Source organism: Herpailurus yagouaroundi, unplaced genomic scaffold (genome assembly GCF_014898765.1).
Source record: "Herpailurus yagouaroundi ecotype Mexico unplaced genomic scaffold, PumYag 222, whole genome shotgun sequence".
Taxonomy (NCBI): domain Eukaryota; kingdom Metazoa; phylum Chordata; class Mammalia; order Carnivora; family Felidae; genus Herpailurus; species Herpailurus yagouaroundi.
The window spans coordinates 4127413-4199501 of NW_024412453.1; the positions used below are offsets into that span (position 1 = coordinate 4127413).

General features: G+C 45.5%; 1 protein-coding gene and 1 non-coding gene across 3 annotated transcripts in view; one reads left to right on the forward strand and one right to left on the reverse strand.

The window, feature by feature from the left end:
• Positions 1–24928: 24928 nt before the first annotated feature.
• Positions 24929–25000, reverse strand: TRNAA-AGC (transfer RNA alanine (anticodon AGC)). Its single transcript has one exon. It is a non-coding gene; the product is annotated as a tRNA-Ala (tRNA).
• A 34396-nt stretch (positions 25001–59396) lies between these two features.
• The window catches only part of GPRC5B (G protein-coupled receptor class C group 5 member B), a 52578-nt gene continuing 39885 nt past the window's right edge, over positions 59397–72089 (forward strand). Inside the window, exons 1-2 of one of the 2 annotated variants that reach the window (XM_040458898.1) lie at positions 59397–59529; positions 67603–68616. In XM_040458898.1, coding sequence (XP_040314832.1) covers positions 67611–68616 — 1006 coding nt within the window. In that variant the 5' untranslated portion in view covers positions 59397–59529; positions 67603–67610. The remainder of the gene's footprint in view (positions 59530–67602; positions 68617–72089) is intronic. The other variant, XM_040458897.1, reaches the window with a different exon arrangement.

Sequence of the window (72089 nt, forward strand, 5' to 3'; positions counted from 1 at the left end):
TGAGCCCTGGGTCCACCTCTCAGTCCCACCACATGCCTTGCCAAGGTCTTTACCTCCCAATTCCCATTGCTATCATCTCTTGCTTGAGATACTGCAGCAGCCTTTTATTTATTTATTTTTTTAAGTAAGCTCTATGCCCAATGTGGGGCTTGAACTCATGACCCCAAGATCAAGAGTCACATGTTCTACCAACTGAGCCAGCCAGGCACCACTGTTACAGCCTCTTTATCAGTCTCTCTGCCCTTACTCTTGCCCTCCATTCTCCAAATATCAGCCACAGTGATCCTTCAAAAACCAAAATTAGTTGCTTAAAACCCTCCAGCGACTTCCTGATGCAATTAGAATAAAATTGAACATCTTTACCATGGCCCATGGGGCCCCAGATTATTTGGACCCTGACCACATCTTTGCTAGATGGCCATTCTTTCTTTTCTTTGCTTACACTTATTTTCTATCTCAAGATCTCTTCATGAGTCAGGGTTGGTCCTGAAACTTGCTTGACTCCCAGGGGACATACCTTTGGTCCAACAAAATCTATGGCTCTACTGCCCAATGCTCTCTGTATTAACTTAATACCTTGTCAGGATGACCTTGGAGGATGCACTGGGGACTGATCTGGAAACCAATGCCCATGTACCAAGCTGAGTCACTGGTGCCCTCCCTTTGGGTTACTAGACAATTCCAACCACCACACCTCTACCCTCAGCTTTCATGAGACATAAATCAGTGGCCCAAATCCACCACCTTCTCTGGATCTTCTGAGTATACTCATCACATTGGTATGTGTCAAACCTTTCAGCACTACTCACTTAGAAAGGAGAGAAGGCCAGAAATTGGATGGTGGGGACAAGGGGCAGCAGTTAATCAAGAAAAGATGAAATTACACATGCTGTCTGCAGAGTTCTTTCTCCTGAGCTCCAGGAATGGTCTATGACCTTGTCCTGCCAATCTCTGTTCCTTTGCCACCTGGGAACAAACATTTTCCAAGGAAGGGGCTAAAGTGAAGGGACGAGAGAGACAGAGAGAAAGAGAGAGACAGAGAGGGAGGGAGAGATCCTTGCAATAAAGGTCCAGCCAATGGGGCGCCTGGGTGGCTCACTCGGTTAAGCCTCCGACTTTGGCTCAGGTCATGATCTCACAGTTCATGAGCTCGAGCCCTGTGTCTGGCTCTGCGCTGACAGCTCGGAGCCCGGAGCCTGCTTTGGATTCTGTGTCTCCCTCTCTCTCTGCCCCTCTTCTGCTCTCTCTCTCTCTCTCAAAAATAAATAAACATTTAAAAAAAAATGCTTAAGGTCCAGCCAATGCACTACTATTTGACCTTTGCTCTTTAGATGACCTCCACTGCTCATTCATGAGCCAATGGAAATAAACATTGACTGCTGTCTCCCAAGGCCCCTCTCTTCTTTCAGAAACCATGACCTCACCTTTTGAAAAAAAAATTCTCCTTCCTATTGTGAAAACTAGACAACGGACCCAAAATGGAGTCACTTATGCTAAGCCCCATGTCACCAAATTGAGACTTTTTTACAGCTTTGGCTCTCCCAGAAATGGAATCTCAAGCCTGTCAATCAGGCATTGCTTGATCAGCATTAGTTGAGTAATGTGCCTGATAGACCCTTACCATCTTCTAAGGAAAGTGACCTTGCAATAACAGTCCATTTTTTTGCCCAGTGTAACTTCTTCATTCCTCCTCTTTTCTACCTATAATAACCTTTCATTTGTACAGTTCCTTGGAGCTCCTTTCTTTCTGCTGGATGGGATGCTCCCAATTCATGAATTGTTGAATAAAGCCAATTAAGATGCTTAAAATTTACATGGTTGAACTTTTTAATACTGTGAAACTCATTCCTTTCATAAGAACCTATGCCACAGTCTCCAGACTTCTGTACTGCACACCCCATTAATAAAATGTTGTTGAGCATGCACTCGCACTATCTACATACATGTATATACAGATTATTTGCATGTCCTATTGTATGGATACATCAGATGATTATAAAACATCCCCAGAGGTGGGGTGGGGAATTTTTAAGAATGAAATGAAAAACAAAGAGAGAAGTCTAATTTTTTTCTCATAGCCCAAGAAATGTCTCTATTTAGAAGTCCAGTGCCCTGAACAGTGAAGGTTCCTGCCCCCCCCAAAAAAAAAACTCAATATAAATCATTTATGCAAATATATATTCCTTTTTTTTAATGTTTATTTATTTTTGAGAGAGAGAGAGAGAGAGAGAGAGAGAGAGAGAGAGAGAGAGAGAGAGATTGGATCCAAAGCAGGCTCTGTGCTGAGAGGGCAAAGCCCAATGAGGGGCTCGAACTCACAAACCATGAGATCATGACCTGAGCGGATCTTGGATGCTTAACCAACTCAGCCACCCAGGTACCCTTATAAATAAATATTCCTCAAGGGGATTCATAATTACCTAGCAAACCTATGCAAATCACCATCTCCTTAAACCTCTAACTTCCAATAAACCACTTAGACAAACTAACATATTCTTTTTTTTTTTAACGTTTATTTATTTTTGAGACAGAGAGAGACAGAGCATGAATGGGGGAGGGGCAGAGAGAGAGGGAGACACAGAATCGGAAGCAGGCTCCAGGCTCTGAGCCATCAGCCCAGAGCCTGATGCGGGGCTCGAACTCACGAACCACGAGATCGTGACCTGAGCTGAAGTCGGACGCTTAACCGACTGAGCCACCCAGGCGCCCCCAAACTAACATATTCTTAAAGACCCAACAGTTTAGCAGCTGCAGTTCCTTAAGTGTGGTCCATGGACCAGCAATGCGAGGACCACCTGAGAACACATCAGAAATGCACAATCTTAGGCCCAACCTCAGACCTGCTGAATCAGCATCTGCAAGTGACTAAGATATCCAGGTGAGTCTTGACAAGCATTAATCTAAAATATTGTTTCCCGGGGCGCCTGGGTGGCGCAGTCGGTTAAGCGTCCGACTTCAGCCAGGTCACGATCTCACGGTCCGTGAGTTCGAGCCCCGCGTCGGGCTCTGGGCTGATGGCTTGGAGCCTGGAGCCTGTTTCCGATTCTGTGTCTCCCTCTCTCTCTGCCCCTCCCCCGTTCATGCTCTGTCTCTCTCTGTCCCATAAATAAATAAAAACGTTGAAAAAAAAATTAAAAAAAAAATAATAAATAAAAAAAAAATAAAATATTGTTTCCCAAAATCCCCCATTATAAGAACCACCTGTGATATGTGAACACTACATCCTCCATTCCCACTCCAGACTTCTTGAACCGGAACCTTCTGTGGCAGGCCCTGGGAAACTGTATTTTTGTAATTCTTGTAACTCTCAGATCAGGCAAGTTGGAAACAGTTGCCTTTAAGGGGCTCCTAGCTATGTCATAGCCTCTTCATTTTTCGGAATAAAGAGTCTATAAGGGGCAGGTGCACAAGAGAATTAAGTATGAAGCCAGAGAGGCAACAACCAGTCTCCTACCTATGCACCCATCTGGCAGAACTCAAGGCTACAAGTTGGGAAAGGATGGCAGGGGATGGACACCCTCCAACCTCAGCATTCACTGCAGGCAGATTGTGGCTCACTTTAGTGAACACCTTCACTTCCACAGGGGAGCAAAGGTTGTTTTTTCTGTAATCAGTGATTAACAGAACTTAAGATGTATATGACATGAGTTTTATGTAAAGCATCTATAATGAAATCACAAATATGGGCTTGAAAGGGAAATAGAATAAATTATTCACAAGGGAAGCCTCAGCTTTGGAAGTCTGAATTGGGGTCTGTCATCTAGTGGGCAAGATCAGTGAGTGTGTGTTCACTTGCTCTAACTGGATATATCAGATATCCCCCAAATACACTGCTATTTAGACCAAAATAATTTAAGTGGATAAAATAAAATCCAAGAAAGCCAGTATCTGAAATGGCATTCAACTGCTACTGTGTCAAAGAACTTCAAGATTTACAAATAATGAGCTTTGAGGTATGGGGAATGTTTCCTCTAAAGACTTTCTTTACCTGGTTTATTGTCTCAATTTTACTGTGCAATAGCATGCAATTTCACAAAAAGAAAAATAGTTAATCATCTAGCAATCATAGCAGTTACCATTTATTGAGTGCCTACTATGTGCCAGGCATTGCACTAAGTCTTGCATGAGGAAGATAGTATTATTACCACCACCATCCCCATTTTGACCTCTGAGGCTCAGTGAGGTTAAGTAATTTGCCCAAGGTCATGCAGCTGGTCAGGGGCAGAGCCAGTACTGGAATGCACATTTCCTGATTCTAAAGTTTGGGTTTTCAATCCCTATGTTATGTTGCCTGCTTTTCCCAAAACTCACACACCAGGGGATACCAAACTCTGTCCTCACGTGATGATAACTATCTGGAAGCCCTGTCTTTGATCGGCAAAGATGTATTGAGTGTTTACTACTTGCTATGTACAATGCCAACTGCTAGGAACCCCATAACCTCCACCCTCAAGTGTTCATGGGTAGATGCAGAGATACATAAGCACCTAAATAAACTGTACAGATACATAAGTATAAGTTAAATGTTGACGCACAAAAAGAAAGCAGATAACTCTCTCTGGATTGGAGGGACTGAGACAAATTTGTGGAAGAGACCTACCTGAAAGATGAGAGAGTGAGTGCTAGACAGAGCACAGACTGCATTTGGGGATCAACTATGCCAAAGTCGGGGCCTCACAAGGGTCTAAAAAGCAATTTGTGCTGCAATATCTGGGTAGAAGGAACAGCAAGAAGTGTGATAGATAAACCCATTGTAGACTATCTACTGTTTTGTCTTCCCCATAACTTTCTTCCTCTGGTAATTGGTCCTTTCCCAGCTCTGTCTGTAACATTTCCCTAAGAGCTGCCAAGTTCTTTGCCCTCAAGCCACAATTGATTGGTTAGATGGGCACTTGACCCAAGTTGGGTCAATCAGAGGCCACAAGGTGGCCTCTCTCTAGTTGGTACAATCATGATTTCAAAGTCAACACCTGTGGCCACCATGCTTCCTACTACATGGAGAAAACTCATCCATCATGAGAGAATTAAGCTAACAGGTGGACAGGAACAGAAACAAGAAAACAAAAGTCCTGCTTCATGAGGCCCAACTGCCTCACACCCTGCCTGTGGGTATTCAATAGATCCCTATTGGCCTAGGCAACTTTGAGTTGTGTTTCTGTCACTTCCAATCAAACCACTATATATGTGTTATGTAGTTTCCAAAAGATGAATCAATTATTACCAATTCTTGATTCATCTATTCCCTATGAATTCAATTTCATTCTAAAATATCTGTTGAGCACCTAGCATGTGTCAGACCAAGCTGTAACTAGGATGAGGTGATTGAAATTTGCTCCAAGGCACCAAAACTTAGGTTTGAATATCAATGGATTGAGAGGGCTTTGGAAAAATGGGTGAAGCTCTCAAACCTTAAAAAAAAAAAATACTCTTTATGATGGTGTTATCAGTCAAATGTGAAGAGAAAGATGTCATATTGTACTGTCACTTAATTTTGGTAGAGAAATATGTATAAAAAAAGGTGATGAATTTTTTGTTTAACCTAAGATTTAGTAGAGAGTTGTCAGTAGAACCAAAATCATATTCAATACATCAAACATAACATAAAACTTAGCTTTCCCAATTCTATATCTCCATCTTTCCATTTTTTCATTGTTGTTGGCCATTTTTCCCCCACCGTCTATAATGAAATCTTGGTCCCCTTTTAAAGGAGATTCACTTTCAGTGGGCTGACCCAAGCACAAATTATCTTTGGATAACAAGGACCTCCCATAGTTAAAATAATCAGTTACCACATGGTGCATGATGGGAACACATCCTGCTTCTCAGGATAACAAATGACAAGTTCAGCCAGTACTAATGGATCCTGTGGATCCAGAGTCCCTGCCCTCATGGAGCTTTCAGTCTAGCTAGAAGACTGAAACCCCTTCCACTTAAATTACTCTTTTGGTGCTGAAGCTATTGAAAGAGAGGATGTTTGCCCAGGACTTCCACTGTGTCACATCCTTTCTCCACCCTCCCCCATGAGTCCCCAGGCCTAGCAGACTCCCTGGGGGCTCCTAGCCTGCCCTTTTATATAGGGAGGCATTTTTACCATGGATACCTTCCTCTAGAGCAGGACTTTTTCTGCAAACTTTTTCTGCAAAGGGACAGGTAGCAAATATTTTAGACTTTGCAAGCCATATAGTCTTTGTCGCAACTGCTCAACTCTGCTGATGCCCCACAAACGCAGCCATAAGCAAACAATATATAAATACATAGTGTCTGAATGCCAATAAAACTTTATTTACAAACATAGGTGGTGGGCCAGATTTGGCCCTCAGGCCATAGTTTACTGACCCTTCCTCTAGGTCATTTAGGGAACAGAGATGTGCTAGTCCTAGGCCTGTTTCTCAGAGACACTCCCCCTACTCCCAGCAGTGCTGACCCCTGCAGGCTATTTCCCAGGCTCCTGAATCAGTTAGAAGTTGACCACAGTTGGCAGGACAATGGATGGTGGGAGGAAGCACAACGCCAGGATAGCTCTCCTTCCCTGCACTCTGGATTCAGTCACCTTCTCCAGCAGCAGCTCTGACGTCTCTGAGGCTTCAGCCCGCAGAAGATGTATGTGCCACTGTTCTTCTAGAAGCTTCTTCCATTGTTCTTCTAGAAGCTTCTTCTAGAAGAGCCCAGCCTTGGGCTCTGCCAACCCTACTCCCTCCCTTTGTCCTTCCAGCCCTGCTGATGGAGGTAGCTTCCTGCTTTGGGTTGCATCACAGTGCTCTGCTTGGCTCCCAGCTCTTCCTTCTCATGTATTACATACCCCCTGAGTATATAAATTCCCTCAGTTTAAAAAAAAAACTGGAGTAGTTTCTTTCTGTCTCCCCCCGTGATTTGGACCCTGGCTGATCCAGGAAGCAATGATTATTATGCCTTTGCTCTCCAAAAGCAAACAGTGCTAAGAAACATTGCTGGCTGGGCCTGAGCAGGTTTTAAAGATGATATCCTTTCCTGGCTCTGTTGGAAGAAATAATGAGTTTAGCAGAGAAAGCACTTTGCTTTGAGAGCGAATCTTTCAGCAGTGCTTGACCTGAGCTGATGGATGGGTGTGTGCACGGAAAGCTGCACCATTCGGCTACTGAGGAAGGATCACAGAAAGCGGGTGGAGAAGTGAAAGGAGGGCTGAGTGAAAGTACCCTGTCCACAGGAGACCGCCTGAACACTTCCCACAGCCAGTTTCTGTTTGATGCAAAAAACAGTGACTGTGATAACGCTGTGTGTTATGCACTATAATTATTAAAATGAAAATAAATATACAGAAAGCTAAGAGTTTTGCATACTTATCTTGGTATTTCCCAAACTTGCTTATTAAAATCACCCATTCCTGCACCCCACCTCAGTTTTATTGACTCCACAGATAAAGCTGACAAGCTGAGTTTTAATTAACAGCTAAGTGATCCAAGGACCAGGTAAGTTAGGGGCAAAAGGGACCATGTCATTTCATTTTACATCATATGTGTGAATTAAATTACTCTTATCTTCAATTTACAGATGGTGAAAATAAAGCTCAGAGAGGCAAGGAGACTTCAAAAGGACCACACACCTAGGAAATGGTAGGGCTTGATTCAAATCCAGTTTTGTTTGGCTCCAAATCCCAGAGTACATGTTCCAGGTAGTTCACTGGCTACCTCCAATGAACTATATGCTTGTCATGCATCTTTATCTTCACCATAACCATGTGGAGTAGGTATTACTAACCTAAGAATAACTAGGAGGTAAAATGGGGATTTGAACCCAGTTCCATCCAGCCTCTTGCCCATGTCCTCCTACACCTTCCTTTTGGCCCCAGCTTTTTACCTACAGTTGTGGCTTCTCTGCACTTTCAGGGATATGCCCAATGTCAACTGTAACAAGGGGAAGGTGTCTGTCTATCTGCCTGTCTATCTATCTTTCCATCCATCCATCCATCCATCCACCCACCTCAGGCAGGAGATGAAGCCAACACAAAGGAGAGGACTGTATGTCAGGTGCTAACCTTTTCCCCACTACATGCATGATCATATCAGTCCTCACAAGCCCATGAAGGAAGTGCTATCAGGAGTCTCATGTCACAGGTGAAGAAAAAGAGGCATAATTTTTTAAGTCACTCAACCCAAAGTCACACAGCTGGAATTGAAGCCAGACAGACCAACACCCAAGCCCACTCTATGGTATGATGCCTTGGGGACAGGATGTGTGAGCAGGCCAAGGGTCAGAGAATGTGATGCTGAAATAAGGGAAGCCACAGTCAGTCTTCAAGCTCCCTTCATGTCTCTGTCTTTATGGTGGTTCCCAAGCCTTTCATAAAAGGTGTCCCAAACAGTGCAGCCTGACATCAGCCACACTACGGAGGGCATCAAAAATAGGGTCTCCTTGGTAGGCACTCAAAAGAAATGAAAACAGGGGCTTCTGGGGGTGGCTCAGTAGGTTAAGCATCTGATTGTTTATTTTTGGCTAGGTCATGATCTTCCAGTTTATGAGTTCGAGCCACGTGTCAAGCTCAGTGCTGACAGCACACAACCAGCTTGGGATTCTCTCTCTCCCTCTCTCTTCCATGTTCTCAATCTCAATCTCTCTCTCTCTCTCTCTCTCTCTCTCTCTCTCTCTCTCTCTTTCTCTCCAATAAATAAATTTTTTTAATGAAAATATTTCCACACAAAGACTTCACATGAATGTTACAGAGCAGTGTTATTCATGATGACCAAGAAGCAGATGTGATGTAAACACTGATCAAGTGGTAAACAGATAAACTGGGGTACACACACAATGGGAAACTACTCAGCAATAAAAAGGAACAAACTACTAACACACACAACAACATGGATGAATCCCAAAAACATTATGCCACGTGAAAGACAGATGCAGAAAATACACATGTCGTATCATTTCATTTATATGAAATTTCCAGAAAGGGCAGATCTACAGGGAAGGAAAATACATTAGCGGCAGCTGGGGCTAGAGGTAAGAACAAGGATTAGCTGGAAATGAAGGATCTTTGGGAGATAATAAAAATGATGTAAAACTGGGGTGCCTAGCTGTTGGTAGAGCATGTGACTCTTAATCTCAGGGTTGTATGTTCAAGCCCCATGTTGGTTGTGGAACCTACTTAATTAAAAAAAAAATCTAAAACTAAATTGTAATGATAAATATTAACTAAAAAAATCATTGAACTGTATACTTAAAATGGGTGATCTTATATAAGTGATACCTCAATAAAGCTGCTTTTACAAATAAGAATAGGTCAAAGGCCATAAAGAGGACCGTTGTCACCCTTGAATCAAACCATCTAGCTGCAGCCTCCAGAAGCCATCCAGGGCAAGACAAATCTCCCAGAACAAAAGTTGAGGAAACAAAGGCTGATCCTCCCCACTGAGATTCTCTCTCTAACAGGGGTTCCAGACTGTCTTTTCTTTATTTTTTTATATTTATTTATTTTTGAGGGAGAGAGATAGAGCATGAGCAAGAATGGGGCAGAGAGAGAGGGAGGCACAGCATCCAAAGCAGGCTCCGGGCGCAGGGCTTGAAATCACACACCACAGGATTATGACCTGAGCCAAAGTGTGACACTTAACCAAATGAGCCACCCAGGTGTCCCATTCTTTTTTTTTTTTTTTTAATGTTTATTTATTTATTTTGAGAGAGAGAGAGAAAGAGCATGCACACGAGCAGGGGAGAGGCAGAAAGAAAGAATCCCAAGCAGGCTCCACACCATCAGCACAGATCCCAAAGCAGGGCTTGATCTCATGAATTGTGAGATCATGACCTGAGCTGAAATCAAGAGTCAGATGCTTAACCAACTGGGCCACCCAGGCACACCCAGGCATTATTTTCTTAAGAAAGGTAATATGCCCTCCCTCCCTCTCTGGTCTCTCTCCCTTGGGAAATTCCCCAGTGTCCCAACTGAGCAATGTTTTAGAAATCTCTCTCCAGATGAATCAGCTTATCCCTCAGACAACAAGTACCCAGCAAGTGTTTCCAGTGTATGTTCAGATGTCTTTCTCCTCATTGTGGGGGCAGGTGGCCAGCCAGGTGGTAGAGGAAAGCCAAGGGCTCTGGGCTGGAGAGGCAGGCCTCTCATGCAAATCAAGCAGAATACAGACTGAAAAGTGTCCACTGGACTTCAGGCACTGAGGTTACTGGCAAATTTAATGAGAGTGTAGAGCTTACATTCTAGGAAAGGAGTATATTAGTTATCTATTGCCATGCGTTAAATGACTAACAAAACTTAGCAGCTTAAACATCTCACACTTAATAGCTCATAGTTGCTGTGGGTCAGAGAGTCCAGACACATTCAGCTAGCTCCTCTGCTGTAACTGGTCCCTCACAAGCTATACCTGAGGTGTCAGCCGGGCCAGAGTCTCCTCTGAAGACTCAAATGGGAAAGAATCCACTTCCAACCTCACATGGTTGTTGGCAGAATCCCATTACTTGCTAGTTGTTGGACTGAGGGCCTCGGTTCCCCTTGCTGGATGTTGCCTGGAGGCTGGTAATTTCCTTGCCACCAGAGACTTTCCACGTGGCTTCTCACTTCATCAGAACAAGCCAGGTGAGAAGGCAGTAGAGAGAGTTGGCTACCACGTTGGAAGTCACAAACTAATCATAGAACTGACATCCCCTCAATGTTGGTGCAATTTATTGTCTAGAAGCAAATTAATCTCAGGGGATTACACAAGGGCATGAATACCAGGAAGTGGGGACCACTGGGGGCTTTCACAGAGGCTACCTGCCACAGAAAACAAGACAATAAGCAAGAGAAACAAGTGAACTAGATTGTATACTGGGGATCCTGTGGATAGGGGAAAATATAGCAAGAAATAGGGATGGGCAACATGGGGGTATAATGTTAAATAGAGATGTTAGTCAAGTCCTTGCTGAAAAGGCAATACTTTCAGGAAAGAGTGGGAGGAAGTGATGGTACCAGCCTGGCTAAAATCTGGGGACATAGCCTTCTGAGCACAGAGGACAGCAAGCACAAAGACCTTGGGGTGAGTATAGGGTTGGAGTGTTGAGGACCAGCAAAGAGGCTGGATGGGAGTGAGGAGAGGATAACAAAAGATGGTTCCAGAGAGGTAAGGCCAGATAATATAGGTCTCACAATGAGACAGTAGCTGCTGCATGGCTTTGAGAAGGGCAGCAGGTGGGTGCTGGGTGATGCACCTATCACAGGGAACCCCTGAGTTCTCCTGTTCTACCTCCCACTGTCACTGGAAAGCATGGCAGGTAAGGCTGGCCAAGGTCCAGAAAACCAGCTGCAAGCAGGCAAACAGGAGCCATGCGGGACCAGGCTCCAGAGGTGGCCTCAGTTGCCTTGGCAACAGGGGCTTCCAAAAACCTCCCCAGGGACTCCTCAGGGCAACAGCAGGCCTGGCTCATTTCTTGTAATCCAGCAGCATAAGGACATAAAGAAATCAATTTATTGGCACAAACAGTCCTTCAGGCTCCTGTTCTTACTCTCCCTAGAATTCCATTCAGTGCAGAACTCATTGGATCTCAGTGTGCAGTGAAATGGTGAGCATTATTACTCTTGGTGGGAATGGGCCTCTCATGAAAGGGACAGGGTGGTCTCCCTGAACTTCACGGACTAAAGAGCCAAGGCTATGTGTGATGGCTCTGCATTTCAATCCCCTCTCTGCCATCTGCTAGCTGTATGACCTCAAGCAAGTCACTTAACCTCCCTGAACTCCATGCTTCTCAGTCCAGTGTTTATGAGAAATAAAGAAGCTGATGCATGTCTTGTGCCCACCTCCTCCCATCATATATGACCAAGGCCCCTATGTGTCCCAGATCCTGACCTCTCCCACTTACTCTCCCTTTTTCCTGAATCATCTTCATCTCCGTCAAGTCTTTTCTCAAATGTAACCTCCTCAGTGAGGCTCACCCCTCACTCCCTATTTTAAACTGCAGCATCTGCAATATCCAAATGACCTATCAAATATGGAGAAGAGGCTCAACTTAATTGTGATCAGGAAAATGCACATTTTGTTTTGTTTTGTTTTTGTTTTTTCAGGAAAATGCAAATTAAAACCACAAGGCACACAGCCCCTTACAACCAAGCTTCCCCAAAAAAGGAATTTACATGTATTTCTATTTTCTACCCTCTCATCCATTCCTCAGTCCCCTGCAATCCCACCTCAGTCTCTAAAGGAACCCTTCATAAACACTGTCAATAACCCTAAGGTTGCCCAAAGTTACTGATCTAGATTTGAACCCACCTTAGATCCTCCTTGTACAGTGGAGTGAGATATAAACTCTACAAATGCTTCACAAGGAATCTCTTCCCAAGGCCTAAGTGAAAGTCATGTGAAGGTCTCATTTGAGAGCATTCAAAATCTTTCTCCTGTTCATGTGCCTACCACCCATACCCACACACCCACACCCACACACACACACACACACACCCTGCTCCCTGGCCCTACATGAAACTAAATGTCTCTAAGTGGGGGAGACACCCCAGACGTCCTCTAGCTGGGCTCACCCTTAATCAGACACCTCTGGTTGAGCTTCATAAACTGCCGCTGCTGCTGTCTGGTTAGATTTTTGTCAGACAGCTCCCCATTAACGCTCATAGACAGTGAGACAGTGCACCACAACATTCCCACGGGGGCTCTCTGCCCCCAGGCCCCACCTTCCTCACTGTGTGCTCCCCTCAAAACCCTGCTCTTTCCTCCCAGCTTCTCATAACAGATGAACAGACTACACATTATCTCAGAACTGAAGGCAACCTTTTATTCAGCAGTTATACCCAACAGACCCAGGATGGATACTGGGACTCCAGAAATGGATCAGACATAGGCCTCAGTTTCTCTATATGGCAGTGGAACTTATGACAGCACCTGCCTTATAGGGTCGCAGTAAAGATTAAATGAGATAATGCACTTAGCACAATGCCTACACATAACAGGGGCTCAATAAACTGAAGTTCTAGTGTACATCTATAGAGGGGCAGGTTGGCACCATTAAGGCTAATGGCACACATGAGCAGCAGAGCCCACGGTCTGCAAAAAGAACTCCTACCAGGTTCAAATGTAATACTATATACAAAATGCATCACACACAGCTTGGCACTAGTCATTGTTTTATTACTATTACTACGATTTTTAACTAGTATTTCTTAGGCACAGTTACCCAACACTGTTCAATCACTTTATATATATTGACCCACTTAATTCTCAAACAATCCTATGAGATGAGCATTATTACTTTATTTTTTTTGTTATTATCATAATCTTCCCCATTTACAGGTATGGAAATGAAAACACAAAGAGGTTAACTCATCTACGGTAACTCAGAGAGTAGGTGACAGAGCTAGGATTTGAACCCAGGCAGTCTGATTCCCAAACTCTCAGTCTTAACTGTCATGCTCTGCTATCATGATTAGTCTTATAAACCCTGCCTACTTCACCAGATTGGACAAGGATCAAATAAGACACAGTAAAGTCCAAAATCACATGGAGACTCAGTAGAAATGTTGAAAAATCAGTATTTAAGGCAAACTCATATATAATCTAAAATTTTCCTTGAAAGATATAGGATCCATAAAGTAAGCATGGTTCTGAGTATTACTGTACTATCTCCCTGAGCCAATTTTTCCTCTAGCAACAAAACAGAATGCTGATCCTTCAGTTAAACACACACACACACACACACACACACACACACACACACACACACACATCCGATTGGGGGTTGTTTTGCTGAGTGAAATTTTGGCCAAGCTTGCATGGTTTAATTCCCACTAAGTAAAATAGGTGTTTAATGTGATGTGTTTCCACTGTACTGTGTATGGATATGCTGCATAAACTGTACAACATAGTAACAATACTGGCTAACACCTATTGTCATGTGTCAGGCACCACTCTGCATCTTTTACATGTATGGATGCACTTAATCCTCCTAACAGCCCTAGGAGATAAGTACTATTGTCATCATCCTCATCTTACAGGTGGGGAAACTGAGGCAAAGAGTTTCAAGCATTTGCCTTGATATCACCTAACTGGATTTGACCCCAGACACTCTGACTCCAAGGGCCATGTGCCATGCCATCTCTCCAAGGATCCCAAGATGAAGTGTATTTATGACTGTCCCTCCCCCTCTTCCATGCCCCCAGCCAGCTTCCTCCATGATCCAGCTGCCTCCAAAGAGCATGTTGGTCTCTGGGAAGAAACAGTCCTGGTGAATCCTCTCTGAAAGCTAATTCGGCCATTTACTCTCAATTTGTAGCGGATGCTGTCGTCTCTCAGATTTCAAAGAAGATGAATGCATGGGTCAAATTGAATTAAAAAATTTAATTGAATAAGACAGAACCAGACAGCTTGATGGAAGACTTTGATCTGATAAAGGGAGAGGAGAAATGCGTGCTCCTAAGGCTGGGGTGTGATGGGGAGCTGTCTGGACCTTGTCTAGCCTCTTCTCATCTGCAGGAAAGCCGGTTATGCCAATTATGGGTGTGATTGCCCTGAGGTGGTGTGGGGAAGACTGTTCCAAGGCATTTACCAGATTACCATGTCCCTAAACAGGCTGAGAGCTCGCCCACCTTCCTGTCTATCCCTGCCTCCAGACCAATACAGCTCTGGGCCCCTGAAAGTCAGGGAGTTTGTCACAGACCTCACAAGACCTCTGTGTCCTGGCCAAAACAGGAACCCTACAAAAGAGATATTTAAAGAGAGATACACAGAGAGAGACAGAGAGAATTAAACCAGTAGCCCACAGGGAGACCAGCACACAGACTTGTTTTAGCATACCCAATGGTTTGTTTTCTAATTAGGAGATTTTCCACTTTAAAATCCATATTTGTAGCTTCTGTTTAAACACTGCCACTCAAAGTGAGGCCACGGACCAGTAGCACTGGCACCAACTGGGAGCTTTTCAGAAATGCAGAATTTTAGGTCCCATCCCAGACATTGTAAATCAGAATTCACATTTTAACATTAAAGTTTGAGAAGGACTTGCTTTAGAACAGTGGTTCACACCCCTGGCTAAATATTATAATGACCTGAAGAGCTTTTTAAAAATCTAGATACTCAGGCCACTTTCCACCCTTTTCATTCAGAATCTCTAGGGGTAGGACCCAGGCATCAGCATTTTTTTAATCTTCCAGGTGATTCCAATAGGTGGCCAAGGTTGAGAACCAATAGATTAAAATCAGAATATGTGGAAACACTTGGTGTCCTATTCCCATGCGACAGAGTGGCTGAGGCTGAGGAGCATTCCCCAATCCCACCTGGCCTCAACATGTATTTTCATACATGCAGGTGCCACATGCCTATGATCCATGACTTATTTATATGCTTAAGGTCCTTGAACCTCCTCTGCTCCGAGAACTCTCTCCCTACATTCCCCATCTCCCCTCTTTTAGGAGGGCCATTAGCAAGAAGCAGCCAAGCAGTTTCTAATAAAGCAAATATGCATGTAGCAATTCCACTTCTAGGTTTACAGCCAACAGAAATGAATGCACATGCCCACAAAAAGACTTATACAAGAACATTCATACAACTTTATGAACAATAGCCAAAACTGGAAACAACCCAAATAACCATCAACAAAAGAAAGGATAAACAAGCTGTGGTACATCCATTCAATGGAACACATTTTGGCAATAAAAGGGAACAAACTATTGATTCATGCATAACATGGATTAATCTCAAAAACCCTACGGTGAAGAAAGAAGCCAAACACAGAAGTGTATATGCTGTATGATTTCATTTATATGAAATTCTCTTAAAATGCAAAACAGGGCTCCTGGGTGGCTCAGTCCATTAAGTGTCCAACCCTTGATTTTGCCTCACATCATGATCCCAGGGTCCTTGGATTGAGCCTCACATTGGGCTCTGCGCTGAGCATGGAGCCTGCTTAAGCTTCTCTCTCTCCCTCTGCTCCTATCTCCCACTTGCACTCTCTCTCTCTCTAAAAAATAAAAAATTTAAATTAAAAAAATTTTTAATGAATAAAATGAACAGGTGTAGCTGATGCCATCTTTCCCTCTCCCCCTTTTTTGCTTTGAAAACAGATATGATGCCTGGAGCATGGAAGCTTTCTTTTGAACATGAGGCAATAGGCAGTTAGAAAAAGCCAAGGGAACTCTGAGAAACCAGTCCTGACATTGCTGAGGTGCTAAGTCAAGGTCAACAGCTAGCTGCATACATCCAGGCTTCTTCTTCCATGATATAAACAACCCCCTGTTTATTTAGACCACTGTAAGTCAGGTTCTAAATTCCTTGTAGCCAAAAGCATCCCTAACTACCCATCACCAATGACTTCCAGGAGAAGTAAGTGAAATAATCTTTATGAAATCAAAAAACTATGTATCAGACAACATTCATGTTCAGTACATACAAGCTCTCTCCTCCCAAACCTCCTTGCAGAAATCTGGACTGCTTAAAGTGAAAATAGTATAATGAGTTAAGGTGGATTTGTTTTTTTCCCTAATTAGTGAACAGGTTAATATAGGCATGTGTGATAGCCAGAATAATGGGGTCCGGGCCATGATGTCCACATCCTACTCCCCAGAATCTGCAAATACATTTCATGGCAAGGGAGGATTAAAACTGCAATTGTGGGGGGACACCTGGGTGGCTCAGTCAGTTAAGCATCCAATTCTTGATTTCAGCTCAAGTAATGATCTCAGTGTTCCTGAGATCAAGCCCTGTGACAGGCTCTGCACTGACAGAGAGGAGCCTGCTTGGGATTCTCTCTCTCCCTCTATCTCTGTTCCTCCCCTGCTCATGTTTTCTCTCTCTCTCTCAAAATAAACAAACACTAAAAAAAAAAAAAAAAAAAGACTGCAGATGGGATTAAGTTTGCTAAACAGCTGACCCTGAAATGGGGAGATTATCCTGGATTATCTGGGTGGGCCCACCTTAATCACAATGGTCTTTAAGTATAAAAGAGGGAGGCAAAAAGCATGAGTGTCAGAGGGATGCAATGTAACAGAGTCAACTGGCACCAATTGTCTGAAGATGCAGGAGCCATGAGCTAAGGAATGGCTCTAGAATCTCTAGAAGCTGAAAAAGCAAAGGAAACAAATTCTCTCCTAGAGTCTCCACAAGGAACACAGCCCGGCTGCCACCTTATTTTTAGCTCAGTGAGACCCACTTCATACTTCTGACCTCCAGAACTGTAAGATAATAACTTTGTGTTGTTTTTTTTATTTTTTTAATGTTTATTTATTTTTGAGAGAGACAGAGCATGAGCAGGGGAAGGGCAGAGAGAGAGGGAGACACAGAATCAGAAGCAGGCTCCAGCCTCTGAGCTGTCAGCACAGAGCCCAAAGCGGGGCTTGAACCCAGGAACCATGAGATCATAAGCTAACCCGAAGTCGGACCCTTAACCCACTGAGCCAACCTAGGCGGCCCCTAACTTTGCATTGTTTTATGCCACTACATTTGTTCTCATGTGTTACAGCAGCCATAGGAAACTAAGGCAGTGAGATTTGGAGGCTGAAGTAAGCAAAACAACCAAGGTCTTCTCTCAGGAGGATGAAAGAAATTCAAACGTTCTAGCCAGATAAACATGCCAAATCTCGATTTGGCTGGCGGTGTACACACATGTAAACATATGTAAATTTTGTTTACCATGTATTATACATCAACTAAAAACTCAAAAAGGCAGTGAATGACATAAGCATACTTTTCCAGAAAAATCCCCCTAAATCCAGCAACTGAGTCAGCAGGCTGGAAGGGGGCAGAGTACAATTTACAGAGGAATGGCCAAGTCCCACTATCAGGTGGTAGGGACTTGAGGCAGAAGCCAGCTCAATCAAGAATTTTCCACCCTCTGACTGCCCTCTCTTGCCTGACACACATGTCAGTCTTGCTTTCATACCACCTTTGACATCATCTTTCCACAAGCATGTTGCCACCCTTACCTAGGAGGATCCTCCAACTCTGTTTGCCCAGTAAAATCTTTATTGCCAACTGTTGTCCTAGTGCAATTAACAGTGTGACCAGGTTAGGATGATAAATCGTACAGCCACCTACCTTAAACAAATTGTTGAAAAAGTGTCATCTGGGGAGAACAAACCCAGGGGAAGAAATCACTGCCCCTATTATACCCCGTTGCAATGCTTCTGAGTTATGGCAAAATAAAGAGGAACAAGAAACCTCACTCACTGTTTGGGTCTGACCATGCTGATACCCTCTGTCCTACTGACCACACCAGCCTCAACATCACAAGGATGAGCTCAGAAGAGCCGTAGATATGGATCTATAAAACCTCACTCACGTCCTGCCCCTGGCCCAAACCAAAATGCCCACTCCATCCTCCCTGGGCAAAAGCCATGTGCTTAAAAGCATCACGTGGGACCCATTCAAGGTAATTAACAACCTGTTAGATGTCATAAACCAGTCCCACTCCCCGGATCTTTCTCCAACCTTGGGACTTAGATGAAAGGCAGACAAATTTGGTTTCCACTTATCTTTGGGCTGAACTTTTTTTTCTTGAACTGACTAAATGATATCCTGCCTTCTCAGGATCAGAAAACACAGTCTATTTTGTGTTCAATGACTCTGGAGTCCCTGTGAAAGTCACCTTGCAGGAGTGGTCTGGCAAATTCAGCCCAGTGAGGGCTGGTTTCCTAGTAGTGTGAGGATGATTACACTCTGGTCTGTGGCTCAGACACTTCCTGAGGCTAGAGACACACAACAGTGCCATTAAGCTCACCTGACAGCCAGCATCAACAACCAAACATGTGGGTGGATGAGTCTTCAGATGATTCTAGTCCCCAGCTGTGAAGTCTTCCAGCTGATAACACAGTCATCCTAGAACAGGGACAATCCATCCCACTGTGCCTGTCTGAAGTTCTGACCTGCAGAAACTGTAAGAGATAATAAGTAACGTTATTATTTAAACCACCATATTCTACAGTAATTTGTTACATAGCCATTTATAACAAATACAGAAAGAACCTGAATCTTGCCATCTCGTGTGGCGTGCAGACATAAAATCCTATGGAAGGACAGGGATTGGTACTTTTTGAGGCATATAACCACCTCTGGACCAATCACTGAGTCCAGGAGAAAGCTACACTCTGACTGGCCCACCTGGCCAAAATGGGACACCATGATAGACAACTCCACTTGCAAAGCAAGGAGGAGGAAAGGGGTCCTCTCAAGGAAATGATGCTGACAGACAAAAGCAATGTCAAATACAATGACCTCATTGCTTATCTCTTTTCCACTCCTGCCTTTTCTGCTCCTGTTAACTATAGTGATGTCTTCTGCTGATCACAAAACTGTTAGCCCATTCTTATTAAAGATATCTCTACTGATGATTCCCACAGATAACTGTGCTAGGGCCATGGATGCCAATGCCATTGTCAAGGTCAGTCTCTCATTGAAGCTGGAACTCTCAACCCACTGATGCCTTGAGCTGTATTTTTACCTTTTTATGGTCATATTATTGTATTCTTTGTCTTAGGAATCAAGTGTTATTCTGAACTGAACTATACCATCAAACCACTAAATTTCGGTTCCAGTTACTGTGTTGGAATCCAGCACATGCTCCTCAGTGATCCTTTTACTTAAAGAAGTGATTCTCAACCTTGGATGCATATTAAAATTACCTGAGGAGCTTTTCAAAACAATACAAATGTCCAGGCCTCACTCCAAGCCAATTATATTAGATTCCTAAGGGGAGAGACTGAGCATTTGTATTTATTAATGCTCCTACAGAAGATTCCAGAGTTACAGCCATGGTTAAGACCACTGATTTAGAGTGAATCAATTATATTCCCCAAAGGTTGGCAGGCCCACTCTCACGGCCACCACAGCTCCCTCCCTGTCCTCACCCATAGTAAGTTTTATCAGTTCTACCTTCTAAACCTCTCTAGTATCTGTCCTTTTCAATCCAGTTTCATCAGCACAAGCCACCATCATCACTTGCCTGGACCACTCTGAAAACTTACTTAGCTTTCCCCCTTTTCTGCCTCTTCCAATTCTGCCTCTTTGCCATGCTTCTCCACACAACAGCCAGAGTGACCCTTTTAAAACATAAATCCGGCGATGTCATTCCCTTGCTTAGAAACCATCAACGACTTCCAACTAGACTTAAAATGCAAACTCTTTATCATGACCTTCATGGGTATAGTCCCTGCTCCCCTCTTTAGCCTCACCTCCTGACATTCCCCCTGATCGCTAACTTCCAATCATCTTAGAACAGCCCCACCCAATAGAACTTTCTGTGATAAAGTAAATTTTCTATATTTGCACTATCCAACATGGGACCCCATAGCCACGTGTGGCCATTAAGCACTTCAAAAGTGGATAGTGTAAGTAAAGAACCAAATGTTTTAGTAATTTTCATTCATTTAAATTTAAATAGCCACATGTGGTTAGTAGGTACCATACTGGACAGTGCAGTACCTGGATTTCAAGCAGGGCAAATTCTTTACCTCATCAGGGTTTTAAACAACAATTCTCTCTGCTTGGAGCTGGACAGGAGAGAGGAGTGATTCTCCAAAGGAAAACCTGAGAGAGATATTCCCACACTAAGGGATGGTGTAGAGGTAAAAGCAACAGGTGTCCACCTCAATGAGGGAGAAATCAGGGCTGACTCTAAAAAAAAAAATAGGGAATGGTAAGGGGACAGCCCAAAATGCTGTGTTCAAGTTACAGCAGTGCTCAAATGTGAATGTGCTACAACATACTGTGGAAAAGAAACTTGCAGACAAATATATACAGTGAGCCCACTGACATAAATTCAGAAATCCACCAATTAAACAATACATTTACAGCTACAAACATATTGGGCAAAACCAAAGAAAAGCAACAGAATGATAAACACAAAATTCACAATAGTGGTGACTTCTGAGGGAAGAGAGGAGACAGAATCAGGGGAAAAACAGGGCATTCCACCCTGGGCACAGGTATGGTGTTCATTGCTGCAGGAAATTTTAAAATAAAACAAGTGAAAAATCAATTGGTCTGTTTTTTACTTTCACCAAGCTCCAGAAATTCTAAACAATTTCAGTGACAAAATACTCTTCCCCTAACTAAAAAAGCTTTTGTTGGTTTAAGTGCTAAACATTGCTGCAATGACTAGATATACAGATATGTGCACATATATACATAGGTAAACTTCAAATTTTCACATTTTGTTGCTTATCCTTTGTGCCAGTTATCAATTTTTTGCCTATGAACTCCAAATTTATCCTTCTCTTACCTGCTATGAGATACTGAAGCTGGACCCTGTGAATATTTTTCCTTTGCCAGCTGGCATAATATTAGGTTATGCCAGTAGAGGACACTAGAGGGATACTGCAAAGGGGAGGTGCTTCTGTTACTGGTTCCAAAGTTTTTCTTGCTCCTAGCGCATGGCAGCCAGCAGGTGGCTTCCCAGGGAGTTTCAGGAGCACCCCAGTGAGAGGATTTGGTGAGTTTTGCCAACATCCCAATTTCTACTCACCAGCCCTGGCCTTCAGAACTTCCGTGAACTTTGTCACTGTCCCACAAGGTCCAAATCCCTGCCTTGGGGAGTCAGCATGTTACAATTTGTTCCTTCCTTTGTGTGGTAAGCAAAATCCTAAAGTGGCCTCCAGGCAGCCCCCCACCCGCGCCTCCCTGCGATCCCCAGTATACGTGCCCTATGTAATTCCTAACATTGCGAATATGATGAATGCTAATCCTGTGATTAGATTATGTTTTATGGCATAGTTGACTTTAAGGGAGATTATCTGGGTGAAACTGACCTAATCACGTAAGTCCTTTAAGTCTGGGTCTAGAGGTGAGAGGAAAAAATAAGGAGTCAAAGCACAGAAGGATTTGACTTGCCACTGCTGGCTAGAAGATGGAGGGGACCCCATGGTAAGGAATGTGGGTGGCAGGCAGGCAGGCAGATTAGGGTGACCCCCAGATGACAGCTAGCAGGAAACGAAGACCTCAGTCCTACAACTGCAAGGAAATTAACTCTGACAAAAACAAGTATGATCTTGGAAGTGAACATTCCTCTACAGCCTGCATTCAAGAATTCAGTCTGGCTGACACCTTGATTTCAGTCTTGAATTTCCCTTACCTTGCCATACCTATAGAACTGTGAGCTAAGAAATAAGTGGGGTTTTTTTTTAATTCTTTAATGTGGTAAAATAACATAATATGAAATTTACCATTTTAATTAAGTGTACAGTTCAGTGGCATTAAGTACATTCACATTGTTGGACAACTATTACATCCCAAACTGAAACTCCGTCCCCATTAAATAATAAATCCCCATGCCTACCCCTTCAAAGCTGCTGGCAACCAGTATTCTACTTTCTTGTCTCTATGAATTTGACTACTCTAGGTACCATACAAGCGTGGGCACACGGTATTTGTCCTGTGACTGGCTTATTTCATTCAACATGTTTTCAAGGTTGATCTACATTGTACCATGTGTCAGAATTTTCTTCCTTATTAAGGCTGAAGAACAGTCCATTACATAGATACACCACATTTTGTTTATTCCTTCATCCACTGATGTATACTTGATCTGTATCCACCTTTTGGTTATTGTGTATGCTACTGCTGTGAACCCAGGTGTACAAATAACTCTTCAAGTCCCTATTTTCAATTATTTTGGGTGCATTCTCAGAATTGCTGGATCATATGTAACTCTACATTTAATTTTTTGAGGAACCACCATGCTGTCTTCCATAACAGCTAAATAGGTATTGTTTTAAACTGCTTTGTGCTAATGTGTTACTCATCAATTGAAAACCCATATACTTGAGTACTCTCTTTCAACCCTAGAGATAATAACTGCTTCCTACATGTGCTAGTCCCATACTTTCTTTACCTCTCTTTGTAGCTAATCCCCTCTACTAGTTAATAATTCTTTATAAAATTTTCCCTATTCAAATTACTAGTGTGGTGTGTGTCTCCTGAGTGGCCCCTGACAGACTCTTTAATAAACAGTGTGTTCCATACAGAAGGTAATTTGGAGAACCAGTTTCACAACAGCCTCTGACAGTCACAGCAGATTCAGCGATATCCTTTCATTTTCAGGTGTAAGTTATGAATTTGAATTTGTTTGGGTTTGTTTGGGGTGCAATTCATATCTCTAACCTCCATGATATTGTGTATTCCTGTTTTTAAATAACGTATTGGAAATAAATGATAGCACAGTGATCCAAAGAAAAAGACAGAGAGGGATGCCCATGTGGCTCAGTGGGTTAAGCATCTGACTTTGGCTCAGGTCACGATCTCGTTGTTTGGGAGTTTGAGCCCTGTGTCAGGCTCTGTGCTGACAGCTCAGCTTGGAATCTGTCTTGGATTCTGTGTCTCCCTCTCTCTTTGCCCATCCCCTGTTTGTCCTCTGTCTCTGTCTCTCTCTGTCTCTCTCTCTCTCTCTCTCAAAAATAAATAAACATTAAAAAAAAAGAATTGAAAAAGAGAGAAAATTTGAGTCTCATCAACTCTGTCCTTCAATTTGACCACTTGGGAGTTTTTGTGTTTAAAATCTAAAACACCAAAAAGGTATGAACTATAGATGTAATTTTTTTTTGGTGGTTCCGAATTTTGATTCATATATTGTTAAATTTGAATACTACGTTTAAAATAGAATTTCACATTTCCCTTAAATTATTTATTTTAAATCTAAGTATGGATCAAGAAAATAGTGATTATTACTGAATATTAAATCTTTCCTGAAAATAGTTTTGTTCTATAAAGAAAGAGGGTATATTAAAAAACAAATCTAGCCAGGGCACACGGGTGGCTCAGTCGGTTAAGTGTCCAACTTCAGCTCAGGGCATGATTGCATGGTTTGTGAGTTCAAGCTCTGTGTCAGGCTCTAGGCTGACAGCTCAGAGTCTGGCACCTGCTTCAGATTCTGTGTGTGTGTGTGTGTGTGTGTGTGTGTGTGTGTGTCTGACTGCTCATGTTCTGTCTCTCAAAAATAAACAAATATTTTTTAAATGTTTTTAATTTAAAAAATAAATAAATAAAAATAATCTAGGGGCGCCTGGGTGGCGCAGTCGGTTAGGCGTCCGACTTCAGCCAGGTCACGATCTCGCGGTCCGGGAGTTCAAGCCCCGCGTCGGGCTCTAGGCTGATGGCTCAGAGCCTGGAGCCTGTTTCCGATTCTGTGTCTCCCTCTCTCTCTGCCCCTCCCCCGTTCATGCTCTGTCTCTCTCTGTCCCAAAAATAAATAAACGTTGAAAAAAATTTTTTTAAATAAAAAGAAATAAATCAGAGAAAGACAAATATCCTATGATCTCACTTATATGTGGAATCTACAAATCCAAGATCATAGATACAGAGAACAGATTGGTGGTTGCTGGTGGGGGCAAAATGGGCAAAGGGAGTTAAAAGGTACAAACTTACAGTTACAAAATAAGTAAGTCATGGGGATGTCATGTACAACATGGTGACTATAGTTAATAACACTGTATTGCATATTTAAACTTTTTTTTTTAACATTTATTTATTTTTGAGACAGAGAGACAGAGCATGAACGGGGGAGGGTCAGAGAGAGGGAGACACAGAATCTGAAACAGGCTCAGAGCCCGATGCAGGGCTTGAACTCACGGGCCGCGAGATCATGACCTGAGACAAAGTTGGCCACTTAACCGACTGAGCCACCCAGGCACCCCTGTATTGCATATTTAAAAGTTGCTAAGAGAATAGATCTTAAAAGTTCTCATCACAAGAACAATGATTTTTTTTTTACTATGTATGGTGACAGATGTTAACTATACTTATGGTAGTGATAATCTCACAATATATACAAATATGTAATTATTATATTTGTACACCTGAAACTGATACAATGCTATATGTCAATTATAAGTAAATTTAAAAAAGAAAACAGAAGAGTTACAAGCAAACCAGGAAAAAAACATAAGTGCTTACCTCCAAGCAAGATGATTAGTTTGCAGATTGTAAAGTAAGTGGTGTGGCTGTAACAAAGAAATCTATTTCCCCAAGCAAGGATACAAACAGGATGGAGATGCTGGGGATCGAACCCAGGACCTCATGCATGCTAAGCATGCGCTCTACCACTGAGCTACATCCCCACCTGCTGCTAGTACTGCTTTGCTACACTGCTTTCATGAAAGAAAACAGAAATTTTCTCCCTTAAAAGAAAACTATTGGTTACAGTGATAGCCAGGAGAGTTTCTTTTTGTGGGGGGGGGCGGCCCGGGGGCGTGGGGAGTGGGTAATGCAGAGAGTGTATATGGGGAGGTAGGAGTTAGAAATGAAAGTAATTTACTTTTCTTTCTATGCTTTTTGTATACTTGAGTATTTTATCACGCAGGCATTACCTACTTAAAGCAAAAAAAGATGTAAAATAAAATAAAAAAGAAAATAAAGGTTACACAAAACCACTTTTCTGCAAAAATGCCCTCACTTTATAGATGAAAACTGAGGCCAAATAAGAGAAGGGTCTCTCCTATCCACAAATCCTCCAGCTCCCCCAAAAGTGGGACCACCTCCCTCTGAGCCCCAGAATCTTTGTTCTTTTCAGAGTTAGAGACTCCATGCCTTGTTGCCATCATTTCCAAGCTTCATCCAACCCTCTACCCTCAGTACCCACCTCAGGGCATCCATAATTTTTGTTAATCCTTTCATCCTGCAAACAAAGTTTGTTGAGGATTGACCATGGCCCAGACATTATGGCTACACACCAGGAGTACACTGATAAGCTTCAAGGTCAAGGTCCCTCCTGACCTTGTAGATAGGACTGTGCTGTACAGGCTATGCATTAACACAATTTCAGGAAATGCCATCCACATAAACTATTATTTAACTGGTACCCCTTAGATTTGTGTCATGCAAATCTAACTATACCCAGTGGCCTTGCCCATATGTCCAATAGTCCAGTGGAGAAAATAAATTAATAAAAATAATATGTATATATATTTCTTTTCATTGGAATCAGGGCAGTGAAAGAAAAGAACCAGGAGTTACAAGAAAGAACAAAAGGAAGGACCTATTTTGAGTTTCATATAAGTAATTATGAGAAAGTGATATTTAAGCCAAGAAATTGGATTAGTTAGGAATTTTTTTAGTTGCTAGTAATAGAGACACAACTTAGTAGCTTTAACAAAAGTTTCCAATTTGTCTTATTCCATGAGAAGGCAGAAGGCTAACAGCCTAAAACTAATTTGGCAGCTTCATCAGTTCAGGGGCCCAGCCTCCTTCTGTCTTTCTGCTTTACATTCCTTAATATGCGGCTTCCATTCTCCTCAGGGTCCAAATGGTTGCCAGACCTCCAGACACCACATTGGCATCATAAACAACAGGACAGGGCAAGGACATTAGACAAATAAGGGAACACACCCCCACCCATTTAAGGAGATGAATCTTCTACTTCCATCTCATTGGCCAGAAGCTGGTCCCATGAACACACCATGCTGCAAGAAAGGCTGGAAACTGGAGTCTCTAAAGCATCACCCAGAGTTGTTATTAAAAAGGGCAAATTGTTTTGGGGAGGCAATAAGCAGTTTCTCCCATGGACTGGGAGAATAACAGGAGTTAACTATGTGAAAGAGTTGGTGAGGGGGTGCCTGGGTAGCTCAGTCGGCTAAGTGACTGACTTTGGCTCAGGTCATGACCTCGCAGTTTGTGAGTTCAAGCTCTGCATCAGGCTCTGTGCTGACAGCTCAGAGCCTGGAGCCTGCTTCAGATTCTGTGTCTCCCTCTCTCTCTGCCCCTACCCCCTACATGTGTGGGTGTGTTCTCTCTGTCTCAGAAATAAATAATCATTAGAAAAAAATTGTTTTACTAAAAAAGAGTTGGTGAGGGCAACTTACAGGCATAGGAAACACAAGTACAAAGTCTCCAAAAAGAAAAGGAAGTTGGTGTTCTCAGAACTGAAAGGAGGCCAGGATAGCCAGAGCACACTGAGTAGGAGGAGGAGATGAGGAATCAAAAAAAGGCGTAGGAAAAGGACTCAGCCCCTTATGCACAGCAGCAAACCCAGGTGTATACCACCAACAGTGGGCAAAGCCTTGGAATCACACACCCACGTTCATATTCTAACTTCATTTCTTCCTCACTGAGAGCCCTCGGGTAAGTCCTTTAACTTGTCTGGGCCTGTTTCCTTACTTGTAAAACAAGAATTATATGAAAACAATCTATAGATGTAGTGTGTGGATTAAATGAGATAATGTATGTAAGGAAGCTAGCACAGCACCTAACACATATTTAGCACACATTATTATTTATTAATTATGTCTTTGACCAAAAAGACTCACATAATTGTGACATAGTTAATAGTCAGGGTTGTATCCCCAGCTTTGAACAAATCACCTGGCATATAGTTACTGCTCAAAAAATGGTAGCTTTTCCTATTGTGACCAGTGCCAAGAACGGTCACAAGGATAGCTCGTCAGAATTTCTTCCAGGCTCTTTCTTGACTCCTCATCCCATGCCAGCCAACTACAGACCTATCCAATCTTCAGATTACCTACCTTAATGACAAACTAGAAATAAGGGTATGGAGATGGGGGAATGCCATCCCAGGAAGCTAACAGACCCCATAGGTGACTGGTTCGAGTCCCAATCTCTCTGCTTTGCTCAGGTTCTAAGAGTAAATAAGCTCAGCCTCAATGCAGAAATGCTTACTGCATTGAACTTTAATAAAACCCACACTTGGACTCCAGGAAATACTGCCATTTATATCCCCATTGATTTTCTAAGCCTATTTTATTATTCTCCTTCCCGGTGAGGGTGGTATATATTTTTGGGCTATATTCCTTTCATAAATAAGTAAATATGTAGGTAAATACTAATAAGAGCTAACAGTTATTAAGTGCTTGGTCCCATGCCAGGGATGGTGCTGCAGGGCTCTGCCTTTGTTATTTTATTCCCCCATCACAACAACCCAATGAGGCTGGCACTCCAATGGCTCCCATTCTATGGAGGAACAGACTGAGATTCCAGAGCTGAAGCCACTTCCCCCCAAAAGGAGCAGGGAGATGCTATAGCAACAGTCTGGAAGTTCCTCAAAAAGTTATCCATGGAGTTGCCACATGAGCCACCAATGCCACTCATAGGTATATACCCAACAGAAATGAAGACATGTCTATCTAAATAAAAGGTGCACAAATGTTCATTGCAGCACTAGTCATGATAGTCCAAAAAAGTGGGATAAATCCAAATGTCCATCAATGGACGAATGGACAGACAAAATGTTATTTATGCACTCAAGGAAATATTTTTCAGCCATAAAAAGCAATGAGAGACTAAAACACGCTACAACATGGACGAATCCTAAAAACATTAACTGATAGAAGCCAGACACAAAACGTCACATATTGTATGATTCCACTGATAAATCCAGATTGGTCAAATCCACAGAGACAGAAGCAGACTGGCAGTTGCCAGAGGCTGGTGGACAGAAGGAAATCAGGAGTGGAAATGGAAAATGGAACCAGGGTTTCTTTGGAGGATGATAAAAACATTCAGGAATAAGATAGTGATGATAGTTATACAAATACACTTAAACCCACGGAATTGTACACTTTTATGCTGTGAATTTTATGGTAAATGAATTATACCTCAATTTTTACTGAAAAAGAGGCAGAGCAGAGATTTAACCTTATCTGATCCAAAACCTGGATTACTGCATTCTGAGCAGCCCATGTGGACATGAACCCAAACTCCACTTCGGTTTCTAAGCGCCCTCCTTCCTTCAGTCCCCACAGGCCAAGCTTCTCAAGTCAATGCCAGGCCGGACAGGGAAATGCTGAGTGCCTAAACTAAGGCAATGGTTTGAAAACGCCAATAGTCTTTCATTTCCGCTAACCCCCCCTCTGCGCATGGGGCTGGCTTCCTCCCAGGCCTGGGACCCAGAGCACAGGGTAGAGGAGCTGCATTAATCGAAGCTTTATGGCATGTGGGAGCCAGTGGGGCTGAGGTAATCTCAGTGGTCAGCGTTAATCACAATTGCCCAAGTGAGGCCCATTTACCCATTAATACCAACGAGCCAATTCCAGAAGGAAGAGGCAAGATGGCTGACATAAATGAATCTTCTGTTTATTCAACAACTACAGTGGCCTGAACACCCAGACTACATCTTCACTGATATAAAATATTTTGTATTTCTGCAAGTGTTCCCAATACACACACACACACACACACACACACACACACACACACACACGTCTGAAGGAGACCCCAAGCAAAGAACATAGCCTGGCACAAAGGGCAGGGGTTTTAAAGTTTGAGAACCCTGGGTTCAGATCTTGATTCTGCCACTTAGGGGCAGAGTGACCTTAAGTGAGTCATGTGATGTCCCTAAGCCTTAGTTTCCCTATCTGTCAAACGGAGCTAATACTTCTACCTCATTCATGGTTATACTGGGAAGAGGAGATGCTAAATCTAAATGTTCCAGCTTGCAAGGGGCTCAGCTCATGGTAGGATTTGGTCATTTTACACATTATTGCCCCCAAGACACAGAAGTTTGGGGAGGGGACAGTGGCCATGTGACTAGATTCTCTAATTTCAGTGCATCTAGGATACTTGTTTAAAATGCAAGAATCGGTGCGCCTGGGTGGCTCAGTCGGTTGAGCGTCTGACTTTGGCTCAGGTCATGATCTCACAGTCTGTGAGTTTGAGCCCTGCGACGGGCTCTGTGCTGACAGCTTAGAGCCTGGAGCCTGCTTCGGATTCTGCATCTCCCTCCCTCTCTGCCCCTCCCCCACTCATGCTCTGTCTCTCTGTCAAAACTAAATAAAGCATTAAAAAAAAAATTTTTTTTTTAATGCAAGAAACCCCAGGGGTGCCTGGGTGGCTCAACTGGTTAAGTGTCCGACTTCGGCTCAGGTCATGATCTTGCCATTCGTGAGTTCAAGCCCCACATTGGGCTCTGTGCTGACAGCTCAGATCCTGGAGCTTGCTTCAGATTCTGTGTCTCCAACTCTCTCTGCCCCTCCCCTGCTTACACTCTGTCTCTCTCTTTCAAAAAATAAAAATAAAACATTAAAAAAAGGTTTTAACAGGGGCGTCTGGGTGGCTCAGTCAGTTGAGCGTCCGACTTCGGCTCAGGTCATGATCTCGCAGTTGGTGACTTTGAGCCCCACATCAGGCTCTGTGCTAACAGCTCAGAGCCTGGAACTTGCTTTGGATTCTGTGACTCCCTCTCTCTCTGCCCCTCCCCTGCTCACACCCTGTGTGTGTGTGTCTCTCTCTCTCAAAAATAAATATTTTTAAAAAGGACAAAAAGAAAAAAATGTTTTAACAAAATGCAAGTATCCCCAGCCCCAGGGTTTCTGACTAGGGAGCGGTGCGGCTGAAGGTGTTGCATCTTTTAATAACCAACTGAAGGTTATTAAAGGTTATAACTTTCAGATAATGGAGGTGTCTGGCTGGCTCAGTTGAAAGAACATGCAAACAACTCTTGACCTCAGGGTCAGGAGTTCAAGTCCCACCCACACTGGGCGTAAAGATGACTTAAATAAATAAACTTTTTTAAAAAGAGAAATAAGGGTGCCTGGCTGGCTCAGTTGAAAGCATGTTTGACTCTTGATCTTGGGGTCATGAGTTCGAGCCCCACACTGAATATAGAGATTATTATAAATAAATAAATAAATAAATAAATAAATAAATAAATAAACTTTACAAAAGAAATCAGATGCCATTTTGATTTCTAAAAAAAAAAAACAATAAAAAAAAAACTTTCAGATAATGGTTCTCATCCCTGGTTACACACTGGAAAGGTTGGGCTTCTTTGTTTCAATGCCTGGATCCCACCCCTACAGATTTTGACGTGTTGGGACCCTTGTGTTACCAGGACATTGGTATTTTTTAAAGTTTCCAGATGATTCTAACATGCAGCCAGGGCTGAGAACCCCTGCCAGAAGCCAATGCTTCTCAGAGTGTGGTCCAGGGACGCATAGCATCAGCAGCACTGGAAACTTTTTAAAAATGCAAATTCTCTATCTTTCCCCAGGCTACTGATTATGAAACTCTGGAAGTGGGACCCAGCACCCAGTGGTTTGATAAGCCTGGGGGGGGGGGGTGCGAGGGGGAGATTCTGATGCACACTCAGGTATAAGAACCCCCACTATAAGGCATGCTATCCCTTAAACTGCATGATGATAAGAATCACTTGAGGTGTGCTTATCACTCACGCAGATTCTGAGAGGCTGGAATGAGGCCTGGGTATGTGCATTTTTTAACAAATACGCCCTTACTTTCTTGCTCAAACTACCAGAGGCTCTCAGGGCCCCCAAAATTAAATCCAAAATCCTCTCCTCACGCTGCTGCCCCTTCTGAGCCTCAGGCAAGTCCGGGCAACTCTGGTTTAAAGAAACAGCCACTTAGGTAACTAAAATCCCCCCACCCTCGCCCTCACGCATATCAGCACCGCGTCTTCAGTCTCGTGGTTTTCTTTAAACTGTTACAGAGGCTGCACCCAGTTTCTCTGAAGAGCTTCTCTGGCAAATGCCACAGCCCTCCCATCCCGGGGGCACATTCGGGACCCCCAGCACACACCTGACCCCGAAGACAGCCCTGAGCACTATAAATACTACGTCTTCTCCATATACACACCTATGAGAAAGTTTACTTTATAAATTGGGCACACTGAGAGATTAACAAAACTATAATAAAATGGAACAATTATAACAATACCCTGTAACAAAAGTTGTGGGAATGAGGCCTCTCTCTCAATCCTCTACTCACCCTTCTTGTGACGACGACGTGAGGTGATGAAATGCTCCCGCGATGAGGCGAAATAAGGTGAGTGACGCAGGCGCTGTGACGTAGGTGCCCTGACGTAAGTGCCGTGACGTAGCGCTAGGCGCCTATTGACCTTCTGCGGATTCGTCATAAGGAGGATCATCTGCTTCCCGACTGCCTTTGATCCCCGGGGAACTGAAACTGTGGAAAGCGAAGCCGCAGATAAGGGAAGAGGACTACAATAATTACTATTGCACCCAAACCACTATTATCTCTGCCTCCTGTTTATTTACAAATAACCTCAATCAGGGAATATTAAAATATATCTACATACAGCATCTACATATACACACCACATGCGCATACAAACACATATACAAATACCCGACCACTTCCTGGAAACCAGCTCTGCCCCTGTCCTACACACATTCACACCTCTGTCTACCCATCTGCATACTCGGTTATCAGAAGCTTTGCTCTTTCCAGCCACCCTAGAGCTTGAGATCTTTGCTGAGATGCTGGAATCCACCATCAGCGGGGAACAGACATCTACGGTCTTCTACCCAACAGCAACCCCCTTTTTCCCTGCCAACAACTCCTCACTTTTGCACAGGGATCAAATGGCCAAGCAGTCAAGAAAGGTGCCCCATCTCCAGGAGATACTTCTAAGCTAAGGGGTCACACTTTCAGTCCCAGTAGCTCCCTTTTTTTTTTTTTTTTTTTTTTTTAGTTTTAGTTTTATTTCTTTTTAGAGAGAAAGCACAAGTGTGAGCAGGGGAGAGGCAGAGTGAGAGGGAGAGAGAATCCCAAGCAGGGATTCTCAGGGCTCAAACTCACGAACCCACCGTGAGTTCATGACCTGAGCTGAAATCAAGAGATGGACACTTAAGCAACTCAGCCAGCCAGGGACTCCAGCTCCTTTTTTATAATAAAAATGTTTATAATCCCCCCCATTACTCTTCCTAAAGGGAAATCCAACACATTGGTTTTTTTGTACATATTTTTTTTTGTTAAATCGATGTAATGACCTGATTGTAATATAAAGAAAAAATAATAAAAGGATATGTATAATATAAATAATAGGCATTTTAATACATAAATGCTTAGACACCATGACACAAAAAAACATAAGAATGATGCAGCCAGATACTTATAGCTAGACTTAACTAGAAAAGCAACAGCCATGTAAACACGGACAGGCATTGGACCCTGTTGATGGTCCCTTAAATACCACTAGCAGGTTGCCACCAGTGATGTGTGTCCGTGAAATAGACAAGGAGCAACTCTTGTCAACATTCTCAACAAAACAAAGTACAGACTTCCTTTGTTACAGTCTATAGCTGCATCCCTGGAAAAGTTGGTCTATATTAAAACCCTCAAAGCAAGTTGTGTTTATATGAAAGTGGAATTTGGTTCTTGGCTCAGATGATTATAATGAATGTCTAGTAGAGATAATCATCACTGGAGGAACTGACCTGTAAATTGCAGGATATGTAACATTGACCGCCAACACTCTAAATGCCCCTGTCACCCTCTGATCGTTGTGACAACAAAAATGTCCTCATATATTTCCAAAGTCACCCTCTGTGATCGGTTCCATTCCTGTGGAAAACTGCAGGTTCAGACAAGGAGATGACCCTCTTGCTCCTTTCCTCCCACCCTTTCTGTTTTGAAAGCTGTTGTATTAGGACATGATGCTTGGAGCTTTGGCAGTCATTTTGAGACTATGCAGTAAAGACTGAGACTTCACAGAGGTACCACCCTAGTGCCTAGCAATCATTGAGTCACTTCCCCAACTCTCTGCCTACCCACAGACTTCAATTATATAAATTAACCAAATGCCCTTATTGTTTAAGCCTTATTATTTGAATCTTTTTTCACTTGCAGTGGAACTTATGTTTACTGAGAGAGGTAGGACCAAAGGCACCAGTGTGGGTGGGTAGAACAAATTTAAAAGATCCAGGCTTCAGGGCGCGTGGGTGGCTCAGTCAGTTGGGCATCGACTTGGCTCAGGTCATGATCTTGCAATCTGTGAGTTCAAGCCCCAAGCTGGGCTCTGCGCTGACAGCTCAGAGCCTGGAGCCTGCTTCAGATTCTTCAGATTCTGTCTCCCTCTCTCTCTGCCCCTCCCCAGCTTGCACTCTGTCTCTCTGTCTCTCAAAAATAATGATGATGATAATAATAATAATAATAATAATAATAATAATAAAGATCCAGGCCATAATATGATTTGATTCTTAGAGATTTAAATACTCTCAGCAAAAACAAACAAACACGCAAACAAACAAAAAAAACTGATTCCTATTTATAAGATGAATAAGTTCCAGGGATGTAATGTACAGCATGGTGGTTATAGTTACCTATATTGTATATTTGAAAGTTGCTAAGAAAGTAGATTTTCAAAGTTCTCACCACACCAAAAAAAACTGTAACTATGTGAGGTGATTGACCTCATTATTGTCCAACCTTATTATATTATATGGACCAACCTTATTATGTAATCATTTTGTAATATATACATAGAGCAAATCAGTACATTGTATATCTTAAACTTGCAAAATGTTATATGTCAATTGTGTCTCAATAAATTTGTGGGTTGTAGGGGTATGTGTGGAGGGAGGAGTGTGGTGAGTTCCCCAAAATTTTTTTAAAAGTTAAATCTTGAGAAATTCCTCTTGAGAAAAAAATTTGAATTTTGCTTTTTCTTTTTTTAATGTTTATTTATTTTTGAGAGAGAGAGACAGAGTGTGAGCGAGCAGGGGAGGGGCAGAGAGAGAGGGAGACACAGAATCCAAAGCAGGCTCCAGGCTCTGAGCTGTCAGCACAGAGCCCAACTCAGGACTTGAACTCACGAGCTCACATAACCTGAGCTGAAGTCAGACGTTTAACTGACTGACCCACCCAGGTAAACCTAGACTTTGGCTGTGGGAATAGATTCAACAAGACAGCAAATGTTGATAACCCTTGAAGCTGGGCAATGAATATACTACCTACATATGTACTTTATATAATTGTGAAAATTATACTTTAAAAGTGAAAATAAATAAAAATTTTAAAGATTCATTGTTTATTTTTTTTTTATTTTATCTTATTTTTAATGTTTATCTATTTGGGGGGGTGGGGCAGGGAGAGAGGGAGACATAGAATCTGAAGCAGGCTCCAGGCTCTGAGTTGTCAGCACAGAGCCTGATGCAGGGCCCAAACCCATGAATCAAGAGATCATGACCTCAGCCAAAGTCAGACACTTAACCGACTGAGCCACTCAGGCGACCCAGTTCATTGTGTTGTTGTTTTTTTTTTTTAATAAAAAATTTGGTTCACTTCTCTCCTGAAGCCAGGCTATAGTCTTATTTTGTTTTTTTTAGGAGAATTGGAGACTATCTATGAGGGTGAATGGTCAGAATCTGTATCACACAATGGGTCCCTGTAGATTTTATCATCCCAGGGGTACAAATTAGGAAACCTGAGAGACATTATAGCACAGTGGCTGAGCCCAGTGTCTTTAACATCCTAAAGTTCAGGCTCTGCTATTTATCACTTGTGCCACCTTAAGCAAGTTACGAACCTCTCTCAGCCTTGACCCCTGCTGTAAAGTGGGTTTAGCAAGAATGCCCACCCCTTGGATGGTTGTGAGACACGAATGAAATAACAGACATACTTAAGAAACAGTAGCTGCTGTGGTTATTATTTTATCTTTATTTCTAGTCTAAAGCCTGGATTTTCAGCCTTCCCTTGCCCAACTAGGGAAATGACCAGGTGTTCCCAAACTTTTTATTTTTTTTACATTTATTCATTTTTGAGAGAGAGAGACAGAGCACAAGCAGGGGAGGGACAGAGAGAGAGGGAGACACAGAATCTGAAGCAGGCTCCAGGCTCTGAGCTGTCAGCACAGAGCCCAACACGGGGCTCAAACTCAAAAACCACAAGATCATGACCTGAGCCAAAGTCGGCACTTAACCGACTGAGCCACCCAGATGCCCCTAAGGGTTTGCAAACTTTTACCTTGAGTATATTTCTGAGCCCCACCCTACCTCTATTCTGACCTTAGCTACTCTCCCCTCCCCACTCCAACCCAGTATTAATATATAATGCACAGTTTTAACATGCCAAGGACTGAGCTTGCTCTTTACTGAATTTAATCCATGATTTTATTAGACCCATTTCACTGAGGAGGAAATTGATCCTTAGAGAGGTTAAGATCATACAGCTAGGAAATGGGCTCTGAGGCCAGGTGTACCTGATTCCCCAAAGGTACAGTCATTTTAAAAGTTCTCATGGTGGCTCAGTCAGTTAAGCATTTAACTCTTGATTTTGGCTCAGGTCTTAACAGTTGGTGAGATCAAGTCCTACACAGGGCTCTGTGCTGACAGCATGGAGCTTCCTTGGGATTCTCTCTCTCCCTCTTTCTCTGCCCTCCCCTTGCTCAAGTTCTATTTCTCAAAATAAATACTTTTTTTTTTAATTTTTTTTAACGTTTATTTATTTTTGAGACAGAGAGAGACACAGCATGAGCGGGGGAGGGTCAAAGAGAGAGAGGGAGACACAGAATCTGAAACAGGCTCCAGGTCCTGAGCTGTCAGCACAGAGCCCGACATGGGGCTTGAACTCAGGAACCACGAGATCATGACCTGAGCTGAAGTCGGACGCTTAACCGACTGAGCCACCCAGGCGCCCCAAAATAAATAATTTTTTAAAGTGCACCCCGGGGTCCATGGGTGGCTCAGTCAGTTAAGCGTCCAACTTGGGCTCAGGTCATGATCTCCCAGTTCATGGGTTCAAGTCCTGCATCAGGCTCTGTGCTGACAGCTGGGAGCCTGGAGCCTCCTTCAGATTCTGTGTGTGTGTGTGTGTATGTGTGTGTGTGTCTGCCCCTCCCCTGCTCACACTCTCTATCAAAAATAAATAAACATTATAAAAAGTTTTCCCAACACAGGTATTGAGGGGTCAAAATAAGATATCACCCCAAGACCAGTCCACATTTGATCTCTACACACAGGTACCACCCCATTATTTATTCCCATTTTACAGATAGGAAAACTAAGTCCCAAGGTCTACCCCAGCAGCAAAGACCACCTTTCTGACTCCACCACTAACTCAATCTATGTCCCAAGCCTGGGGAAGAAGGTGGGGTGGCACAGCGGGCCAGAACTGGTTCAGAGATCAGAAAGTACAGTTCTGGCACGACTCAGCTGTGTGATGTTGAGTCACTCACTTCCCCTCTCTGAGCCCCTAGTTCCTCATCCCAGTCGCAAACTCTCCATCTGTGATCATCTCATCAGCCCCTGGTGGGAAACCCCCACTCTAACAGTCTGAGTCCCGGTTCCCCATTCCTCACCCTCACCTTCAGAGAGTGGAGACACAAAGGGCTATAAAACACAAAGAAGTCTGCTCTTTGGAGCCAAAAGTTGCTGTCCTTTCAAGGACAAAGAGAAACGGACCTGCATTAACCGCTTACTGAACTCGCCCGAGCTGGGTGAGGAGCCATGACTACGGGAGGCACTGCCACCCTGTGGCCACTGGGCTCCACAGCAGGCCACCTTCAGGGGCTTGCAAGGGTAAGTCCGCCATCAGCTCAGAGGCTGTGACATTCAAAAGGAGGGGAGGAAGGCACAGTTGGGCTTTGGTGGGTGTCAAAAACCAACGAACCCTAGGGGAGAGAGAGGGCAACATGGCAACTGGGAAGCACAAAGGCTGTTCCCTCACTTGGAATGCTTTTCCCCAGATACAGACATTGCTCCCTGTCTCAGCTCTCCAAGCCTGGCTCACATGTGCCCTTCTCTTACCTCCCTATTTAAAATACAATCTTGGGGCGCCTGGGTGGCTCAGTCCGTTAAGCGTCCAACTTCAGCTCAGGTCATGATCTCATGGTTCATGAGTTCAAGCCCCACATTGGGCTCTGTGCTGATGGCTCAGAGCCTCAGGCCTGCTTCAGATTCTGTGGTTCCCCCTTTCTCCACCCCTTCCCTGCTCACGGTCATGTTCTCTCTCTCTCTCTTTCTCTCTCTCTCAAAAATAAATAAACATTAAAATAAAAAATTTTTTAATACAATGCAGGGGCACCAGAGTGGCTCAGTCAGTTAAACACCTGACTCTTGATTTCCACTCAGGTCATGATCTCATTATTCATGAGATCAAGCCCCATGTGGGGCTCTGCACTGACAGCATATCCTGCTTGGGATTCTCTCTCTCCCTCTCTCTCAAAATAAATAAACAAAATGTAATACCTGCAACTCCATCCCCTTGTACTCCATATTTTCTCCAAAGTACTCATCTCTATCTGAAAGTCTACATGTCTTACTACCCTAGTATCTTAGACCATTACCTCTCCACTGACTACAATGTTAGTCTTTTTTTTTTTAATGTTTATTTATTATTGAGAGAGAGAGAGGAGAGAAAGACAGAGCATGAGTGGGGAAGGAGCAGAGAGAGAGGGAGACACAGAATCCGAAGCAGGCTCCAGGCTCTGAGCTGTCAACACAGAGCCCGATGAAGGGCTCGAACCCACAAACAGTGAGATCATGACCTGAGCCAAAGTTGGATGCTTAACGAACTGAGCCACCCAGGTGCCCCTACAATGTCAGTCTTAACAGGACAGTAATTTTTGTCTGTACTACTCACTGCTATATCCCCAGCACCTAGGATATTGCCTGGCCCATATCCCATTTATGTATTAAGTGAATGGGTGAATGAATGGACTGGTTCATTGCCTTGGGCATGTGCCTAAGGCTCTCTGAGCCTCAGTTTCTTCAACTGTAAAAAAAGGGTAAGAAACAACCCCTTCGTGGGGTGCCTAGGTGGCTCAGTCGGTTAAGTGTCCGACTTCAGCTCAGGTCATGATCTCACACTCCATAAGTTCAAGCCCCGCGATGGGCTCTGTGCTGACAGCTCAGAGCCTAGAGCCTGCTTCAGATTCTGTGTCTCCCCCTCTCTCTGCCCATCCCCTGCTCATGTTCTGTCTCTCTCTGTCTCAAAAATAAAAAAAATTTTAAAAAAATTAAAAAAAAAAAAGTAAAGAAACAACCCTTTCGTTATCTTCCTCTCAGGGCCGCAGTGAAGAACAAATTAGTTCTTATTCGGTGGCTTCTGCAGTAGGGTGAATAGTGTCCCTCAAAAATTCACATCCACTTAGAACCTCAGAATGAGATCTTCTTTGGAAATATGGCCTTTGTAGATGCAATTAGTTATATGAGGTCACAGTGGATTAGGATGGGTTCTAAATTCAATAAGTGGTGTCCTGGGGCGCCTGGGTGGCTCAGGTGGTTGAGCGTCCAACTTCAGCTCAGGTCATGATCTCACAGTTCGTGAGTTCGGGCCCTGCGTCAGGCTCTGTGCTGACAGCTCAGAGCCTGGAGCCTGCTTCAGAGTCTGTGTCTCCCTCTCTCTCTGCCCCTCCCCTGCTCATGCTCTGTCTCTCTGTGTCTCAAAAATAAATAAAAACATTAAAAATAATAATAAGTGGTGTCCTTACATGATGAGGAAAGGACACAGAGAGACACACAGGCACAGAGAAGAAGGCCATGTGAAGATGGAGCAGAGGTTGGAATTACAACACCAAGAGCTAAGGAGCACCTTGGGGCCACCAGAAACTGGAAGAGATGAGGAAGAATTGTTCCCTTTATTTTTTTTTTTTGTTTTATTTAAAAGGCTTTACGTTTATTCATTTATTTTGAGAGAGAGAATATGCACAGAGAAGGGTCAGAGAGAGATGGAGAGAGAATCCCAAGCAGGCTCTGCACTGTCAGTGCAGAGCCCAACACAGGGCTCGATTTCACAGACTGTGAGATCATGACCTAAGCCAAAACCAAAAGTCAGATGCTCTACCGACTGAGCCACCCAGGAGCCCCAGGACTCTTCCCTTTAGAGGGAGCACAGCTTTGCTGACACCTTGATTTTGGACCTCTAACCTCCAGAACTGTGAGACAAAAAATTTCTGCTGTTTTAAGCCACCTAGTTCATGACACTTTGTTACAGCAGTCACAGGAAATTTGTACAGGTTACTATTTAAAACACCGGAATTACACACATATCCTGTTCAAAGCACTGGTCAGCATAGATCCCCTATGACAGTATTTCTCACCACACTCCAGCCACCCTTTCCTGCTCTCTGTTTCCCAAACACATGAAAATCATGCCCACCTCAGGCCCTTTGCACTTGCTGTTTCTACTATGTGAACCTCACTTCCTTCTCATCTTCCACCTGTGGCTCCTTGTCACCTGTGGTCTCTGCTCACAGAGACCTTCTCTGACCACTTTATCCATTCCTATCATCTCATTTTACTTTATTTTCTTCATAGCACTGATCAATCTCAAGTTATCTCATTTATTTTATTTGCTTGCTTATTTTTTGTCTGTAAAGAAGGTAAGCTCCCTGGGATCAAGAACCCCTCCCACCTATGCTGCTGCATCTCCAATGCCTAGAATGGTGGTTGGCAAGTAAGAAGTGCCTGTTGTATCAGTGAGTCTTACAGGTAATAATATTTATAACCATTATTATTACCCCTATTTTAGAGATGAGAAAACTGAGACACAGAGAAGTTCTGTAACTTGTCCAAGGTCACAGACCTATGTATTAGCTTCCTAGGGCTGCCATAACAAAGCATCACAAACTGGGTGATTTAAACAACAGAAGTTCATTGTCTCACTGTTCTGGGGCCTGGAAATCCAAGATCAAAGTGTCGGCAGGAATTATGTCTTCTAAAGGCTGTGAGAGACCAGTATGTTCCAGGGCTCTCTCCTTTGCTTATAGATGGCTCTCTTTTCTCAGTATCTCTTCATATTGTCTTCCCTCTGTGCTTGTCTGTGTACAAATTTCTCCTTTTTATAAGGACACCAGTCATATTGGATTAGGGCCCACCCTAATGACCTCACTCAATTTGATTACCTCTATAAAGACCTTATCTTCAAATAGGTCACATTCTGAGCTCCTGGGGGTTAGGACTTCAACATAGGAATTTGGGGGGAGGGGAGGACACATTTCAACCCCCAAGAAGCTAGCATGTAGCAGAGGCAGGATTCAAACCCACATCCATCTGACATGACATCACTGAAACAGAGATTGAGGTGACCATAGTGGACTATGACATTGGTGACCTCTGTTGGGCTCCTCCTCCTGATATCACACCTTTGTGCAGTGTCCTCCCACTCTGAATTGACCTGACCACATGACTTGCTTCAGTCAATGGGACATTAGCAAGTATGAAGCTCTTAGAGGCTTACATTAAGACTTGTCCTTGGGGCGCCTGGGTGGATCAGTCACTTAAGCCTCCAATTCTCGTGAGATCGAGCCCTGCATCAAGTCTGCTTAAGATTCTCTCTCTCTCTCTCTCTCTCTCTCTCTCTCTCTCTCAAAAATAAATAAATAAATAAAGTGTGTTTTTGTTGTGTCTCAGACCCCAGAGATCCATGGGTCTCGGGGGAGCCCTGAGTAGTGCAGGGCTGTCAATCCATAAAGCTGTTAGGGGTACTCTGACTTCTCCCACTCGATCCTACCTACTCATTTATAACAAAGCCAAAAGCCTGGGACATGCCAAAGATACTGTCAAAATAAAATTAAAGAGAAAAAGAGATGTCAGGCCAAAGCCAAATGCAACAGGACAAAGAGAGATATCTCCCCCAAGTGGGGATTGCAGGAAATGCCTCCCAAGAGAAAGGAGTTCTCTGAATGAGAACCTGAGAGGTAGACAACAGTCCGGATCTAGACCAGGGATGCAAACTCAGTGCCTCCTGGGGCAGGCAGGGGAAGGACATGGGGAGGCACGCTGCATGGGGACCAGGACAGCCACCGCTCAGCTGCAACTCCGGGCTCTGCAGAAGGTGGGGTCTTGGCTCCCAGAGGGGAAACATCTCCACCAGGGGACACAGCAAATATCCCATTAAATTTCAAACTGCAGCTGCCATCTGGTCTCTCTGGGCTCCTCCTGGCTCAAGATGAGCAGGCAAAGAAAGAAGCCACTGTCCTGGCAGGAAGAATGGCCTTGATCAGTGGGAGAAGACAGGGCTGCCTTCCCACAAAGGGGTCAGAAAGATGATTCACACTCAGATGATTCCACCTGGGCATCTCTTGCCTGCTTCTGGCAGTGTCTTAACTTGACTATACCAAAGTACCACAGAGTAGGTGGCTGATAAGCAACAGAAATGTATTTCTCACAGTTCTGGAGCCTGGAAGTCCAAGATTCGGGCGCCAGCGAGATCAGGTTCTAGGTGAAGGTCCTCTTCCATATTGCAAACTGCCAACTTCTCCTTGTGTCCTCACTTGGTAGAAAGAGGGAGCTCTCTGGGATCCCCTTTAGAAGGACACTATTCCCATCAAGACTGCTTAACTTTAATGATCTAATCAACTCCCAAAGACCCCCCCTCACCCCCACACACACACCTCCAAATACTATCACAGTGGGGGTTAGGATTTCAACATGTGAATTGGAGTGGGGGTAGGGAACACAAACATTCAGCCCATTGCACTTGGGAAGGGTCAACTGCATCAGCCACAGCCTTGAGTAGTGCAAGGAGACCAGGTGTTCAAGAGTCTTGAGGATGAAGATCTTGGTCAGTCCCAGGTAAACCACTGAGGCAGGCAGGCAATACAACCAAGGGCAAGGGGTCAGAGCCAACGGCCAAGAAAGAATTTTTAAAGACAGCTTTGGTGCAAAAAGGTGATTTTATGAAAGCACGAGGATAGAACCCATGGGCAGAAAGTGGTGCCCGGGCACCATGAGGACAGACTGGTTGTATACTATGGAGCTGGGGAGCAGTAAAGTCCAGGGGAAGTTTCCAGTGAGATTTTCATACACTAAAGAAGACTCCCAGGGTACTGGAGGCCTAGCTCTTGTCAAGCTAGGGTTGTTTGCCCTCTAGCAAAGCATTAGCATTAAGACACTAGGAAGTTCCTGGAGAAACATTTTACTCTGCCGGCCTCAAGTATCTGTCAGTGGGCTGCAGGTTGTAAGGAAATTTAATTTTATCTGCCATTTCCTTCTGCCTTTGTTTCCCACATCAAATGGTATCAGAATTGAGTTGAATTGTAAGACACCCAGCTGATGTCAGAGAGTTGCTTGGTCTGGGGAGAAAACATACACTATAAACGCACGCGTAATTGTTAAAGCAGATGTGATATACTCTCTTACCCTTTTCACCTATTTCACCTAAGAACATATTCCTTCTCCTAACATGGGAGGTTCTCCCATGTATTAGGGCACTCTTCCATGAAACTGGAGTCTGGGTTGTATCCTGGTTTCCTTATCAGGGCTAGGATTTGGGAGTAGGGACTCTTTTGACACAGTGGGTGGTTGAGGCTGAGTCCCTCTAGCTGCTGTGGTGCCTGAGTAGGTGCACGTGTGTGTGGGATCCAAGGAATTTAACAAAAATTCCCTACCCCTGGACAAGCAGAGCAAGACTAATTCCATTTTGTGCTACACCCACCATCTCATGTATAACCCCCACATGACCTGCTTATTGCTTAAGACACTCCCCCACCCTAGTCAAGCCGCTGAGTACACCCTTACTGGAAACCGGCTCAAACAGGAATGAGGAACCCCTAACCACCAAAGAATGTAAACCCCGCCTTTTGCCTGCCAAACTTGCGCCAATTCTGACCAGAGTGATAGGCTAGTTCAAACAGTTACTATAGGGTAAATTGTAATTCAGTTGGCCACCTGCGTGTGGACTGACATGACTATGCAACTTTCTGTGTGTGTTACAATCTCATTGGCCACTGGCCCCTATAAAACTGCTACGCCTCTTAACCTAGGGGTCCAAGTCCCTGCTCCGCTGTGTCGGGTATACTTGGGCCCAAGCTCGAGCTTGCAAATAAACCCTCCTGCGTTTGCATTGGTATGGGCTGCTTGGTGGTCTCTCGGATGGATTTGAAATCGGGGGCATTACAGTGTGGGGCACTCCCCAGCCCTGGGAGAATATGGCAAGGAAGGGCAGTCCCCTGTACGGTGCTGGGGGGGTAGAGTGCAAAAGCACCTTTTCAGGTCTCCTGGTGTATTCGTTGAGATTTCTCTCTTAGCTAAAGAAAAGTGATCTCCACTTTCTGTTTTTTTTACGTTTATTTATTCTTGACAGACAGAGCATGAGGGGGGAGGGACAGAGAGAGGGAGACACAGAATCTGTCATGCTGTTGGCACAGAGCCTGACTCGGGGCTCAAACCCACGAACCATGAGATCAGGACCTGACCCAAAGTCAGACACTTAGCTGACTGAGCCATCTAGGCGCCCTCCTCTCACTTTCCTTTCTATCGGCCATAAACTTTGTTCTTGCTAAATCAATCCCACCTTCCTTATTCGTTGGCTAAAGGAGGGGGCCTTTGGTAAAAAGAAGTGCTGGGTGAACGGGTGAACGGAACTGGTGTCAGAACTGCCTTTCTACCCCCACATTGAAGCTGGCTGACTGCGTGGGCTCTGGGTGCATCTATCCACCCTCTTCCAGAAGGGAGGAGGCTGGGAGTGATGTGGGAAACAAAGAAGGAAATGGCAGATAGAATTAAATTTCCTTATAACCTGCAGCCCACTGACAGATACTTGAGGCCGGCAGAGTAAAATGTTTCTCCAGGAACTTCCTAGTGTCTTAATGCTAATGCTTTGCTAGAGGGCAAACAACCCTAGCTTGACAAGAGCTAGGCCTCCAGTACTCAGGGAGTCTTCTTTAGTGTATGAAAATCTCACTGGAAACTTCCCCTGGACTTTACTGCCCCCCAGCTCCATAGTATACAGCCAGTCTCTCCTCACGGTGCCTGGGCAGCACTTCCTGCCCATGGGTCCTATCCCTGTGCTTTAACAAGATCACCTTTTTGCACCAAACACGTCTTCAGGAATTCTTTCTTGGCCATCCCCGCGAACCCCACCCCCAAAAACTTAATCACCATTTACCTGGAGACAGCTCAGATTCCACAGATTAAGGTCTCAGTCCCATGAGACTGCCCCTCCACCCACCTCCACTTCAGACGCCAATTCCAAGTCTGCTTATAACCTGGGTTCTGACCTACCAGCAACGGATGGGAGATTCCAGCGACTCTCTCCTTGTGCTCAATTAATTTGCTACAGCAGCTCGTAGAACTCAGAGAAACATTGTACTTACTAAATCACCACTTTATTATAAAAGGGTATAGATCAGGAATAGCCAGATGGAAGAGATTCATAGAGCAAGGTGTGGGGAAGGGGCTCAGAGCTCTCTTGCCCTTTCCAGGCCTACCACTCCCCCCACACCTGCACGTCTTCACCAACTTGGAAGTTCTCCAAAGCCTCTCTTTTTGGGTTTACAAAGGCTTTGTTACACAGTCACGATCAATTCAATCATTGGCCCTCCGTGACTAATTCAACCTCCAGCCCTTCCCCGCTCCCCGGCCTCCAGGCAACCAGCCCCCATCCTAAGGTGCGGTCCAAAGGCACCTCATTAACATAACAAAAGACACCTGGCTGCTTTCATCACAGGAAATTCCAAGAGTTTTAGGAGCTGTGTGCCAGGAACAGGGATGAAGTCCAAATATATATTTTTATTGTAAGTCATAATACCACAGCTTGTACTTGAATAAAAAAAATAATAACCTCTGGAAGCAAACAGAAAAAAGGAAGAGCAGTGTTTACTTGTGAAGGAGATTACCTGAATTGATGGCAGCAGGGACAGAGGACAGAGCCGCCACAGACAGGGAGACTGAGCTCAACACGAGATGAGGTTGTGAGAGGGGCTCGGGTGATGCCTGCAGGGCCCCCACCAAGCTTGGTCACCAGTGCAGAGTAAGGTCTCCCAGAAGAAAGAGATGCTTTTTACCTCTCCCGAAGCACCTGGCTGCATCCACCAAGGGGAATACCTGTCTTCACCCATGCAAAAATTCTGCAGCCCCTGAAGGCAGAGATTTTACACTGGGTATCTCTTTACATGGCTGTTTTTGAACCAGGTGAATATTTATCCACCAAAAGTAAATAAATAAATTTAAAATACAACAGTAACTGGGGTGCCTCAGTGGCTCAGTCGGTTAAGCATCTGATTCTTGATTTCAGTTTGTGAGTTCGAGCCCCGAGTTGGGTTCTGTGCTGACTGCTCAGACCCTGGAACCTGCTTCGGATTCTGTGTCTCCCTCTCTCTCTGCCCCTCCCTCTCTCTCTCTCTCTCTTTCTCTCTCTCTCCTCTCTTTCTTTCTTTCTCTCTCTCTCAAAAATAAACATTAAAAAAATTCCACACTTTTAAACTACTTCTCATAAAATTTAATTTGCAAAACTCGTTTTATGAAAATGTTGTCAAGAGATAACAAGTATTGGCGAGGATGTGGACAAAATAGAACACTTGTGCATTGTTGGTAGTGATGTACATTGGTGCAGCCGCTATTAAAAAAAAAAAAACCAATAAGGAAGAGGTTCCTCAAAAAGTTAAACATAGAACTAAATATGATCCAGCAATCCCACTTCTGAGTGTATAAATGAAGGAAAAGAAAACAGAATCTTTGAGAGATATCTACCTTCCCATATTCACTGCAGCATTATTTGCAATCACCAAGACAAGGAAACACTCTTAAGTGTCTGCTGACAGAAGAATGGATAAAGAAAACGTGGAATGCATATACAATAGAATATTATTTAGCCACCAAAATAGGAAATCCTGCCTTTTGCAACAACATGGATGACATTGGAGGGCATTATGCAAAGTAAAATAAGACATACACGAAAGACAAGTACTGTTTGATCTCACACGATATATGTGGAATCTAAAAAAACCCAAACCCCTAGAAACAGAGTAGAGTAGCAGTTGCCAGGGCCTGGAAGAAGGGGGAAATGGGGAGACGTTGATCAAAAGGCACAAACTTCCAGTTATAAGATGAATGCATTCTGAAGATCTAAGGTATAGCACGGTGACTATCATTAATAATATAATATTGTATACTTCGAAGTTAAGAGAGTAGATCTTAAATGTTCTCACCATAACAACCACGACAAAAATGGTAATTATGTGAGATAAAGGATGTGGTAAACATTTTGCAGTATATACATGTATGAAATCATCACTTTGTACACCTTAAACATGCACAGTGTTACATTTTAATGATATCTCAATAAAGGGGAAAAAACACATTGTCAAGTTAATTGTCTGTCTAGGCTGGTAATTGAATATGATGCAGTCACTGAAGTGTTTTCAAATAACATTCAACCATGTGCCATGATGTTCAGAACATAGTGTAAATTTTTAAGACTAGAATTCAAAACCATTCATAAATTATTTCAAGTATAGACATATAATATAGATAAAATAGTGTGTGTGTGTAATAGAAAAAAATATCGAGTCTTTCTGAGTGGCAGGATGGTGTTGAATTTGCTTCATTTAAAATTTATAATATTTTCTGGATTTTCTATAAAAAGCATATAGTTGTTTTGAAATAGAGGAGCTGTTGTACTATAAGCTATATTAAAAATAAAATAAATGGAAGGAAGTGAAGGGGTCAGGGGTCTTGGTCTTCCCAGGACCTCCTCGGTCCCTTTGCAGCCATGTTGGTCTTCCCTGTCAGGCGAGATAGACTGTTGACCAGGTGAGATTTGCTAAAATCTAGACACATCAGCTCCCTGTTCTCTCTCTAATTGCAGAGGAGTCGGTCCCCAGTCCATCTGTGCCATGGACTGAATGTTTGTGTCCTCCCCAAATCCATGTGTTGAAGCCCTACCCCAAAACGTGATGGTATTAGAAGGTGGGTCCTTTGGGAGGTGATTAGATGAACTCATGAGGGTGGGGCGCCAAGATGAGATTAGAGCCCTTATAAGAAGAGGGTGACACACCAGAGATCCCTCTCTCTGCCAGGTGAGGACACAGCAGGAAGGCAGCTGTCTACAAGCCAGGAAGAGACACCTCACCAGGAACCTCACAGAACCCATCTTGATCTTGGATCTGCAACCTCAGAACTATGAGAAATAAATGTCTGTGGTTCATAAGCTACTCAGTCTGTGGCATTTTGTTATAGGAGCCCATGTGGACTAAGACAACCTCCCTCCTAACAGCCAGAGTAGAAATTGCAGAACATGAATTAGATGGTGTCACTCAGCTGAAACCACTAGGGGGCCCCACTGCCCTCAGCACAGACCTATACCCCTCCCATAGTGTCCAGCCCTTTCTACCCTTCTGCCATCCTCTAGGGTCACCACCTTCTCTGTTCCAGCCACCTTGGGCTTCTTTCAGCTCCTCAAATGCCATCTAGGCCTCTGTCCATGTGGTTCCCTACACCCACAGTGCCATTTTCCTGATCTTTCACCCAGCTAGCTACTGACCCCACTTAGCCTCCAGGGATCAGCTTCGGTGTCACTGCCTCTGTAAACTTGCTCTGACTTCCCAAGTCAGAGAGAAGAATCTTCCTCTGAGCACCTGGGCCCATGCTACCTCTCTGAGCAGGTACTAAATCTCTTATAACTATCTATTCATGGTAGAATGAGCCAGAATCCCAACAAAAGAGATGACACTCTCAAAATAGGACAATGTGGAAAATGTAGCTGAGCTGGGCTGGCTGTCCAGGTGGCTCACTGACACAGCTGTTGGCTACAAGCTCATCAGGGGCTGTCAACCACAGCACCTCAATTCTCCAACATGTGGCCTCTCCATGTGATTTGTGGTTCTCAAAGCATGATGGTGGGGTTCCAAACGAGTGTCCCAAACACATGAAAGCGGAAGTTTCATGTCCCTAAAAGTCCAGCCTTAAAAGTTACACAGCATTATTTCCACCACATTCCACTGGTCAAACAAAATTCAAGGCTGGCCCTGATTCAAGGGGTGGGGAAATAGATTTCACCTCTTGATGGGTGGAATAGCTGGAATCTAGAGCTTATCTTTTTTTAATTTTAATTGAAATGCATCTGACATACAACACTGTGTAAAAACAAGGTGTACAACATGTTAATCTGACATGTTAATATATTGTAATATGATTTCCATTGTGGTGATAATTAGCGCTTCCCTCATATGGTATAATTATCATTTTTTTCAGTGTTGGCATAACTGAGTTCTAGTCTCTTTGCAAGTTTGCTGATTATAATGCAATACTGTTTTCTATGTTCACTATATTGTATGTTAGATTTCTAGGAAGGGGGTGCCTGGGTGGCGCAGACATTTGAGTGTCCAACTTTGGCTCACGGTCTGTGGGTTCGAGCCCCTTGCCAGGCCCTGTACTGACAGCTCGGAGCGTGGAGCCTCCTTCAAATTCTGTGTCTCCCTCTCTCTCTGACCCTCCCCCACTCGTGTTCTGTCTCTCTCTCTCAAAAATAAATTAACATTAAAAAAATAAAATAAAGGTTCTAGGACTTATATACTACTCATTTTAAGTCTGTACCTTTACACATCACCTGTCCTATCCCGCCCATGGTAACCACCTGGTAATGACTATTTTACTCTTTGTTTTTTCTGAGTTTGGCTTTTTAGATTCCACATATAAATGATAGCATACAGTATTTGTCTTTCTCTGTCTGACTTACCTAGCTTAGCATAATATCCTCAAGGTCTTTAATTCACTGCAGGGGTTTGTTTACAGAAGGGCTAGTAACAAAGACATAGTTTAGGGAAGCCATCTATATAGGACAGTGTAGTCACCGGGGGTTAGTGGCACCTGAGGTGTCACCACCCCAGGTCTGAAGGGTCACGAGGAAGAAGCGGTTACCAGAACCCAAAAAATAAAGATTTGTGTAGAAATGACTGCCTCACCAAAAGATTGACTTTCAGCGGAGTACCACAGCCAGCCCAAGGCACAGCAAGGGAGCCAAATGTATAAACACTTTGATCTCAGTCTCCTCTCTCTCTCTCCAGTTTTCTGCCAGGGCTTCCCTTGGCCAAACCCAACTAGAAGCCGGAAGACAAGGAGCCCACTGAGGCAATCCACACAGCTCAGCTTCCTGGCTCAAAGAGCAGGGAGGAGAGTGGATCTGGGAGGACAGACAGAAAAAAGCACATAGGGGGCGCCTGCGTGGCTCAGTGGGTTAAGTATCCAACCAGCTCAGGTCATGATCTCATGGTTTGTGAGTTCAAGTCCTGCATTGGGCTCTATGCTGACAGCCCAGAAGCTGGATCCTGCTTCGGATTCTGTGTCTCCATCTCTCTCTGCCGCTCCCACACTCACATTCTATCTCTCCCTGTCTCTTTCTCTCAAAAATGAATAAACATAAAAAAAAAAAAAAGGAGAAGAAAAAGAAGAAAGAAGCACATATGTCCACCTTCTCTACCAGACTGGAAACTCCTGGAAGACTGGCACCATTTGATCAGTTAGGAGGGACCAGACTATGCTGCAGAAACAAGCCTCAATACTCAGTTGAATAAAAGAGCAAAGTTTATTTCTTGTTCATACAAATGTATCTCCTGGGTGTCTGCTCAGTGTGGTTACCAAAGCACACAGAACCTCAGAAGGGTCCCGAGGCTGGCAGAGCAACCACCCTCTGTATGATGTCGAGAAAAGAAACCACTGGAAAGTCTTGAACCAACCATGAAATCTTTCTCCCGGAAGTGACACCAATCATTCCCTCCACAACTCACTGATCAGTAGAGGTCACCGGACCTTTCTACCCACAAAGAGCTTGATGGTGCAACCCTACCACATGTCCAGAAGGCAACAAGCTGGGAATTTGGGGTCAAAAGCACTAACATCCTGTTTTCAGTTACATTCCTGGCACTTAGCACAGTGCTTTGGTATGGTTTGTTGACCGACTAAATGACTATGGTAGCAGGTACATTCTCCTGTTGGCCACAGAGAATAGAAGGGTGAGAGTAACCCACAAGTTTACTTGCCCACCAAAGTGATCTTCAGATAGAGAAAGTATAACAGTAAAACTATTACAAGAAAATGGGTAAATATCCATTGTTTACTTTTTCACTCAACATGCATATAATGAGTACCTACCGTGTGCCTGGAAGTTTCCAGACCCCCATATATTCTAGGATTTGAGTAGGAAAGATCTCTGTATCACTCAAGATTCTTGTTTGTAAGCAAGATCTGATTAATTAAGTAGTAAAGGTGTTTGGCTAAAAGATATTGGGGAACTTCTGGAATCATCTATACCCAATGAGGCCACAAAAGGAGAAGCTGAAGTCTCCCAGGGCAGAGCTACTGGGGAGGTGACAGGACACAGGAAGCCCCACCCTTGGCCTTTTCTAGTTGTCTCCTGCAAGGCAGTTTCCCTGGCTGGTGACGGACACGTTTCCTCTGCCCAGTCCTTTTCTGTCTCCTCCCCCAGCTCCTGGTTTCTTCCCTTGCCCTGACTCGCTTCGCCATCTCTGCCTGCCTCCCCCATTACATAACTGTCCCCTGTCCGAAGGGCCCTTATGTAACCCATGTCACCTCAGGCTTCCATCCCCACCTCAGCCTCGCCTGTCTGGTACAATCTTTCACAGTTGGCTGAACCAAGCCCTCAGCAAGCGTGTGGGGCTGGGGAAAAGAAGGAGGGAGGAGGAGGAGGAGAAGGAATTCCTCATCCCCACAGTGGAACTAGACGAAACTTGACCAGCAGCAATGAGCTCTGGAGGAAACTTTCTGCACACAAAGCCTTGGTGCCTGGACTGTTGTCAGAGGACTCAGCCTGGTTTCTATGCTTCATCTTCCACTTTGGCAAAATGTCTGCACCCCCAAGTTCACTGCAGCACCATCCACAATAGCCAAGACATAAAAACAACGTAAGTGTCCACTGACAGATGAATGGACAAAGAAAATGTGGTGTATATATACAACGGAATATTATTCAGCCTGAAAAAAGAGGAATCCTGCCATTCGTGACAATGCGGATGAACCTGGAGGACATTATGCTAAGTGAAATAAACCAGACACAGAAGGACAAAAACTGTATGATCTCACTTACAGGATGAATCTAAAAATACCGAACTCCCTAGGAGTGGAGAGTAGATTGGTGGTTGCCAGGGGCTGGAGGGTGGGGGGCAATGGGGAGATGTTGGTCAAAGGGAAACTTTCAGTTACAAGAGTAATAAATTCTGAGCGTGGCCAGATCATGCTGACTATAGTTAATGATACTGTATTGTGTGCTTGAAATTTGCTAAGAGAATAGGTCTCAAGTGTTTTGACCACCGAAAAATAAAAAACAAAACAAAACTATGCAAAGTAATGGATATGTTAATTATCTTGATTGCGGTAATCACTTCATAATGCAGACATATGTCAAATGATCATGTTGTACACCTTGAACATTACAATTTGATTTGCCAATTATACCTCAATAAAGCTAGAAGAATAATTTTAAAATAAAATGGGGATATAGTATACCTCATAGGATTGTCACAAGGATCAGAAAAGTTTCTATATAGAGATATATAGTGTTTAGAATAGGGCCTGGCTATAGAGCTGTTTGCTATTCTTTTTGGAGAGATGGTTCTAGATAAGTGGGCCTTGATTGGTGGTTCTCAGACTTAATGGCCTCAGAACCCCTTTACCCTCTTAAAATTGACAGAAGACTTCAAAGAGCTTTTTTAAGGTGGGTTATACCTACCAGTATTTACTGTATTTTAAATTAAAACTTATAACATATTTTTAAGACAGTTATTCATTCATCTAAAAATAAGCTCATTACATGTTAACATAAAATCTTTTTATGAAAAGTAACTGTATTTTCCAAAATAAGAAACTCTTAGTAAGCAGCACAGTGATATTTTACATTTTTGAAAATCTCTGTAATGTCTGACTTAATAAAAGGCAGCTGGGTGCCACATCTATGACTGCATTCAAGCCAGTCGAGGTATCACATGTCTTGAAGCCACTGGAAAATTCCACTGGATGCTTGTGAGAGAATGACAGTGAAAAAGGCAAATAAGATGTTAGTACTATTATGGAAACAGTTTTGATCTTGTAGATCCCCTGAGAGCTTCCCTGGGCCACACCTTGAGAACTACCTGGTAGGTGGAGGAGATGGAGAGAGCAGAGACAAATGGGAATATTTTCATGTCTTCACCCAATTTGTATTCACCAAGGAATACTGAGGAAAAGTCACTAGAGATCAGATTTGCTCTCTTGACCCAAATCTCCTCCAGTCTTTTAAACTAAAACAGCACCACCAGACCAGTACTGGGCACTGCCTCTGTCCAGGCAGGATTCAAAGCCATTGACACACATTGTTACTGCTCACTCAACTCTAATGGGTGCAGGCTGTTATGATCACCGCCCCTCCTGACCCCCGCACAGATGTGGAAACCAACCGAGGCATCAGACTGAGTGACTTTTTCCAAGGTTGCACAGCATTCCAGAGATTCCGTGTCCAGTATTTCTGATTCAGGAATTCCTGCTCTTAGATACAGAGTTCAAGAGTCTCCCTCCACCCGGCTTAACAATTGTTCAAGTGGATGCCGAAGTCTTCATACAGATCCCTGGGCATCATCCCCGGTGGTTCTAGCTTAATTGGGAAGGTCCCAGGCACCCATTTTGCTTAAGGACTCAGATGATTCTAAAGGGTAGCCAGGATTGAGAACAATTGCGCTAAGGCCTTGCTACCCAAACCACCAGGGAGGGTTTTAGTTTGAAGAATCCTCCCACACACCAGCCTCCAGCAAGACTCTCTGAAGTGAAATTTACTTTTGACAAGAGCCCCAGGTGATTTGCATTCACGTCACAACATGCATTCAGCCTGGGCTAAAGGAACGTGAGCTGAGATTTCTGCCAGAGATGAGAAGGCAGGATGGGGTAGTGGTTAGAGCCCAGGCTCTGTGACAGGTGCAGCTGTCCTTCTGTCCACAACCCACCCCCACCTCCCATGGCTTCTTTCTTAACCTAGGAACCCACACCACTCCGAGCTTGATAGCTAAGTAAGGACAAATGCTCCTAAAGTTTTTGAGACCTTCACTGCGAAGGTTCATAGAAGCCTGTAAAGAAATAATCTAGGGGCACCCAGGTGGTTCAATCGATTGAGCATCCAACTTCAATCAGGTCATAATCTCGCAGTTTATGAGTTCAAGTCCCATATCTGGTTCATCACTGTCAGCACAGAACCTGCCTGAGATCCTCTGTCCCCCATTCTCTCTGCCCCTCTGCTGCTTTCACTCTGTCAAAAATAAACATGAAAGAAAGAAAGAAAGAAAGAAAGAACGAACGAACCTAGGACTTCAACAATTCAAACAATTCTTTGTTGTATTTTAATTCCTTGCATTTTATTATTATATTTTTGTTCCAGTTTTATTGAGATATAATTGACATGCAGCACTGTGTATGTTTAAGTTGTACAGCATAATGACTTAGCTTACATACCTTTTGAAATGATGACCACAATAAGTTTAGTTAAGATCTTATATAAGACCATCTTATACAAATACGAGGGAAAAAAAGAGGGGAAAAAAGAAAAAAAATTTTTTCTTTGTGATGAAGTTTCTTAGGATCTGCTCTCTTAGCAACTTTCAAATATACCATTCAGCTGTGTTTACTGTAGTCATCATGTTGTACATTGCCTCTCCAATTCTTATTTATAACTGGAAATTTGTACCTTTTGACCACTTTTAGCCAATTACCCCTCCCCCACTCCCTGCCTCTCATAACCACAAATTTGATCTCTTTTTCTATGTGGTTTTGTTTTGTTTTGGTTTTGGCTTTTGGTTTGTTTTGTTTTCCTTTTTTTTTTAAGTTTATTTATTTATTTATTTATTTATTTATTTTTTTTAATTTTTTTTTTCCAACGTTTATTTTATTTTTGGGACAGAGAGAGACAGAGCATGAGCGGGGGAGGGGCAGAGAGAGAGGGAGACACAGAATCAGAAACAGGCTCCAGGCTCCGAGCCATCAGCCCAGAGCCTGACGCGGGGCTCGAACTCACGGACCGCGAGATCGTGACCCGAGCTGAAGTCGGACGCTTAACCGACTGCGTCACCCAGGCGCCCCTAAGTTTATTTATTTTTGAGAGAGAGGGAGAGAGAGAGAGAGAGAGAGAGAGCACCTGTGAGCAGGAGAGGGGCAGAAAGAGAGGGAAAGAGAGAATCCCAAGTAGACTCCATGCTGAAAACACTGAGATCATGACCTGGGCTGAAATTGAGTGGGACGCTGAAAGACTGAGCCACCCAGGCACCCCTCTTTGTTTGTTTAAGATTCCACATATAAGTGAGATCATACAGCAACTTTTGGGTCTTTGTTTTATACAGAGGTGGGAACTTGAGTTTGCCTTTAGGAGCAAACAATTCCTTTGTTTGGGGTACATGGCAAGGCACCTTCTAGCAGTGAAATGGTGAAGCAGAAATCTTTTCTTGAGAGAAGAGAGCTGCTTTTGTGGAAATGAAGTTGCTTCAGGAGAAACTAAAGGGTGGGGGGCACCTGTATCCCATCCAGCCCTGGGATTGGGGTTTGATCCCTCTGAGGCACAGTGGTGACATTCAGAAGCTTGGAAGCCCCTTTCCTGGGTAGCTAGCTGAGACTCTCAACATGCACGGCTCCCTACCTGGAAGAGACACACCTGAGACAGACATTGAAGTTCCGGTCTCAACCACCTTTCCCTCACCATCCTTCTTTACTGAGTCTCCGTGTGCCAGGTGCTTGGTTCCCAAGTCTCCCTTGCATCAGGAGAGGCTAGGTAACCTGTTCTGGCCAATGAAATGTAAAAGGAAGTCTACAGCTGGGAAGAGAGGGGGAGAGGAGATAGTTCTGGTAATGATTTCCCTCCTGGGTAACAGGGAGGTCATGAGGGGAGCTCTCTTCCCTGAACACCTTCTGTCCTCCATTTGGGGACCATCAAATGAAGACCTGATGCTTGATGCTGTGGCAACCATCTTGTGACCATGAGGTGCCAAGTTCAGAATGGTAGAGTAGACGGCTGGAAAGAGCTGGGCCCTTGCTGACATTGTTGAACCATGAATCAACAGTGAGATCACCCACATCTCAACTTATCATGTGATAACAAAAATCCCTATTGTTTAGGCCATCTTTTGTCCTGTTACTTGAATATTTCCTAACTGACAGCTTTGGGGGCATTGGGATATTATCACCATGGCAGCCTCACAGGGGACTACAGGGGTTATCATGAGACTACTCTAAGCAGTCTTATGGACCACAGACAAGGAAAGACCCGGGGGAGCCAATACAGGAAAAGAAGAAAAGGTGGCTACCACATGGTGATTGCAGCTAGCACTCTGATTTGTGAACTTCTCTGATGTACCCTGTTGGGGACTCTGGAAGTAACTGATGTGCCCTTTGCAAGAGTGACTGAATCTTCCAGTAATGAGTGGCATAAGTTATAGACCAAAGACATTAAAAGCAGTGTGGTGATCAACTAGTGATGTATGTCACAGGCACAAAATAATAGAATGGTAACAATGGTGTGTCCACATTTGTTTTTTCCTAGCCACTCACTCCAAAGATGTCGATGCCCAGAGATGTCGATGGCCTGAGTGTCCCCCATTCCCACTCCAGAGGGAAAGTCAAGTGCTGGAGTCTCTGAGCCCTTTCCTGAGCTTCCTTTCAACCTTGCCCAGCAAGGACCCCCGTGACTCCATTAATTAGGAGGCCTTCCCACAACACTTTGTGCTAACCACCTCTCTCACACTCTGCTGATAGCAGGACCCACCTCATGTCTATCTGTGAACCATAACAGAATGAGGCACAGAGCCTGGCACTTAGAAGGCACCCAAGGAAAGTGTTAGTGACACCATCAGGGTTCAATATTCAGGCAGTCGCTTGCCTGAGACTATTATAGAAGTATTGAAATTTCATCCTACCAGGCACCTGAATCCCCATCAATTAAATTCATTCATCCTTAGACTTGCACTGATATTTCTGGAAACTTCATCTGCAAGACAGTGGGGTAGAGTGGAAAGAACATGGGTGGCTAGGCTTTCATCCTGCCTCTGCCACTTACCAGCTGTGAGAACTTGGAGAAGTCACTCAACTTTTCAAGCCTCGGTTTTGTCACAGCAAGATACAGACACCCACTTCAGAAGGTACCGTGGTTAAAGCAACATGACCTGTGGAAATGGGCTTTGGCAACTCCAGAGCCCTGAGCAGCACATTCATCTGGGAGTTGATGTACTTTGCAGAGAAAAGAGGATCCTGACAGGATTGAATACAGAATAGACATACTCTAACAGGAGAAACAAGGCTGGAATTTACCTATTCATGTAGTCAACAAATACCTGATGAGCCATGCCCTGTACTGGGCAAGGAAAACAAGGATGAACAGCAGACATGGCTCCTATTCTCGTTAAGCTTAGAGCTACACTGTCCTTACAATAGCCACTACCCACCTGAGGCTACTTAAATTTAATTTTTTTAATTTAATTTTAAATTTAATTTAATTAAAAACTGACATTTCATTTCCACAGCCATACTAGTAAAATATAAAATGCTCAACAGACACATGTGGCTAGTGGCTGCCATAGCTGACAGTGCAGATATAGGACACTTCCATCCTTGTAGAAAGTTCTTATTGGGACAGCACTGAGATATAATCTAGCTGGGGAGACAGACACTAAACAAAGAGCCACACAGACACCTAATGACACACTGTGACATTTGTCAGTGGGAATCCAGGGGCAATGCTCTTGTCACTTTTCAGTTGAGGAATAGAGCCAAGGAAGCCTCTGTTCTTCGTTTGCCCAAAGGGGACTGAACATTTGAGAACCTGACACAGCTCCCTATACCTCCTAGAGCTGTTCTCTTCAAGGCTAGAGACTGAAGGAGCCTTCAGGGACATGAAGCTCATCTCTGAAGATGTCTGACCTTGCAACAAATTACACCAGTTTAGCCAGTGGATAAAAGAAACAACCCGGGTTGAACTCCCAGCTCTGACAACTGTATGACCGTGAACTGGTAATTAACCCTGCTGGGCCTCAGTGTCTACATCTGTTACACAGGGTGAATAATAATATCTGGTCTAGAGGATTACTGGGAAGCTTAAATATTTTAAAGAACGTTAAGTACTTGGAACAGCGCCTGGCGCACAGTAGCACTCATACCTTATCATAATGGTGATGATGATTATCCATGACTCCTTGAACAAGGGGTGGGGGTGGGAGGAAGTATGCACCTGCCACTCAAAAGCTTCCTTTATTTTCACTCTTTGCTTCCCAAAGTATCATCACCCAAAGCTAAACTAATCATCCCAGTGAAACTCCATCTGTAAAATAAGTCAGAAAAGGAAATATAGCCATATATATATCAAGATGCCAAACTCTACATGGATCACTTTACATGTATTATGTGTTTAATCTTCACAACAACCCCATTAGGCATGTACTGCTAAAGTTATCTCCATTTTGCATTTTTGCAAGAAATTGGGGCTTAGAAAGGTGAACTTGCCCACGTTTACACCGGAAAGGATCTCGGTGTCAGTTCCACTAATAACCACCAGGTGGCGGTGCCTATCCACTTTCCAATTACGCAGTCCGGCTGGACCGCAGAAGAGGGGTCTTCCCGTAAGTATTTGAAGATCGCCTGCTGTATGCCAGGCATTGTTCTAGGTGCTGAGGATACGTAGGCAAATAAAACAAGAAAGTTGTTTTGCCTTTCCCTTCCATTTTTCCTTAAAAATAATAAAAGGTATTCGCGGAGATGTGTAGTCGTCCTGACCAGGAGAAAATCGGCTTGTCTGTGCAAGAAGTGAGGAGACCACAGGCTCTCGGGAAAGTGATGAAAATATCTGAAAGGTCTGTGGTCTTCAAAGATCAGGGCATACATCTATCCCCAGAAGGGAGTGTTATTCTACAACCCACCTCCCTGCCTCTCTATCCCCGCCCCACTGCAGGGAGGTAGGGAGCAGGGGTCATCTCCCTGCAGTGTCTTGTAGGACCCGGATGGGGTGGAGGAAGGTGGTCTCATTCTTAGAAACAAGAATGGACCGTCCTCAAAGTCTGGGTTGGGGGAGGGGGTGCTTGCAAGTCTGTAAGTCACCCAGGGAACCAACCCCTTGGGTGTGCTGGACTGCAGCTCCCCAGGCCCCATCTGAGCAATGCTGATCTCCCGACAGCCAGGTGGACTAGGAGCCAGACTCAAGTGCCCAGGGACGCTGCTGCCTAGGACCCCTCCTTCAAGCTGGTGCTGGGGCCGTCCTGTGGACGTGCATCCCGGCTGTGCCCTGAGAGTCTGCGGAGCGCAAGGCCAGTGGCCCCAGGCGGTTGTGTGCCGTGGGTGTACGTAGATGATGTGTGCAGCGTTCGTGGTGGGGATCTGGCGTAAGGACCTACGTGAGGGGTGCGCAGTGTGAACGTGTATGTTTGGGGTAGCCAAGGACACAAGGGTTGAGCGGTGTGTGCATAGGGACAAAGACACTTTGGGGCGGTTGGGAGGGCGGGGGAGGCAGTGGAGAGAGCCCAGGCGGGAGAAGGCTGCGTTTCGACCAGCTAGAGGAGACCAAGCCGCGCCTGTGTGCCTAGTTGTATATACTTTGGGACGTGCGCGCGAGGATCCTCTTGCGTCCAGGACCGGGTGTTTGTATGTTGTGGGGAAGTTACTGTTTGTGAACCCACGTTGGAGAGTGTCCTGAGCGGAGGAAATCCCCCGCACTAGGACACTAGTGGGAGTATCCCTCTGTGTATGTGTTCCTGCAAATGAATCAACTTGGGTCTATGTCCGGTGCGTCTGGACTGCTTATGTGCTTATGGGCGTGGATGTGGGGGACGTGTCCCCAAATTTGGGACCTTGGAAGGGGGTCGTCTCAGCGCTCCGGGCAAGGAGCTAGGGGCTTGCAACGGGTAGAGTGGATGGAGAGGCGCCGCGCAATTGGCGCGGGGTTCCGTGAGGAAGAGCCTGTGGGGCAGGGGCAAGGGGCGGAGCTGGGTGCCCCGGGGGCGGGGCCGGCCAGGGGGCGGGGCCGCCGCGGCTGCAGCTGCAAGCGCGGGGCCAGGGGGCGCCTCGCGAGGCATCGGCTCGCGAGGGCTATGCAGTGAGACGGGACCGGCGGGCGGGCGGGCGCGCGCGGGGCGGGGGCCGCAGCCGCGCTGCAGAGATGTGACTTGAGGCCGAGAACCAGCAGGAGCGTCGGCGCTGCGTGGCCGCGGGGGTCGGTGAGTGCAAGCCGCGCCGATGGGGTGGAGGGAGCTTGGACGACCCCAGAAACTTTTCCCGCCGTGGGCTTAGGAGGATTGGGAGTCTGCTTCTTGTGCCCTTCTGAGCGGCCCCGGGGGTTAGTCTGCTGGGGGAGATGGGGGTCGACAGTGGGGGGGTACCACAGTGCCGCGGGAGAAGAGCCGTAGAGGGCGGGGCGGGGGGAGGGGAGGCCAGGCCCTGAGGAGGGTCTGGGGGCGACCACAGGTAAAGGGCAGCTGGGAGTAGTGTAAAGGAGTCCAGCCGTACCCGAGTAACTCGTCGTGTGAGGGGAGCCGCGGGCAGGTCCGGGGGCCGCGTGGTCAGCGTGGGGGCTGACCACAGACAGGGCAGACGAAGCTGGGGGCATAAGGACCCGGCTTTGGGGGTGAGCTGCCGCACCTGCTGCAGGGGTTGGGGGCCAGGCTCGCAGCCGACAGTGCCTGCGCACTACGGGACAAGGGGGGAACACTGCGGGGGAAGAGAGGCAGAGCCGAGACCTGGGGCCGAGGGACAAATGAGGGGCGGCTGCATACAATGGCGAGGGGTTGGCGTTTCGTTCAGACCCGGCTGGGGCTTAGGACGAGCCCTGTGCTGTGGTGCGTTCGCTGTCCTAGGGGATGTGACCAGCCCCGCACATCCCGGGATCCCTACCGTCCGCACCCGCCTGGGCCCGGGGGAGCGAGTTAAGCAGGCTGGCAGCGGAGCGCCGACCTTGCCACCGAGGACGGCCCAGCGCAGCTCGCGAGTTCGTTCCGTGGCCCTTGCTCTGTCACACACAGGCCTGGCCAATCTCCCCCTCCCAACTCGTCCCCGGTTCGCTAAGGGGGCGGCTCCTTGGAGCGCGGACAAAGGCCCCTGGAGTGTGGCGGGCAGCGGCGTCCCTGTCTGGGGCCCCGGCCCACGCGCCACACTGGCTGCCCAACTGCGCCAGGATGGGGGGGGGGGGCACTTGAGCAGCGCCCAGGAGGAACTGGGGGTCCTCGAAAAGACAAGAGAAGTGAGGGAAAAGTGAAGGAAGGGACCTGGCACAAAAGCCACGGAACTTCAGCCAAGGAACCTTGATTCAGAAGTTTCTTCGGTGGGGTGGGGGGCTTTCGGAGCATTCAAACTTCGAGTTAAGCTGCATGCAAATAGCATGTAAATAGAATGCAAATCATCATCTGTTGGTTGGGAGCACTCCACGAGGCCAGTTTTGTAACTAGGCTGTGGAGTGAAGGGTTTTCTATCTGCTCCTGCTCGAAGTCTGAAAAGGGGTCAGCTGAGTTGAGAAAGAGAAAAATGGAAGGGGAAAGAAGTCGCCATTTGGGGCAGGCAAGCAGCCTTGTTAGAAAGGGCTCAAAATCTTTATTGCTTAATTTGTTCTTTTAGTAAATGTACCACCTACAGAACTGGGTCTGGGGCAGTACAGTGCAGAAAATGGACAAGCCCCCGCTCTCGGGGCACCGGCCAGGTGGGTGAACAAACACTACATAAGTAAATGAATAGCAAGTAGATATAACTTCTAATTGGGGTAAGAGCTGCCAGGAAAATAAAACAGGAGGATGTCAAGTAAAGTGACTAGTGTTGATGTGTGTATGGAAGACCTTTCTTGGGAGTGATATTTTTGTGGATCTCCCACAGTGGGAGATCTTGGGGGACCACTGTGCAGGCAGAGGGCACTGCAAGTGCAAAGGCTTGGAGGTGGGAATGAGCTTAGAAATGAACAAAGGCCATTGTGGCTGGAGCTCGGAAGCAGATGTGGAGGGGGTGGGTGGGAGAAGGAATGGTACAGACCAGCCAGACCACGATCTTTTGGGCCACGGAAAGGAGTTTAGGTTTTATTCTCCTTGGGCCAGTGAACCCTTGGAGGGTTTTGAGTGGGAACCAAGGGATGTTAATTTTTAAAACTCCCCTGACCTCAACATGGAAGTGAAAAGCAACTCCCCTTTCGTTCTGCCTCTGGGGATGTTGAGGTGCGGGGAGCCTCTGAGGGTCTGTCTCCATACAGCCTGTGGGGACTGCTTTGATCCTGGCCTGCCCTGTGAGCCCACTTGAGGAGCTACTCAGGTTTTAAAATTCACTCCCCACTTTGAGGTAGTTCTTGCCCATCCCCACCCAGAGCCCTTGGCCCCATAAGCACTTCACGCTGAGCTTCCTGGGGGTTCTGAGTTAGTCACATTTTCTTCTTGGAATTGCTGCCCAAGAGGAACCATCCACCCCGGAATGGACAGCCAGGGATGCAATTTGCATTTAAATGATTGCTTTTATTTACAGGATTGGAGCTGCTTTGCATATTCATGGATCATGGAGCTTGTGTTCTGACAACCCTGTTTACTAACCTAGGAGGCTTATTAAATTCAAGGGCCCCCAAATAGGCTGGTGGTCTGGGCAGTGTTGGGAATGAAGATTATGAGATGGTGTAATGTGGAAAAGGTATCAGATGGTGGGATTGTGGGTCTGGGAAAGAGTTTAATGTCAGGAAACCTTGTAACAGTTTAATCTCACAGAGCAGGAAATGCACCAGCACCATCAGCTCTAACAGGAGTGGGCTGGGACACGGTGTCATGCTGGGGTGTGTGGGGAGACTGGCTTCACAGCCTCATCCTGGCCTTCTGCCAGATGTGGGGTGAGGGCTCAAATCAGAGGTGCAGTGGAAAGCCTTGGGTCAGGAGTTCGGAGAAATGGGTTTTCGTCCATTTAGAGAAATGGCCTATGAATTCCAGTAAGCCTCTGGCCAAGCTGCCTCACTTCTCTACCTCCATTTTCTCAACAGGAAAGACAATGGAATCATGATTGTCTTTTTAATAAGACAATTATTTTGTGCCCAACCCTTTGCTGAGTATTTTTCGTGTACTTTTCACACCAGCTTTGTGAAGGCAGCCGCTATCTTTGGTTTATAGAGGAAGAGACTGAGAGTCAGAGAGGCTAAGTAATGCCCCATGTCACATAGTTATGTCTGGCTTCACTCCCACTGCGGTCTTCCACTCTGGATGAGATTGATGGATGGGTAAATTCTGTGCCAGGCATTCATCCACGTACCGAACTACTAACTATGCCCGGGAGTGGGACAGCCCCCTCCCCGCCTGCTCAGTTTTGTTTTCTTTTTTTTTTTCTTTCCCTTCCATGCTCTAGCACCTCCCCACATCTTTAAAGAAGATAGGTTTAAGATGCCTCTGATCTGCTGGGCACTGGAAGGGGCCTCAAGGTGGAGGATAAGTGGTCTCCTTAGAGCCCTGCTGGTAGTAGCTGAAGAGAGGCTGGTCGGAATGTGTGTTCAGAGTGGTTTTATACATCTTGTATCTCTTTTCATATGGGTAGTGGGCAGATGAGGACACTAGGTTCCCAAGGGAATGGCCAGTGTCTGGTCCCTGGATGTCCTCCCTCTGACTTCTTGACAGAGAGACTGGGCTTCAGGGCACCCAAGCTGGCCTGGGTTTCCTGTGGGAAAACCACCTTCACAGGGAGGCTTCCACTTAGAGCACCTGCTTTGGGTATCAGGTGAGTTTAGAGGTTCTTAGGGTAGACTACTACCAAAGATATCTCCCCTTCTACTCAGGGATCTCTTTGCTTGGCATGATGGGGAAGGCTGGAAACCAGTCGTGGATAAACACTTGGGTGAACCCCCTTCTTCCCCCATCTCCATGGCAACTGCTCCTCCTGGAAAAGCAGTCAGGAAAGTTCATAACCTCAGTTGAAGGAATATTTACCAACCATTTCTATTTATTTAACAGACAGCATACCCTGTGTCAACTACTGTCCTAAAACTTACTATTTTAATCTTCACAACCACATATTGGGTACTGTTAACGCCCCTATTTTGCACATGAGGAAAACTGAGGCAAGATAGGTTCAATCAGCCACCCAGGGTCACCAGGTACCAGCAAGTGGCAAGGGCAGGACTTGAAACCAGAAGACCTCACTCAGCAGTTCACCCTGCTTGATGGGGACCGGGGCTGGGAGAACCAGCCCTGAATGTGGCCTTCAGGCAGGCAGCGCTGTCCTTTCTCACGCAAGGAAACTTGCCTGCATTCTTTCCAGCCTTTACAGGCCCCAGCTCGTGGAGAGATGGAGAAATGGAGCGTGTTCCTCCACCACCTGCCGGAGGCTTCTGGCCCCTCTGCAGGTGGGGGTGGTGGACAGAGAGAGAGAGAGAGAGTGTGTGTGTGTGTGACACAGAGAGAGAGATAGTGTATTTAAGGGCCTCTGAATGAGTCACATTTCTGGGAGCCCGGCTGGCAGCAAAGGTAATTAGTATGTGAGCCGAGGCTTGTGCAGTCGCTCACATTTGTTCATTACTCCTTTTGAGGAGCTGCACGCCTCCATCCCATGGGTCTGTTGCCATATATTCATCCCGTCCCAATCAGCCTTGCCTGCGGCTGACTTGAAACCTCTAATCTGGCATTGTTCAGTTTGGGATTCCTGGAGCACTGCTCTTTTCCTGGGGCGGGGATGCAGAGTGGGGGGGGGGGGGGTGGGGGGAGGAAGCACTAAGTGGCTGATACAGCTGGATGGGGTGCATCCTGACAGTGGGTGCCTCCCACTTGCTCTCTGGCAGGGTTGGTGAGGCAGAATGTACTGGGGCCGTGGGTCCTGGCTTACCCTGCTGCATGTATGTCTGAGCTTCTCAGCCCTCCGTGTGCCCAGTCATCTGAACACACTTGGAGCTTGCTGCAGGGGCTTGTTGAAACACAGGGGGCTAGGCCCACCCTCTGCGATTCTGCATTTCTAGCAAGCTCCCAGGCGACACTGCTGCTGTTGGCAGTCAGGATGAAACTTTGACTTAACCCTCTCAGACCGTCAGTTCTTTCCTCTGTAAGACAGCAATAAGAACATCTGCCCTACTGGGGTCACATGACGGTTTGAGACCATATACTTAAAAAAAATTTTTTTTAATGTTGATTTATTTTTGAGAGAGACAGAATGCAAGCAGGGGAGGGACAGAGAGAGAGGGAGACACAGAATCCAAAGTAGGCTCCAGGCTCTGAGCTGTCAGCACAGAGCCCGACACGGGGCTCAAACCCATGAACCGTGAGATCATGATCTGAGCCAAAGTCGGACACTTAACCGACTCCGCCACCCAGGCACCCCTGTTTGAGACCATATTTATCCATTCATCCATATTTATCCAGCAGCTGGGTTGTGAGCCCTGCCCATGTGCCAAGTACTAGAGTCTGTGCAGAACAAGACAAACAAGGGCTTGGACATGGGAGAGGGGGGAAACAGACCGAAAGGGTAACAAAATATTTGGAAATTATGGCACATGCTACAAAGATGAAAATCAAAAGTACTGGCATAGAGCTTAAGGGAGGCAGGAAGGACCTAATTTAGACAGACTGGCCAGCAAAAGGCTCCCTCACCAGGTGACATTTCTAGAGCCCTGGTCTGTCATAAGAAGCCCAAGTAACAATAGTACAATTGTTTGCCTCCTGGCTCCACCACTTTCTAGCTGTGTGACCTCGAACAAGCCAGCTGAACTCCATGTTTTATTTCCTGTAAAATGGAAATAGTAATAGTACTCGCCTCGTAATGTCACTGTGCAGATTATAAGTCATTACTATATGTGAAGTTCATAAAAGTGTGCCTACAGTGTTGCAAGCACTAAGACTTAGTCACTGTCATTGTCACTATGGCAAAATAGAAAACTCTGGAGGGCAATTCTGAATCCCCCAGAAATCCTACATGAGCCAGACTCTGCTTCATACTGAGGCAGTGTGTAGCCGTCCAGATCATCCTAGACATTGTTCTGTAGAGTGGGGTGGCTGTCCCCTCATGGGCATCCTTGACAATAATAATAATCCCACTTGAGACAGCTGGATCCCACTAAAACGCCTGGCTGCCATTGGTTGCATCCACATGCCTAGATGTTGGGGAGGGAGGACATCCTGGAAGAAGGGGGCCACATGATGTGGGAGGAATAATAGAACTTCTTTGTTGGCAAGTAACACAAACCCAGCTCAAACTGGCTTAATACAAAAGGGGAAGTTAATTGGCTGGATGAATAGGGGCCGGACCATGAGTCTGACTGCCAACCTCTGGTGTGCATCCTCACCCCTAATTTGCTTGGGTGGGATGCTGGGATGCATTTAAGAAGCATCTCTTGCCATGGGGCACCTGGCTGGCTCAGTCGTTCGAGCGACCTGAGAATCTGAGCCTGCTTCAGAATCTGTCTCCCTCTCTCTCTGCCCCTCCCCCACTCATGCTCTGTCTCTGTCTCAGAAATAAATAAACATTAAAAAAAAAAAAAAAAAAAAGAAGCATCTCTTGCCAGATGCCTTCTGTTCTGGGCCTGCCTTCTCTCATCTATAGGCAAAGGTGACGATCCGTATAGCACCAGGCTCCTCATCCAGTGTCATCAATAATTTATCCCAGTCAATGGCTTCATGGCCAAGGCAGGATCAGTGCTGCTCACGGGATCCCATAAAAGAGCAGAAAGAGAGAGAGAGAGAGGGAAGTCGATACTGCATTTACTTAAGGAAGCCCCAGGGATGAGCTGGAGGTGGCTGGAGGTGGCTGGTTATAGCCTCACTCATGTGCAGCCAAGGTGGTAGGTCCAGCCTGAGCCCCCTGGAAATGACCAAGAGAGCACAGCTGTGTAGGCCATGGCTTTCTGTGAAGGCCAGGCTCCCTCCAAAAGCAAGAGCTGGTGCCAGTGGGGTAGAGGATAGGGCCCTGGTGAATAAGTCTGTCGTTCATTCAACATTTACTAAGCATCTATTTTGTGCCAGCACTGTGTGCTGGTGCTTCAGTCTACACGAGTGGTGTTCATCCCAGCGATCTTGCATCCCCACCCCCATGGGACATTTGGCAACGTCAAAAGATTTTGGGGTTGTCACAGTTGGGGGAGTGGGTGTGCCACGGGCACCCATCTAGTGGATAGAAGCCAAGGGCACTGCTGAACATCCCACAATGCACAGGACGGCCCTCACAGCAAAGAATGGTCGGCCCAGAATGTCAGTGACCCCAAAGTTGAGAAACCCTGGTCTACCGTGATGACCTAGACAGTGTCTGTGTCCTCCTGCATCTTGAAGTGGAGAAAGGCAGGGAAAAGAGGAAAAAGAATGAGAGAAACAAAGTAGACAGGGAAGAAAAAAAAAATACAGAGATGATTAGAGCAAAGAAAGAAATAGACAGGCTCTGGTGAAGAGGGATGGGGCTGTGACCTTGGCCAAGGTCTCAGAGGGTGACATGGTCAGGGAGGTGGGGGGGGGGCGCAGGTTTCCCCCCCAAGGGGTCAAGAGTGTTTAAGCAGAAGGAGCAGGAGGGGCAAGATGGGAATTGGGTTAAGCCCATTTGCCATGGCTGCTGTGGGGAGTCCAGAAAGAGTACCAAGGGGAATCCTGCAAGCACCTGGGGAGGGAGGGATGGAGGTGCAGGGAGGATGGGTTCCCTGGTGACCTTTGGGGGAGGTGTGAGGGCAGAGGGAGAGGGGGATCCCAGGAAGATAGTTCATATTGGATATGGCATGTTGGAAATGAGGGCATGCTTCTAGGAGCTTGGGCGAGTATCCTAACCCCTTGGAGACCCTGTTTTGTCACCAGGGTAAGGACTGGATGTGCCTAGTGCCTGGCTTCGAGTGAGTCATGGGTAAATATTAGCTGTTACCATTGAGAGACTGAAAGGAGGCAGTACATACCATTCTCAGCACAGTGCTGGGTTCATGGCTGTCTCTTTAAAGTTTTGCTTTCATTCCCTTATTTTTGAAGAGGTCAGACACAGCACAGAATATAAAAATCAAAGAATACAAAAGAGTATACAGAGAGAGTGAATCTCTCTCTCACGCTCTTCTCCAACCACTAGCAATGATGATTCATGATTGTTCACTGTGCCAGACCAAAGCAGCAGATGGGAGCTGAAATCCGGGTCGTGCACCCCACCCCCACCCCAGGGGCTGTGCTGTCTGGAGAAAGGGGTGCCTTTTTCTGACCTGTCAGAGGTAACTTGTGGGCTAGCAGGTTTGAAAGGAGGTGGGTCTTAAAGAAGTCAGGAAAGTGAGAATCTGACAGTGAACTGGTCTTTTTCTCCCTCCAAACATCTCCTCTATCCTCAATATTCTGGAACATTTCTGGTGTCAGAGGGAAAGATGAGAACCCACCAGGTGCTCGCCTTCCTCCTGCTCTTCGTAATTGCCTCCGGGGCTTCTGAGAACTCAAGCACGTCCCGGGGCTGTGGATTGGATCTCCTCCCTCAGTACGTGTCCCTTTGCGACCTGGACACCATCTGGGGCATCGTGGTGGAGGCGGTGGCCGGGGCAGGCGCCCTGATCACGCTGCTCCTGATGCTCATCCTGCTGGTGCGGCTGCCATTTATCAAGGACAAGGAGAAGAAGGACCCCGTGGGCCTCCACTTCCTCTTCCTCCTGGGGACCCTGGGCCTCTTCGGGCTGACGTTCGCCTTCATCATCCGGGAGGACGAGACTATCTGCTCGGTCCGCAGGTTCCTCTGGGGCGTCCTCTTCGCGCTCTGCTTCTCTTGCCTACTGAGCCAGGCGTGGCGTGTGCGGAGGCTGGTGCGCCACGGCAAGAGCCCATCCGGCTGGCAGCTGGTGGGCGTGGCGCTGTGCCTGATGCTCGTGCAGGTCATCATCGCCATCGAGTGGCTGGTGCTGACCGTGCTGCGCGACGCGAAGCCGGCCTGCGCTTACGAGCCCATGGATTTTGTAATGGCCCTCATCTACGACATGGTACTGCTTGTGGCGGCCCTGGGGCTGGCCCTCTTCACGCTGTGCGGCAAGTTCAAGAAGTGGAAGCAGAACGGGGCCTGCATTCTGGTCACGGCCTTCCTCTCTGTGCTCATCTGGGTGGCCTGGATGACCATGTACCTCTTTGGCAATGCGGAGCTGCGGCAGGGAGACGCCTGGGGCGACCCCACCTTGGCTATCACACTGGTGGCCAGCGGCTGGGTCTTCGTCATCTTCCATGCCATCCCTGAAATCCACTGCACCATTCTGCCGGCCCCGCAGGAGAACACGCCCAACTACTTCGACACGTCGCAGCCGAGGATGCGGGAGACGGCGTTTGAGGAGGATGTGCAGCTGCCGCGGACCTACATGGAGAACAAGGCCTTCTCCATGGATGAACACAACGCAGGTAACGTGATCGCCACCCCACCCCCTGGCGCGGGGTGGCCTCTGGGGCCATTTGCCCCAGAAGGACTCCCTTCTTTCTCTCCAGTGGGGATGGGTGATCCGGGCGGGGGGTGGGGGGAGGGTGGGGGTGGGTGGGGGAGGGCAGTGTCCTGGCAGATGGGAGCCCACAAACATTGGCTCCTGTGCTAAATAAAACTGGCCCAGAGATGGGTTTTTATTTAGCATGTTTTCCTATCAATTGCCAACTTATTTAAATATAAAACCCAGGTTCTCACCTCTTTTGAAAAGTCAGCTCTGGCAATGCTGGGTCGACATTCCCACCTGGCAACAATTGTCTGGAGCTGATGGACGGTGTGTGCAGGAAGGCCCGACCTCTCACGAGTTGTGGCTGCTCCTTTTTTTTTGTTTGTTTGTTTTTAATTCCAGTGTAGTTAACATGGCAGTGTTATATTAGTCTCAGGGGCACAATACAGTGATTCAACAGCTCCGAATAATTGCTCAGGGCTCATCAGGACAAGTGTACTCTTAATCCCCTTCAACTATGCTACCCACCCTCCCACCTCTACCCACCTCCCCTCTGGTTTGTTCTCTATAGTTAAGAGTCTGTTTTTGTTTTTCCGTTTGTTTTGTTTCTTACATTCTACATAAGAGTGAAATCATACAGTATTGCATTGACTTAGCATTCTACTCTCTGGATCCACCCATGTTGTTGCAAATGGCAAGATTTCATTCTTTTTTATGGCTGAGTAATATTCCATTGTATACATACACGTGTTCTTTATACATTCATCTATTGAAGGACACTTGGGCTGCCACTGTGGAAGACAGTATGGAGGTTCCTCAAAAAATTAAAAATAGAATTACCCTATGATCCGGTAATTGCACTCCTGGCTATTTACTGAAAGAATATGAAAACACTAGTTGGAAGGGATATATGCACCCCTATGTTTATGCAATATTATTTACAATACTTAAATTATGCAAGCAGTCCAAGTGGCTGTTCCTTTACATGGGGATCCACTTTGTGTTTACCACACTCCCCACCACTCCCTGTTGCCCCTAACCCAGCCACTATAACATATTAACATTAATTCTCTGGCTACCTGGAAGTGTTTGAGTTTGTAGTCCAGGTGCTAGATGGATGCAGGGGATATTGGGAGCAACGCTTGTGTCTCCTTCCCACTTTCGTCATCACGAGTGTATGAATTGGGCCCTGGAGTCAGATGTCTGGATTCAAATCCTGCCTTTGTACTTCCTCGATGTGTGGCTTTAAGCAAATTGCTTTACCTCTCTGAACCTGTTTTTCTCATCTGTAAAATACAGACAATGAGAGAATGTACCTCTCGAGTTGTGAAAAGTAACATACTGAGTGTCACATGCTGAGGGTCTCCCCCAGGACCTGGCATGCTGGATGTGTATCTTGTTTGGGTTCCCCTGAAAGCAGAGCCCAAGACTTGGGTACAGCTGGCTTACCCAGGAAGTGTTCCCTGCAAGGGAGAGGGACGGATAACGAGACCAAGAAGGCAGAAATGCCCAAACAAGTAGATCAATATGTTGGTCACTGCTGTGGGCAGCTGGGACTCGGTCCTGCCAGGGATGCATGTAGAACGAGCCTCAGACTTGATCTTTGAAATCTGGAGCCTGTAGCATCTGCCACCAGTTCCTCCATCACTCACCCTCATGTGTGTCCTCGGTCTCCTACTCTCATTGTCACATCTCCCACTACTCTGGCTACATAAGTTCCATTGGCTTCTGAGGCACAAAAGCAGAGATTTAGTGGGCACTAGAGGTGGAGGCTGTCTGGGTACCCAGGACTGTCCACACTGCTGTGGCGGGATTCAGAGGTGGGCCTAGAGGATGTGATGCAGGCACTCAGAGCCCCTATAGATGCTTCAGAAGTATTTCTTAGAGTCATTACTTCAAGTGAGTCGGCTAAGTTCCCAGCACTTGAAATTAAATAAAATTGCCTTTTCTCAGTTACCTGAAGATTTATCAGGGGCTATAATAATAATAATAATAATGACAGCATTAATAGTAGTAGCATCAGCAGCAGTAGTAATTATTACCTAGTATAGTCGTTGTTTATTGAGCATTTACTATGTGCCAGGCACTATTCTAAGGCGTTAACCTCTGTTTTCTCTTTAGGCCTCACCTCCACCCACTGAGATAGGTCCCATTACTATCTCCACCTTATAGATGAATTAAGTGGAGACTCTAAGAGGTTCAGTCACTTGCCCAAGGACATACAGCTGGGAGATGGCCCATTCCAGATGGTCACAGTCCCCTTTTCAGTGATGCTCACCAAGGTACCTGGGCAATGTTCACCAGCCAGCTGTATTGCAGAGTCTACTTTTCTGGGTTGAGTGCTAAAGGCAGCCTGCCTGTGCCCTGCAGGCAGGGGGAAGCACATCGAACCATCAGGTCCTCCAAGGCCACCCAGTGCCCTCCTCCCCACCTGGATGTGCCCAGCTTCATCTGTACCCCCGACTCCTGGCCAGACCCACTGGAGGGAGGCCCCACCTGTGGACAGGGCTGGAAACCCTGGTGTGGTATTTATCAGAGCTGTTTCATTCTTCCTAGAAAGCCTCAGGCCAGCAAGCCCATGTTTGTCAAAGGATTTAGCAGGAGTGTCAGCTCTGGTGGCACTGGTTCACCATGTTACCAGGAAAAGATAGGAGTCAGGATGGGGATAATCACTGGGAGCCCAGAGGGCTCTCCAGGGAATGTGATGAGCAGAGGTCAGGAGCCTGGCTAATTCGTGGGGTCCTGGTGGAGCCACCTCTTCCCTGGCTCCTCCTGGAACAGGATCCTCTTTATATGAGACCCATAGACTCCCCTTGGACCTCAAAGGTAATAAGAACTCCTGAAATGGATGTACATTTTTGTACATTCATTGGGGAATTTTTGTCTGTCACTTTGTCAGATTCTCAAAGCTGTCTGCGAACCCCAGATGGTTAAGACTCAGTGTTGTTGAACCTGATGGTCTAGTTTACTTGTAATAAAACAGAGATGCTAGAACTACCCAAGCATTGGGGTCTTCAAAAATAAGAACATTTAACCTTAGTAGGTGTTTACCATGGACCAGGTGCCATTCTGAGCATTTTAGTGGCTAATCTCATTTAATCCCTACAATAACCCACTGAGGTCCATTTTGCAGATAGGACACTGACGCACAGAAAGGCTACACATCTTGCCTAAGAGGCAGAGCCAGGGTTTGAGTCCACACAGGCTGGATCCAGAGGCCACATGCCTGATTAGTCTACCACAGAATTACTCATCTCTCAGGGCACCTGTGTGGCTCAGTTAAGCATCCAACTCTTGAGTTCGGCTCAGGTCATGATCTCACAATCATGAAATCAAGCCCTGCATCAGGCTCTGTGCTGAGCGTGGAGCCTGATTAAGATTCTCTCTCTCTTTCCCTCTGCCTGTCTCCCCCATTCATGCTCGCTCTCTCAAAACAAACAAATCAGTATC